Source organism: Aegilops tauschii, chromosome 4 (genome assembly GCF_002575655.3).
Source record: "Aegilops tauschii subsp. strangulata cultivar AL8/78 chromosome 4, Aet v6.0, whole genome shotgun sequence".
Lineage (NCBI taxonomy): Eukaryota > Viridiplantae > Streptophyta > Magnoliopsida > Poales > Poaceae > Aegilops > Aegilops tauschii.
This window is the reverse complement of record NC_053038.3, coordinates 229,783,823-229,855,911: the sequence shown is the minus strand read 5'-3', so window position 1 is coordinate 229,855,911 and position 72,089 is coordinate 229,783,823.

Sequence of the window (72,089 nt, the reverse complement as noted above, 5' to 3'; positions counted from 1 at the left end):
AGCCTTGCCGGGGCAACTTGCCCAACACCAGCGGAGCCGCCACCCTTGAGCCTGAGAGTTCTGATGTCCTCAACCACATTGGAACCTAGGCTCGGGAGGCGCCTCCATGGTGGCCTGCGGATCTTTGTGAAGACCAAGAAGATACAATGCTGGATGAGGACCAGAAGACGGAGATCCCCAGCAAGATCCTTGGCCGGGACACCTACGAGGCCCCGACAAGGCCCTTGCCGGGGACATCTGCGGGGATGCAGCCAGGCCCCCACCTACCAAGGCTCCACCGTCGTTCCAACACAGTGATCAACCCACCAACAAGGCAAGCGCCTGCATGGCGACGTGCAGCTTCTAGGACAACTCAGCAAGCACCTGCGTGGTGGCATGCAGATCTTCGTGAAGACTCTACCACCGCGCTAACTAAGCAGTCAGCCAGCATGGCGCTGCGCACCTAGTCAGCCTGGACGCGCGTCAAAGCGAGGCGAAGCCGCGACGGATAGGACTGGCTTCGTTACCACCCCCGATAAAGCAAGAGGACACCTAAGTAGCGCATTTAATGCATTTTTTCCTGTGATGTCAGGCGATAAACTCAACCACTGTACAACTTTCCACCTCCTGTGTGCCACTATGGCAGCCCCTTTTGACTATAGAAGGAGGCCCGCGGCGTACTGACAGAGGATTCGGAATTTTTGGACCCAGCACGCTTTGTAGCTATTTCAAGAACACCAGATAAACACAAGCCAGCAGGAGTAGGGTGTTACGCATCACTTGCGGCCCGAACCTAGATAAACCTCCCATGTTGATCTCTTAAACCCGCTCTTTCCATAGCCCCGCGCCGACCAACCGTAGAAGGGATTTCCCGGGATCCCATAGGTGTCGTTTCGATCGACATCTTTGGCGCGCCAGGTAGGGGGCACATGTGAAAATCTGGTTTTGGAGCCAACCTATTGACTCCCTCGTCGCGGTGGCCCGAGAAGAGAAGGCGGCATCAATCAGCTGCACTGCGATGCCGTCTACGGCAGCAATGATCATCGGCGTGGCCGCAAAAAGCAAAGTCGCGCAAAACCTTGAGTAATTCCCTTTTCTTTTATAAAGCTGTTTTCCTCGAAAGGTCTCGCTCTTTGTATGAAAAACCTGCACGTGATGGTACCCTCCCGCTATTGGCAATGCCCTTGTTCTGTTTCGAGTCCGCTCAACAGTTCGAGCGGCCGCGTTGAGATTGGCAGGGTGGCCTATCCGCTATTGGCAACGCCCTTGTCCTGTTTCGAGTCCGCTCAATAGTTCAAGTGGCCGTGCTGAGATTGGTAAGGTGGTTTGCCCGGTAGCAAGCACAACCGGCAGGCCGCTAAGGATCTGTCCTCAAAGCGCCGCGGCCTGGGTGTACGCGCCGGCAAGCCTGTCCAACTAAGTATAGGGCGTACATACCAAAAAAGATCGAACAGGAAAATAGCATGCATCGTTTAAAAAAGTACTGCAAAGTTATATTACATCAATTGTTGCTGCGGTTCTAACTTAAGATAAAATTGTCTTGGTCATGAACCCGTAGCGATGATGAGAAATGGGGCGCCTAGTCCCGACGCTGGCCCTCCACCCTCTGGACTCCGTCGACGCAGCTGATGATGGGCTCGATATGCTCCTCGAGCGCCGCATGGTCCACATCCTCCGGCAAGCTCTCCAGCACAGCGGCGAAGTCGACGTTGGGGTTCCAGTACGCCACCTTGGTGATGACCTTGGTCAGGGTGCCCCAGCAGAGCTTCCGGGCCTCGTTGGCTAAAGAGGCCGCTCAGTTGGAACGGAGCTGCTCCAGGGCTCCAAGAACGCCCTCGAAGAACAGAGTCAGCTTGGCATTGGGACTCACGTTCGGCTCCTGGGTGTACCTAACATTCGGCATCCCCATGGCGGCCAGCTTCGTGGTGATTCTACCGGCGATGTCGATGTGGCGGCTGATCCAACGGTTTATGCCCTCCGCAAACTCCTTATGTTCGGCGGCATCATTCCTCCGCAGCTGCCTCTCATCCTCCAGGACCTTGTTCGAGGTCTCCTCACGAGCCCTGGCCTCTGAAAGCTTCCCCTCCAAGCCATCCAGCTTCAACTTCAGATCATTGATGGAGTCGTTGGCCTCAGAGAGTAGCTTGGCCTTGTCAGAGATGGTGGCCTGGGCATCCGCCAAAGAACGGTTGGCCGTGTCCCTCTCGTTCGTCAGCTTCGAGGCCACCTTCTTCAGCTCCTCCCGCTCTAGCTCCAGCTTCTTCATCTTGTCGGCATGGACCAGGGCCTGAGCATTGAGGCCTCCTTGTGCCTCTGCTCCAGCTCCTGGGTCCGCTGCACGACAAGCTTCTCGACCTCCTCATCCTTGCCACCAAGCGTGGCGGCGAGCGCCTCCTCGCGAGCGGCAAGGTCCTCCTCCTGGGAGTTCAGCTGAGCCTGGTGCTGGTGTCGAGCAGCCTCATCCTTGGTGGCCTGTTCCTTCGCGGCCTCCTGGGGCTTCTCGACATCAACCTACTTTAGGGTGAGCTCCAGTTTGCGCTCAGCCAGCAGATCCTGGGCAACCTTCAGTTCTTCATGGGCCTTGCGGAACCAGGCCTGCGTCTCGGCGACGCGCTCCTCCAGATCCGCCTCCGCCTTGTCCGCCACCGCCATCCTGGATTTTGCCTTGTCCAGGCGGGCACGATGGAGCGCTTGGAGCTTCTGGAAGTTGACGCTCATGGCCCGAAGAAGCTGCTCCTCTTGGCAACCGTGACCGCCGACGCTCGGTTAGTCAATAACTTGAAGCCCGGCGGAGGCGAGCGCCTCGTCGTCAAACACCTCCTCCTCAGTTGGCGCCTTGGTGCTCGCCGTTCCTGGGAGGTGGACGAACAGGTCGTCGCCCACCTTCAAGTACTTGCCCGAGCCAGAGGCAGCAGAGGAGGAAGGTTGGTCGTCAACCACCCCCTCCTTGGCAGCGGCCTTGCCGGCCTCCCGGGAGGCCCCCTGGCGGCATACTCAGCGGTGGTCTTGGCGGCCTCCTCGGCGGCGACCTTGTCGGCCTCGGCCTCGGCGTCCCTGGCAACCTCCTCGATGACGGTGTCAATGTCCTCCCGGTCCGATGAGGAAGGGTCTAGATACCAAGAAGGGGAATGAGTCGGAGCCATGGTCAATGTTCAAGAAGAGGAAAAAAACAGGGACGGGAAGCAAACGACTTACCCACACCTGGCTGGGAAGAAGTGGCGCCCTCCCCGCCAGCGTTCGTTGCCGGGACAGAACCACATGCGCCCAAGCTCGCCTTCTCCTCCTCCATACGTGTGGGCTCGGTGGTGGATGCCCTTGCCGGGGACGCCCCTCTGGGTGGCGTAGTCGAGGGGGGCGGCGTGTTGAGAGTGGCCCTTGGCAGCTCCTCCTGTTGTCGTTCTCCTCCTACAAACCCGGCAAGGTCAGCATCAAGAATTCACACCGCAATGTTCACCAATGAAGGAGCGAGTGATCAGCTCACGCTGGGGGCTGCGTCGGGGGCTGCTCTCCACCAACACCGGCGTACACAAAGTACCCGCCGGGGGCTTGTCGCCCGTCGAGGCCTTGGCCCTCTTCGCCACCCTCTGGGCCAGTGTCTCCACATCCCTGTGAAGATAACATCAAATCAAATAAGTATAACGCAGGCGTAAGGTCAGGAGATGGCGGGGGGCGAAATACTTACTCGCTCTCCACCTCCCCCTCCACTGGCTTCCTCTTCCTCTTCGGGCTAAAAGACCCGAGGTCGAATTCGGCCTCCAGGATGTTGTCCGAGGGAGAGGGAGAAGGGGATGGGGTCCGTCGCCGCTTGGACAAGGAGGAGGCAGTTGCCGTCTTCTTCGCCACTGCGGCCTTCACCGCCTTCTTTGCTGCCGCAGCCTTCATCGCCCTCGTTTGGCGCGCGAGCTGCTCCTGAGCCGGTTGTCAATGCGCGGTCCTGCCGGGCCGGACCGACTCGCTGGAGCTGGCCCGCCGCAGGACGCGTTTCTTCCCTACGGACGGAGGGTCATCCGTTTCGGCTTCCTCTTCGGGCAAATCGTCGCCCGCGTCTTCAATAAGAAGGGCCCCGCGCGCCGGCGCCGCTGGCCTCCCCGGCAGACTCCGCCCACTGGGCGAGCTCCTTCTCCCCCGCGGCCGCGCCGGCCTCATCCTCCACGGCGCTGGCACTGCTGGCCTCCTTGGCAAGCGCTGCCTCCGCCGCCCTGGCGGTGATGTAGTCCAGGTCCTCCTTGGTGGTGTCGCGAATGAGCTCCGGCTCGTTGCGGACATAGCTCTCCGACAAGTTGTCGAAGAACTCCTGCACCTTCTTTGCTGGCGGCTCGACCCAGGCCGGGTCGAGGCCGTGCGCTTTGTAGTACGACATCATGGCAATGATAGCGGACCGACGAGAGTTGTTGCTCAGCAGGACCACCCCCGCCGGCAACCCAAACAGGGGCCCCTTGACGGCCTTGCCAGACTTCACGGCCCTGCCCGTCCTCTCAGCCCAGCCATCATCGCCCACATTGAGCTGGAAGAGCCTCTGGCAAAAATGGGCATGCCCCATCACCTTGAAGTTATGCTTCAGGCCAGGGCAGAGCCTCATGATGTCGACCGCATTCCTAAAGTCCCAGGCCGGCCTCCCCTTGTTGTGCAGCTGTGGCACCCCGGCTCAGAGCAACCGGTTTACCCTGCATTGCCAGCCCACGGATCGAGTCTTCTGGCAATACACAACAACATGGTACAGAATTAACCGCTTTATTGATACTAGCATGGTACAAAGGTCTAATACTACATCGAGATTTGAGGCCAAGCGGCACACACAGTGCTGCTGGACAGTATGTACATTATTTAATGAACATGGCTGGGGCCTCGATCATATGAAACTACGCGGCAGCGGAAGAACGACATGGCGGAACTCCATGGCACAGGGACACCGACGTGGACATGGCCTAGAGAAGAGATGCGCTCCGATGCGAATCAACTTGCCTGAAAGCTGGCATGACACGCCAGGTCAGTACATTGAATGTACTTGCAAGCTCACAACAAACATAAGCACGATGATAGACGATATCATGATAACTAATCAAGTTAAATTAATGCAGGAAATTACTACAAATGCAAAGCTATGCAAAGCAACCAAACATCGCATCGAGTCACACGGACTTGCTTACCAGAGGGCTACCTCGTAACCAAACGGTGACCACACCGAGGTCACACCTGAAACCAATCACTCATGAACACCTAAAGTGTTCAAGGTTCACCATGAAACAATGCATCACAACAATTACTAGTTTGCAAGATTAATTACAAAAGTTGATCTATAGTGTGACTTACTCCGGAGTCTTGCCCATAACCGAGGGCGCGGCTATTGATAGATTAAATACACTCTGCAGAGGTAGCGCACTTTACCCACACTACGGAATACCTAGCCTCATACTCCCATTCGGGTGGACCAAGGTATTCCGACGAAACCCTCCCTTTGCCATGCACTCTCCCCGGCCACTCTGACCATCTGCCTCTCAGGGCTAGGTCTAGGGTGGGCCCGTGTCTACCAAAGACACCAATGGCCACCGTCGTGGCAAAACGGTCCCAAACGGGGACAAGGTACCATAAAAACAAAACAAGCACACAAGGTTATGTCTGCCTACCAGGCCAGGGTATGCACGCCCATAACCTTCCCTCGCGGGAGGCACCGGTGAGAGCCACGACAAAGGACCAAATCAAGACCTTCCATTAGGTAAATGTGGTCGCACTGAATTAAAAACCCGATTCAGTGGCACCATGATGTGATGAACATCATATTCAGGTTGAATGTAATCAAGTATTAACTTTCAGAAAAACTTTTTATTACTAACATGGCATCATACCGGAAATCATGCAACTACTCGTCACACAGAGCAAGCAACTCTTAAGCATGGATCAAAACAAGCAACATAACTATCTTGCAATACTAAGATCAGAAACTTCTCTGGTTATAACTCATTTTTATCTACAAACAACATTTTTATTAGTTCATCATTTAGTTGAAAACTACTACTAGCAAAAATAGCTACCATAAATTTCCATAACAAAATATCTAGTGCGAAATCTTACTCTACTTAGCCAAACAATTCTATGAACTCAACCAGAAGCTAAAACAAGCATATCAAGCATCATAAAACAACTAGCAATTAACCATATTAATTTATCAAATTTTAAATGCAAATAAAAACTCATATTCAAGTAGAAAATCATAGATATTGAAATAACACCATCCAATGATACTGTGGCTTGCCTTAGCGCAGAGGAGGGTCACACTCCTGCTGGTTAGCTTCAAGGAAAGATCCTCCTTCTGAAAATATTTTAAAACCACAAAAATAAATGTCAAAACACATTCTGAAAATCACCAGAAATTCTAGATAGCAAGGAAAAATCCACCTTTTGGTGTGCTGCTAGAGCTTTTTGTAACAAAGACAATGCAAAAAGAATCAATTCATTTGGACTTATGGTTTAGAAATGGTGGTTGGTCAAAGTTTAGTCAAATTTCTGAATTAATTTTGAATAAATAGAAAATCCTAGGGGGTGACCTCGAAGGCGTAAAGTGGGAGTGCGCCTCCACTCGTACCGCTTCGGGCGCGAGTGGTGAGGCTGACACTGGGCCCCACCAGTCAGGAGAGAGGGAAGGGGATCGAGATCAGAGGGGAGGCGGTGCTTCGCCGGAGCTCATGCCGGCGATGAGGGGTTTGGGGCTAGGCTAGAGGGATAGATCGGAAGCGGGGCTCGCGGCGCACCTGCCCATACCCGTGGCTTGGAGAAAGGTGGACGGAGCTGGTCGCAGTCGAGCTCACAAGCTTTGGTGCCGGACGGGGTTCGCCAGAGAGGTGGAAGACGGTGGCTAGAGGCAACTCCGAGGGCTTGGCGGGGTCCAGGCAGCTCCGGCAGACCACCAAGGCCCTGCCCAAGCAGCTCCTTGGGCTCTAGAGGCCCTGGAGAGCGGCAGCTGGCCTGCGGGGATCGCCGGAGTCCTCGGGTCGGGGCGACGTCCAGAGGCCTGCCCAACCGGGCTTCTGCTCGTCTACGTGTTCGTGGAGGTGGTGTGGAGTGGTGCGTGGCTAGCAAGGGAGGCGGGGTGGCTTTATATAGCTGGAGCAGAGGGGGGAGACGTGTCGCCGCCGGAGCGGTCTGGACACGCGTCGAACATCGACGAGAGGCTCCAACGCGAGGGGACAGGGTGCAGCGTCAACGCCGGCGCTTGCCCACGCTCGTCGACGAGCATAGGAGGCGGTTTGAGATGCGGACAAGCACACGCGCGCACTGTGCCGTTTTGGCCGCGACTTGAACGGGCTTGCTGCAGCGGCTCCGGCATCGGCGAGCGCCAGGGAGGGGTCATGGGTGATGGGTTGAGGGTTGTGGCACGTTGCGGCAATCGGAGGCGAGCGCTTGCATGCACACGCGCGAAACAGAACGCAAAGCGCTAGCCAGAGCGCGTCGAGACGCTGCCAGGCGCGGTGTCCTCACGCGGTCACCAAGCTGGCATGGCCAAAACGACAGCCAGGAGCGGCCAAACCTTGTCTACGAGCTCGACCGTGCAGTGCTATGTCTAGGAGAGGTGATGGATCATACTCAGGCCGACCAGACGCGACTCTACCAAGCTGGCAAGTTTCTGGTCAGAAACTTGGTCGCCAAGTTTGGCCACCTTCTAGAAGGCCATTAGGGCTAATCTCCTGGGGATTAGGGTTTCTTAGGAAGGTCTTTAAGCTCAAGAAATCTCAAGGCCAAAAGCTCAAGGAAAAATGCACTTGCTGTACAAAGTGCATTTCTGGTCCAGAAGTGAAAAGATTTTCTACAGCAAAAATATTATAAAAAGTGATGCAATATTTTTACATGGGAAGATGTGCCATCATCCTAAGAATATTTAGGAATTATCTCAGATTTTTCTGAGCAAGAAAAATTGAGGTTGCTTTGGAGCACAAAGTTTTGAAATGAGCTTAAGAGAGAAAAATGAATATTTTCCTTTTAGGAAAATATTCATTTTATTATTTTGGGAATTTGTGGGAGGAATAAGGTAGATAGGTCACTTGGGTGAAAGCCAAGGACATGCCCAAGTGACAAGTCCATTTGAATTGATCCAAAAATCCAAATCAAATCAGGGCAAAAACAATGATGAAAACCAAGTCCGAAAAGAGAGAGAAGGCAAGTCCGGTAAAAAGAGAGAAGGCAAAATCCAGGCTGTCACAGCAGCGGGGTGATTCGGCGACGGATGAAATCCACCCCAATCATCTCGAGGGTGAGCCCGACCGTGGTGAGGTGATGGATCCTGGTGGTGGCGACCGAGAGCTTCTTATCGTTGGCGCCGAGGTCGCTCCAGTCCCTGTGGCGGGTCGGCGGGCTCTAACGAACTCGCCAGAACTCCTGCGGATCCTCCTCCTTGATCCAGAACCACGGGCCCCGCCACTCCTCCCACCTCTCCTTCTGGGCACCCTCTGGGTACGTGCCCTTCTCCTGGGTCCTCGGGATACAGGCGATGCTCCCAAAAATGACATCCCTTGGCTAGATGCGAGGATAGAAGTAGTGGCGGAAGAGCGCCGTGCTGGGAGCACTCACGGCAATGCCCTCGCAGAGATGGGCGAAGAGAGCCATGCACGCCACGGCTTTCGGCATGAAGTCGAGGAGGTGAAAGCCGTAGGCGTGCATGATGTCGTTGAAGAAATCAGAGAAAGGGGGGCAGAGCCCACGTAATCAATGAAGAAGGGACACCGATTTGGGCCGGCCTTGGCGAAATCGGCAGGGATGATGCGCGTTGCAAGGTGCCCCATCGTCTCCCTCCCCCACAGGGGCTTGAAGTAGTCCCTGAGGTGGACCGCGTCGACCGTTGAGGGGAAGTAGGCGTGCTGCGTCCGAAGCACCGCCAGCTCGCTCTCCGGCGCCTCCTTCTCCCGGGCATCCTTGCCGCTCCCTTGCCATTGCTGGTTTTGGGTGCCATAATCGCTGGAAGAGGGCGACGAATCAAAAGCAATGGGGACGCGGCGGCGGTGAGCAGAGGCGAGAGCTTTGAATCTTTCGCCTGAGGAAGAAGAGGGGAACGGCGGTTCCGAGATTGGAAAAGGCGTAGAGGGTAAATGAGCAGCGCGCCTGCGGTTTTTCCTTTTTACGGGGAAGGCACGGGCCGCCTCTTTACCACGATGTGACGCATGTGTGCAGCAGCAGCTCCACGCACGACCCCAACGTCACGCATTCAACGCGGGTCGTGGGGAAGCACAACGAGCGAGGGAGTTACTGCAGTAAAAACTCCGCCGCGCGCGCACCCACGCACCGTTCTGGGCCTGTCCCAATAACGCCCCGCGCATATATCTGGCCAGGCCCGGGGGCTCCTGTCGGTGTACAAAAGTAGGGGTCCCTTTTTGTACCACTTTACTTGTGCGCAGGCAGTCGCAGCCACACACCCGCAGCCACGCTTGGCGGGGCAGAGGAAGCAAAGACTACCAGAGCCGTGCTCAAGACTAGAAGCGTGAAGAGCTGAGGGGTGAGGTGAAACTCCCCCGGCAAGGTCCTTGCCAGGGCGGCCTTCACGGCCCCGGCAAGAGCCTTGCCGGGGCAACTTGCCCAACACCAGCAGAGCCGCCACCCTTGAGCCTGAGAGTTCTGATGTCCTCAACCACATTGGAACCAAGGCTCGGGAGGCGCCTCCATGGTGGCATGCAGATCTTTGTGAAGACCAAGAACATACAATGCTAGATGAGTACCCGAAGACGGAGACCCCCGGCAAGATCCTTGCTGGGGACACCTACGAGGCCCCGGCAAGGCCCTTGCTGGGGAGATCCGCGGGGCCGCAGCCAGGCCCCCACCTGCCAAGGATCCACCGCAGTTCCAACACAGCGATCAACCCGCCAACAAGGGAAGCGCCTGCATGGTGACGTGCAGCTTCTAGGCCAACTCAGCAAGCACCTACATGGTGCCATGCAGATCTTCGTGAAGACTCTGCCACCACGTCTACTCAGCAGCCAGCCAGCCAGCGTGGCGCTGCGCGCCTAGTCAGCCTGGACGCGCGTCAGAGCGAGGCGATGTGACGACGGACGGGACGGGCTTCGTTACCGCCCCCGATAAAGAAAGAGTACACCTAAGTAGCGCTTTTAATGCATTTTGTCCTGTGATGTCAGGCGATAAATTCGACCACTGTACAACTTTCCACCTCTTGTGTGCCACTGTGGCAGCCCCTTTCGACTATAAAAGGAGGCCCGCGGCGTACTGAGAGAGGATTCAGACTTTTTGGACCCAGCACGCTTTGTAGCTAGTCCAAGAACACCAGATAAACACAAGCCAGTAGGAGTAGGGTGTTATGCATCACTTGCGGCCCGAACCTGGATAAACTTCCTGTGTTGATCTCTTAAACCCGCTCTTTCCACAGCCCCGCGCCCGCCAACCATAGAAAGGATTCCCCGGGATCCCATAGGTGTCATTTCCACCGAAAATATTTGATTCTGTTATGTCACTGAGACCCGGCTTATCTTATCAGTTAAAGCCGGCCCTTGGGGACTACAGACTCTGTTCAATAAATGCAATGAAGACCCGGCTTGTCTATTCAAGACAAGCCGACCCTTGGGGTCTAATATGACATATGTATACACACAAGACTAAGGAGAGGTTGGATATTTACCTCATAGTTTTGTTTCATCAACTCAATCAACCCGGCCTCCATACCCCGGGTGGTGTTAAGGTGGCTCGGATAGCGCGCGTACAGGTCACCCGCACTGAAGGAGGAATAGCTCTCCTGGTCTAGTTTGGCTTTTCCTTTCTAAAGTAAAGTCATCTCTTCCTTGGCAGGGTGCTTGGCTAAGACTCTGGAGACCTCGGGCAGCTTAAAAGATGACCCGGCAACAGTGACATCGCCAATATCAGTAGTGGCAGGGCTCTTGTTAGTCAGATTGGCAGGAATGGGCGGCTTCAGACTTGTCGGGTCTTGATAGGCCGCCGGGTTAATCTCAGTATGCATTGCCTCAAAGATGGCGGTATCAGCTTGTGGAGGTGGGTCATTGACAAGATCTTCAGGAATGGAAGCCTCAGGCACATGCTTCTCCGGCTCAACATTTTTGTGGTCCTTTGAAGAGCCGCCCACCTTTTGCTTTTTACCCGCCTTTTGGCTATTTTTCTGTGACAAGAATACAAGAGTGTATGAGTATATCATTACAAGATCATTTATGAACAAGTGAAAGTACCTACCCGTGGGTAATCTTGAAGACAGGCATTTGAGTTCCGGTTGAGTCACCGGAAGAAGGTGGCGACCCCTGGTAGTTAGAGTCAGAGGAATTAAGAGGGCGTCTTATAAGACCGGCTTTGGACAAAAGCAAGGTTGGATGTGTGGTACCTCAGCTGGGCATTTACGGGCAAAGGGATCATTACTTAACCCGGCCAGTAATTTGCCTGAGCCGCTGCTCCGGGTCTGGCATCTAGTATCATGTTGAGCCTTCTTCAAAATAAAGTGTGGATCTAAGTGAGCGTCTGGGTGAGAAAACTTTACTTTCCGGACAACCACCGCACTTTCTTTGAAGGGGTGGAGTCTGAACCGGCTGAAATGGGAAATACCTCAATATCGTCTGCCCGGCTTGTAGCAGCCTCTTCCTGTGATGAAAGAATGTCATCTCGTTCAATATAGAGTTGACCAAGCGAGTCAAGTTCTACCTCTGATGGGTTCTCAACATCTGCTAACTCGCCGACAGCTGTCGGCTCAGTAATAGTAACCGCTTTGTTCTTCTTCACCTTATTATTGGTCCGAGTCTTGGCCATGACAGTCTTTGGTTTTTTGGTCCAGAAGGAGGAGTCAGCCTGAATGAGTATAGAAAAGATTAAGCAAGGCATAATGCAGAGTTAAACCGTATTAAACGAGATAAAGATAAATACTTATAGGTGGAGCTGGGTTTTTTTTAAAGAGTGGCGGTAGGCTAACTTTATTATAGTTCTCCTGAGACTCGCCAAGTAGGGTTCTGACAGTTTAAAGACTTGTTCAGGTGTAAAATTGTCTTCAATATACCATTGGGGGTCATTTGGTTCGCCAAAGTACTCACACGTTAAGCCGGGACGGATGCTTAAGGGGAGTATCTTCCAAGAGACCCAGCATCGGGTCAAATCAACTCCAATTAACCCATGAGCCAATAAATCCTGAGCTCTGGAGAGAAATGGAAAGGCCTCTGTATGTTCTTCTGGGATAATCTTACTTGGCGGGTCAAAATCCGCTGGAAGACGTTCAACTCTAAACCCGAGCAGAGGGTTCTCAGTGGCTGGAGCAATGTTTTTGCAGTAAAACCAGGTGGTCACTCATCCTTTAGGGTGGCATGGCAAGACAGTGGATGGAAAGGTGTTGTCTCTCCGTCTCTGAATAGAGACTCCACCTAATTCTTGACTGGGGCCATTTTGACATTTAGTATGGCAGTTTATGTAAAAGAACTCTTTAAAGAGGGGAACAGTAGGTGCTGCTTGCAGGTAAACCTCACAGAGATTTGGAAGTGGCAGATGTTGGAAACAGAGTTTGGACCTATGTCTTCAGGGTGCAAGTTAAAATAGTGGAGGAGGTACCGAAAGAATTTAAACCCGGGGGGGGGGGGTTAAATCCCCTGAGTATATGATCAGTGAAGATTACAATTTCATCATCAATAGGAGTAGGGATTGTTTCCCCATTGCTAACCCGCTAACCGATTTCCCGTTGACTCACCAATAGACCCTGGCTTACGAAATCATTGAGGATTTCTTTAGTAAGAAGAGAGCATTCCCAGTTGCAAATGGTCATGTTGAGGAGCCTAAAGGTATGAAAGTAAAATACAAATAAGAAAGTATGATAAGGAACAGTAAATCATGGCGGGTTAGAAAATTCAAATTTAAGTCGCCCGTAAGATGAAGGGCGGGTCAGCTACAACTGAGAGTATGGCGGATCAAGCTGTAAAGTATGAATTAGAAAGGTATCTTTGCAATTCTTGGTGGGTTACAATTTTGATTATTAAGCCATCCTTATAAGTGAGAAGATGGCTCTCAGGTTCATTGATAAGCTAGCGGTTTACAAAATTTATAGACAAGCCGGCCAGGTGTTGGCGGGTTAAAATGTTATTATTAAAGCTGCCCGAACGGAGAATGGCGGGTAAATGACCTGTAGATTCAAGGATTGCTGAAATTTTGCTAAGGGTTAGGCAAAACAAGTGTTGCAGATCGCATCTATAATTGTGGATCTATGGCAGTTTGGGAAAAGAAGAATAATTCCTAAACCTAAAAATGCAGTAGCGGGAAAAGTGGCATGATACGTCCATTTTGCATCATGTTTTCTTATTGTTATTTATAATGTTTTTATCCATAATCATGCTTTTTGGAGTAATTCTAATGCCTTTTCTCTCATAATTTGCAAGGAACAAACCAAGAGGGAGGATTCTGCAGCTAGAAATCTGAAACTGGAGAAGCTACGTCAGGCCACCTATTCTGCACAACTCCTAATAAGCTGAAACTTCATAGAGATTTTTTATGGATTATTTAAGAAATATTGGAGCCAATAAACACCAGAGGGGGGCCACCAGGTGGGCACAACACACCTGGGCACGCCCTGGTGGGTTGTGGCCTCCTCGGCCCAGCTCTGGTGTCCATATTTTGGTATATAAGTCATTTTGACATAGAAAAAAATAAGGAGAAGGCTTTCGGGATGGAGCGCTGCCGTCTCGAGGCGGAACTTGGGCAGGAGCACTTTTTCCCTCCGGCGGAGCGATTCCGCCGGGGGAACTTCCCTCCCGGAGGGGGAAATCATCGTCATCATCATCACCAACAACTCTCCCATCTTGGGGAGGGAAATCTCCATCAACATCTTCAACAACACCATCTCATCTAAAACCCTAGTTCATCTCTTGTGTTCAATCTTGTTACCGGAACTATAGATTTGTGCTTGTGGGTGACTAGTAGTGTTGATTACATGTTGTGGCACTACAAAAAAAATACACTTCCGTGATGATACGTGTTTGTCACAGTAGGTCACGTTTTCTGTCATGCATGTACATCCATGACAAATTTATGACAGAATCAAGATAGTCATACTTGTGCTGTCGTAGAAGTGTTCCATGACATTACCAAAATTATCATCACGGAAGTGTCCACTTCCTTGACGATAAATCGCGCGTCACAGAAGTGCTTTCGTCAAGGGTGACCGACACATGGCATCCACCGTAACGGAAAGTCGTTAAGCTATCGGGTCCGGTTTTGGATCCAATAACCCGTTAACAGCCCCGACCAATGGGGATTTTGCACGTGTAAAATCATCATTGGCTAGAGGAAACACGTGTCGGCTCATTGTTGGGACAGATGTCATCCACTCATTGGACCCAAAGCGCCTATGATACGTCGACACGTGGCACTGCCCAACAAAGGCCCATTCCTATGAAAAGGCCAGCCCGTTTGACTTGGTCAAAAGGTGGCGGGCCGGCACACGGCAAGCCTGTTAACGACCTGTTCGCATATAGCCCATTTACAGCCTGCTAACCCAGGGCCCATTTACGGCCTATCCGAATTAGGCCCAGTAGCGTCATCTGGGCCGTGCAATATAATTCCAGCCCGTTTTAACTTCCGGCCCATGTATGGCCCATGACGTCTTTCCGCCCATATGAGTCCCTTAGTAACTCTCGGCCCATTAACGGCCCGTGGTAAAACTGGCCCGTAATGAACAGTGTATCACTTTATACCCATTAACGACACGTGGTGAAACTGGACCGTAATGAACAGTGTATCACTTTATACCCATTAACGGCCCATTATTCCGTTGGGCCGTTTCCAGCCCATGTTATCTTTCAGCCTTCTCAGGGCCCATTTATTCTTGGGCTCATTTCCAGCATTCCTTTACTTACGGCCCGTTACTGTCATTTTCTGCTTCTGGGCCAAATTCAACCCGTGTTTACAGTCGGCCCGTTTGTGGCCAACTAATACGTTGGGCCATTTTCATAGCGTCATCAAATACGGCCGATTAACGACAGCCCGTTATGGTCCGCCCATGAACGGACGATTTCAACTCTAGCCCATTTACGGCCATAATGTGGTTTGTCATTGGCCCATGTTTGGCCAACCGATCATACGGCCCGTAGAAGGCCCATTGATGATACGGCCCGTAGAAGGCCCATTGTGTCGACGGACCATATAAGGCCCATTGTTTCTATGCCGCAGAAGGCCCATTGTTTCTACGGCCCTTAAAAGGTGCATTGTTTCTACGGCCCGTAGGAGGCCCATGTTAACTACAGTAAATATGTAGCCCATGGTTATTGTGGCCTAGTGTTGGGGAAACGACACCTATGGAATCACTGGGATTCCTTCTACGGTTGGCGGGCGCGGGGTTGTGCAAAGAGCGGGTCTGACAGGAAGCACACAGATCGTTTACCGAGGTTCGGGCCGCGAGGATGCGTAATACCCTAGTCCTGCGTTGGTGTATGTATTTGAGTGTTCTTGTTTTCTTGAGCTAGCTACGGGGTGTAACTTGCCCAAAAGAACCGAATCCTCCTCCTTGTCGCCTCGGGCCTCATTTTATAGGCAAAAAGGAGTTGCCATAGTGGCACACAGGAGGCGGAAAGGTGTACAGTGGATGAGTCTATCCTCTGGCACTGTCGGACAAATGCATTTAATGCGCTGCTGACGTGCCCCTCTCACTTTATCGGGGACGGCAATGAAACACATCCCAGCTATCGCCGCCTCGCCTTGCTTCGACACGCATCCAGGCTGACGAGGCGTTGTAGCGCCACGTTGGCTGGCTGCTAGGCTGGCGCGGTGGTGGAGCCTTCACGAAGATCTGCATGCCACCACGCAGGTGCTTGCTGTGTCGGTCGTGGAGGCCGCTCGTCGCCACGCAGGTGCCAGCCCAGCTGGTCGAGCTGGCAGCTGCATGGGGACGGTGGTGGAGTCTTGGCAGACGCGGGTCCTGCTGCTGCCCCGTAAGTGTCTCCGGCAAGGGCCTTGCCGCGGCCCCGGCAAGGGTCTTGCCGTGGCATCATTGTCTTCCCCGGCAAGCGTCTTTCCGGGGGTCTCATGGATTTCCTCGGGTAGGATCCCGCTGTCGGTGTCAAAACCGGCGGATCCCGGGTAGGGGATCCCGAACTGTGCATCTAAGGCGGATGGTAACAGGAGACAGGGGACACAATGTTTACCCAAGTTCGGGCCCTCTCGATGGAGGTAATACCCTACTTCCTGCTTGATTGATCTTGATGATATGAGTATTACAAGAGTTGATCTACCACGAGATCGTAGAGGCTAAACCCTAGAAGCTAGCCTATGGTATGATTGTTGTTGTCCTACGGACTAAACCCTCCCATTTATATAGACACCGGAGGGGGTAGGGTTACACAGAGTCAGTTACAAGGGAGGAGATCTACATATCTGTATTGCCAAGCTTGCGTTCCACGCCAAGGAGAGTCACATCCGGACACGGGACAAAGTCTTCAATCTTGTATCTTCATAGTCCAATAGTCCGGCAAAAGGATATAGTCCGGCTATCCGAGGACCCCCTAATCCAGGACTCCCTCAGTAGCCCCCGGACCAGGCTTCAATGGCGATGAGTCCGGCGCGCAGATTGTCTTCGGCATTGCAAGGCGGGTTCTTCTCCAAATTCTGAATACTTGTTTGAGTAGTGTCTGGCTTCCCATAAATGTTGCACTCCTTGGCTTCCGCTCCTAATAATGGATATTCTACACGCGTCGAGCGAATGCGAGAAGTCGGGGCATTTTTACAATTGCCACCCTAGCCATGTGGGTAAATCGTCTATTAAAGAGACGGGGATTCTCAGATCCAGATCACACCATCCTCCCACAGCGAGTATCCATCGGAGCGCGCCCGGAAAAATCCATTCCAACATGGCCGGTCGTCGCAGCTCCTCCTCTCGCTCCCGTAGCCCTAAGCCCGGCAATTGGAAGAAGTGTTCCGTCCCCCACAACCAATTAGTAGAGTTGCAGACCCAGGGATTTCTCCCTCCAGCGTATATGGTCCCCGTTCGAGCCGGGCTCGCCACCTATAACGGCGGGGAGCAAGCGGAGATCTTTCCCGGCCCATCCATGGGGGAGCAGGTATGCCTCGTCCCTTACTTATTAAGAGGGCTTGGATTTCCAATTCATCCGTTCCTCCGCGGGCTCCTGGAGTTCTATGGCCTCCAGCTGCATAATTTCACTCCCGCCTCCATATTACATATTGCTGGCTATGTCACCCTTTGCGAGCTGTTTCTGGGCTGCGAAGCTCATTTCGAGCTATGGAAGAGGCTATTCTGCCTCGTACCTCGTACACAGGAGGGGTCACTGTATCAAGTGGGGGGAGCCGAAATATGGCGCATCGCCGGGACCGGATACCTGTCCGGTACTCCGAAGAAGACATCCGAGGACTGGCCTTCGGAGTGGTTTTATATGGAGGACGTCCCCCTTCCGGACCCTATTCGAATGGGCCTCCCTGAGTTCGACAACGCTCCCCTGAAGAAACATCGCAGCTGGCGCCCTCGGAGCCCTTAGGAGGAAGATAACGGAGAAGTCCTTTACCTGATGGGCCGGATAAAAATGCTGGCTCAATCAGGACTGACAATAATCGAGGTTATGTCAATATGTATAATGCAGGGGGTACAGTCACTTCAATATCGAGGGTACCCCATGTGGTACTTTAACGGGGAAGATGATGCCACCCGCTGCGGGCGTAAGGGACCGGACTCAGTTGCTGCTCTAGCAAAATTTTTGTCCGATTTGTATAAGGGAGAGGAAGAGGACTTCATCCGCATTAAGCCACGGGATGGATTCTCCATGTACAACCCTCCAAGCTGGGTGAGCTGTCACTTTTTACTCCCAGCCTTCCCACATTCTTCGTCATAAGTACTTACCTTGCCGTTTCATGGCAGGAACTGCGCAAAGCTGTAAGGGAGATCAACAGCCCGCCTCCACAACCGGAGGACCCTGACCGGGCCCTCAATCCCGGACTCGAAGAGGATCCGGACATATTTTTGGAGCTGATCGACAGGACATTCTATCAATTGAGCTGCGATGATGCCATGGTGGCCATCATAGCTGACTATCCTGGGCTACTCCCTGCATCGCATATAAGTAAAACCGGAGTCCCAACATCAGAGAAGGATCCCCTTTTTGCACTTCACCTACCGTACACATATGGTATCTTACAGGGAAGGCCCTCGGGATGCCATGCCGAACCTGCAGTGACTCGCCAACAAGGGGCACCGAAGCCGGGTTGGCTAAAAAGGAAGGCGGTCAGGACTGAGACGTCGTCACAGAGGTATGATACACAACCTCGCTCCGTGGTTCTCGCCTTTTAAAATATAATAATGTCCATGTTTCCTAGTAGAAAAAACGCTCACCGGACTATGTCCGAAGAGGTTGCCGATCACGCCTCCACCAGTCGGGCTCCAGGGTCGGACATAGAGGCGGAAGCTAACACGGGGCGAACGCCGGATGCTCGACCTACAGAGGATGCGGATAGATTATCCGCTACAAATTCTGAAGTGGAGAGCGCCATGAATCATAGGCGTCGCCGGGCCGTACTCCGTGACGCTTGTTTCTCCCAAGAGGCGTTTGATGCCTTCAACTCAGGAGACGCGTACATCCGTGCCGCTCAAAATGGTCTTGCCAGAGCCACGGGCAAGTATGTAAAGGATATACGGGTAAGAAAATCTGATGATTATATATATCAGTAGCCCCTGAGACTTGAAACAGTTGACACAATTGATTTAAGGATCATTATTTGTGCAGGTTCTTACAGAGAAGAATACCCAATTGTCTCAAGAGCTGGAAGAGTGCAAAGCCTAGCTACGGGCCGCAGTTGCCGCGTTGAAGGACTCCGAGAAGGCCTCCTCTGGTAACACTTATTTCCATTGCAAAGAATGACAGGTACCAGATAGTATGCGGCATGCACGCACATCTAACAATAGATGTTGCAGATGACTCCGGAGTGAATCCGGAGGCCGTGCCGGGGGATGCGCAACGTGTTAATCGACAACTAAATGCTGGCGAGCGCATGCTTACGCGGGGTAGGCAGTTCAAAAATGATCTCCAAGACGCCAATATCCAGCTGGGCGTGGAACTGAAAGATGTTCAAGCCCAGCTTGCGCACTCCGTGAAGGAGAATAAGCGGCTTCGACGCGGCATTTTCAGTAAGTGCTTGAACGAACTTTTGAAAGAGTTCGGCGAAGAAGCCGGCTAACAGAGTTATGTCTGCAGGTATGCTGACGGGTCGTCCCGCGGAGGAGATGCCCGGGTCTGCGGGTGATCTTCTACCAGAGCTCTCACAACTGCACGAACAAGTTCGGCAGGTGATGCAGGGTATTGCCCAAGCCTTGTGGCCATCCGCTTCCCCACCAGGAGGCATGGGGGAGCTTATAGAGAAGCTCAAGGGAGCGCGGCGGCCCTTCCGATTATGGAAGATATTAGCCTGCCGACAAGGTGCAAGGGAAGCCTGGGCCATGGTGAAGACGCGATATACCAAAGCTGACCCAAACCACATGGCCGAGGTCGGACCTATGGGGCCCGATGGGAAATAGATCCCCGTCAGTTTGGTGTATGACCAAGTAGAATTAGCCGCAAAGTATTCCCAACAAGATTGTAGGCTAGACAGCCTGTTGGATGGTATACAAGAAGAATTTAGTCAGTCTAAGTGACTGTGTACTCCAAGTGACATATATTGTCCCTAGCCGGATTGTAAATCATTTGTCATGGCGGACCTTTTCGCTTCGACCTTTGGACCCGATAGTCCGGAGTGTATCCGAATACCCGCTCAGTTATGTAAAAACCGGGGTACGCGTGGAAACCAGGCGTAGGGGTCATAAGTGCTTCAACAGACAAGTACCCAACTAGCTATGTTATATTACATGGATAGTAAGAAACATTTTCCAGGGAGAATAGTTCCGTTAAGGGTTCCTTTCCCTGGGTACGCATGCCCTAATGTGCATGTCCGAACTGCGAAAAGAGAAGCAGGCTATAAACATCTGGGGGCATGTATTAAAATAAATAAAAGTCATCTTTTGTTCACCGACCGAGTATTCCCTTAAGAACGCTAGCTTTCGGCTTCACCCAGTCTGAGGTACACATCTGGCTGACCCGATAGTAACAATCGCAGAGGTGCTCCCATTATGCCCTAGCCGAATTAACGGGAACGTAGGGCATAAACACAAGAGCCAGGCAACCCAGCTTGGCCAAAACTTAAGTCATATCGATGCATATAATGGCGAAAAAAGGTACATGTGGAATAAGAGCACATGTGTGGGGCAAAAAGCCCGGAAAATAGTTATATTAAGCTTCTGTATAAGAAGCCCCCAGGTATAATGAGCACGGCTAGCGCGTCAAGATTGTGTAGTCAAGACACAATTTAGCCTTTTAAGGCCTTGAAGAAAGGGAAAAAAGAAGAGAGAAAGAGAGAAAAGACAGATAACGGATATGTAAAAAATTGACGGAGGTAAGGAGACGAACATAGAGTCCGGCACTAGGCATAGAACCTTCGGAGTCTGGCAGCGTTCCATGGGTTTGGCTCGAGTCGATTATCTGATGCATCCCGCAGACGGTACGCTCCACCGGTCAGAACCTGGTCAACAATGAAGGGACCTTCCCATTTGGGCTTGAGCTTGTTCTTTTTCTTCTCCGGTTGGCGTAGAACAAGTTCGCCAACGTAATAAGCTTTGGCCCGTACTTCTCTGCTTTGATACCTTCGAGCCTGTTGCTGATAGAATGCGGAACGGGCTTTTGCCACGTCACGCACCTCCTCCAGGGCTTGCAAACTGTCCTGCCGATCGAGCTCGTCCTCTTTTTCTTCATACATGCGCACTCGAGGTGAGTCATGAATTATGTCACAGGGCAGTACCGCCTCTGCGCCGTACACCATAAAGTACGGTGTGTATCCGGTAGTGCGATTCAGCGTGGTCCGCAGCCCCCATAGTACGGAGTCGAGCTCCTCTACCCAGTGCGTGTTTGATTCCTTTAAGGACCGCACTAATCTGGGTTTAATGCCGCTCATGATAAGACCATTTGCTCGCTCGACTTGACCGTTAGTTTGCGGGTGATAGACAGAAGCATAATCGAGCTTGATGCCCATGTTACTGCACCAAAGTTTTACCTCGTCGGTTGTAAAGTTCGAGCCGTTGTCGGTGATGATGTTGTGGGGGATGCCATAACGGTGTACAACCCCAGATATGAAGTCTATCACCGGTCCTGATTCAGCCGTTTTGACTGGTTTGGCTTCTATCCATTTGGTGAATTTGTCCACCATGACCAATAGGTATTTTTTCTTATGGGTTCCCCTTTGAGGGGTCCGACCATATCAAGCCCCCAGACCGCAAAGGGCCAAGTAATGGGGATTGTTTGGAGAGCGGTAGGCGGCATATGGCTTTGGTTTGCAAAACGCTGGCAACCGACGCAACGTTGAACAAGGTCCTGTGCGCCTACTCGGGCCGTCGGCAAATAGAAGCATGTACGGAAGGCCTTGCTTACAAGGGCCCTGGCTGCGGTGTGGTGGCCGCCGAGTCCAGCATGGATTTCTGCCAAAAGCTTCCGCCCTTCCTCTTCGGAGATGCACCTTTCAAGGACTCCGGTAGTGCTTTTCTTATAAAGCTCTCCCTCGTGGACCTTGTAGGCTTTAGACCGCCGCACTATGCAGCGTGCCTCATTTTGGTCCTCGCGTAGTTCCTGCCTGGTTAGGTAGGCCAGGAATGGTTCTGTCCACGGGGCGATGACGGCCATTATCACGTGGGCTGAAGGTGTTATTTGGGTGCCAGAGCCTCCGATTGTGTCAGAGTGTTCGGTATCTGGTGTTGTTGCCGGGTCCGGACTATTGTTGCCGATGTCCCCTTCCCATACCATGGATGGCTTAAACAACCTTTCGAAGAAGATGTTAGGTGGGACAGGGTCGCACTTAGCGGCGATACGGGCGAGGATATCTGCCGCCTGATTGTTTTCCCGAGCCACATGGTGGAATTCAAGCCCCTCGAACCGAGCTGACATTTTGAGGACGGCGTTGCGATAAGCCGCCATTTTCGGATCCTTGCCGTCGAAGTCTCCATTTATTTGAGATATTGCGAGGTTCGAGTCCCCACGCACCTCCAGGCGTTGAATGCCCATGGAAACTGCCATCCGGAGACCATGTAACACGGCCTCGTACTCGGCTGCGTTGTTGGAGTCTGTGTATAGTATTTGGAGTACGTATTGGACTGTATTTTCGGTGGGGGACGTTAAGACGATGCCAGCCCCCAGACCAGCCAGCATTTTAGAGCCGTCGAAGTGCATGATCCAATTGGAGTACGTGCCATATTCTTTAGGGAGTTCGGCTTCTGTCCACTCGGCGACAAAATCGGCCAGTACTTGCGACTTAATGGCTCGCCATGGTCTGTATGTTATGTCGAACGGGAGGAGCTCGATAGCCCATTTGGCAATCCAGCCCGTGGCATCGCGGTTGTTTATTATGTCGTTGAGTGGTACTTCTGAGGCCACCGTAATTGAACACTCTTGAAAGTAGTTTCGTAATTTCCGGGATGCCATAAATACCGCGCATGCTATCTTTTGATAATGTGGGTACCGTAATTTGCATGGATTGAGGACAGTGGATACATTGTATACCATCTTTTGAAGTGGGAATTTATGTTCGTCCGTCTCTCGTTCGACGACGAGCACTGCGCTTACAACTTGGTGAGTTGCCGCTATATATAACAGCATTGGTTCGCCGACATTTGGCGCGGCCAAGATTCGGTTGATGGCCAGGATGGCTTTTATTTCTTCCAATCCAGCCGTGGCCGCGTCCGTCCACTCGAAGTGTTCGGTGCGCCGAAGAAGGCGATAAAGGGGTAGTGCCTTTTCTCCTAATCGGGAGATAAAGCGGCTTAAGGCCGCCACGCATCCAATTAACTTCTGGATTTGCTTGAGGTCAGTTGGGATAGCCAACTGTGACAGAGCTCGGATTTTATCCGGATTTGCTTCAATTCCTCTACTGGAGACGATGAAGCCCAGGAGCTTTCCGGCGGGCACGCCGAAAACGCATTTTTCCGGATTGAGCTTGATGTCGTATGTTCGGAGATTGTCGAACGTGAGCCTCAAGTCGTCTATTAAGGATTCGACGTGTGTGGTTTTAACGACCACATCGTTTACGTATGCCTCCACTGTTTTCCCGATCTATTTTTCCAGACAGGTCTGAATCATGCGTTGATACGTTGCATCGGCGTCTTTGAGCCCGAAGGGCATTGCGTTAAAACAGAAGGGGCCGTATGGAGTGATAAATGCCATTGCAGCTTGATCGGACTCCGCCATCTTAATTTGGTGGTAACCGAAGTATGCGTTGAGGAAGCACAATGAGTCGTGTCCTGCGGTAGCGTCGATAATTTGATCGATGCGAGGGAGGGGGAAGGGATCCTTTGGGCAAGCCTTATTAAGGTACCATCACCAGGTTTGCTAGCCAGTCCGGATGTTTTATTTCTCTAATGAATCTGGACTCCAGTAACTTGGCTAGCTCCTCTCCCATGGCATGTCGCTTAGGTTCAGAGAAACACCGAAGAGTGTGCTTGACCGGCTTGAATCCCTTTAGAATGTTAAGGCTATGCTCGGCCAGCCTGCGTGGGATTCCTAGCATGTTTGAAGGATGCCAGGCGAATATGTCCCACTTCTCGCGCAGGAACTCCCGTAGTGCGGCGTCTACAATAGGGTTTAACTGTGCCTTGATGGATACTGTTTTTGTAGGGTCCGTTGGGTGGACTTGGAATTTGACAATTTCATCCGCTGGTTTAAAAGAGGTGGACTTGGATCTTTTGTCGAGTATCACGTCGTCCCTGTCCACTGTGGAGCGCAGTGCAGTTAATTCCTCGGCCGCGAGGGCTAGTGCGGCTGTTTTGTTTTCGGCGCGGAGTGCTATGTCCCGATCACTAGCTAGAGTGATGATTCCATTGGCCCCGGGCATTTTGAGTTTCATGTACCCGTAATGGGGTATGGCTTGGAAGAACGTGAATGCCTCCCGTCCTAGAAGGGCGTGGTATCCGCTACTGAACGTGACCACTTGGAATGTAATTTCTTCGGACCTATAATTCTCCGGCGTGCCGAATACCACATCTAGTGTGATTTTCCCAGCGCATCGTGCCTCCCGACTAGGGATGATTCCTCTGAAGGTCGTGCTGCTATGCTCAATGCGCTTTCTGTCTATTTCCATTTTTTGAAGAGTCTCCTCATAAATAAGGTTTAATCCGCTGCCGCCGTCCATGGGCACTTTAGTAAGCCGAAAGCCGTCCACAATTGGACTAAGGACCAAGGCGGCTCCTGCTCGGGCTGTTCGGAATTTAGGTTCGTCACTAGCATTGAAGGTGATAGCCGTGTCGCTCCATGGATTTATTGCTGCCACGTGGCAGACTTCAGCAAGGCTGCGGAGTGCTCGCTTACGCCTATTATTTGAGGCGAAGGTCTCAAAGACTGTCAATACTGTATTGTTGTTATCCACGGGGTGGTGCTCTGCAGTATTTTTAATGAGGAGATCCTCACCGCTCTTGGCCACCTGCCGGAGTACCCAACATGCTCTAAGGCTGTGTGTTGGTATGGTATCCGATGTACTGTGAATTTTGCATGGCCCATTAAGCCATCCCTCCAATACGGTTCCATGCCCTGTAGTGGTCTTTTGCTTCTTTGTAATTGAGTCGGGCGACTTGTGAGAGTGCACCCTTTTAGTTCGGACTGGGGGTTTTGTCAGAGCCGGATTATCCCAAAATTTTGTTTGGGTTTTCCAGGCGCTTTCCATCGCACAGTACTTCCGTAGTATGGCCGCCAAGTCAACGAAGTGTGCTATGTCACGGCGACTTATGGCGTTGAGGATTCCCTTGTCCGTGCAATTATTGCAAAATACTGAAATTGCGTCTTCCTCACGACAGTCCCTGACCTTGTTCATTACAAGGAGGAATCTGGCCCAATAGTGATGTATTGTCTCCTGGGGCTCTTGCCTAATGTGGGAAAGATCGTTTATATCTGGGTGGGTGGGTGGATTTAAGTCCGAACCTTGACCTGATCTGAGACCCGGGGGCGGAGGAGTTTCCGATCTTGGAAGTTCGGGCTCCGGGATGTTGCCCAGTGGTTCTTCCCCGCTGCCTGATTCTAGGTTCAGGGTTTGGGCGATGTCCTCCCGTAGACGGGTATCCGGCTCGGAGAGCTCGGGAATCCGGACATAGTTTGTCCTCAAGATAGAGGAAGAATCACCGCATTGCTCCTCCACCACCGCTATCTGATGGGTGACTGGCGGAGAGTTAAACTCCCTTTGGTCGGGTTTAAGCCCAATCCGATCATAGTCCGTAGTGACTCCCAAAGCGGCGATGCGATCCAAGAGCTCTATCAAGATAGAGGTAAGTTCCGAGCCGATGTGGAGGCTGTTTTCGATGACCCGAGAAGTCATCGTCGGCGCAGCGGCCGAACGGGTGGTCATGACGAAGCCGCCTAGTCGGAGAGTTTGGCCTATAGCCAGGGCTCCCCCAGAGGTGACGTTGTCCCTGACAACGAGACGAGCCATCCTTGCTTATGATGACGGCACAGTGGAACTCTCAATGAAATCACCAATGTCGGTGTCAAAACCGGCGGATCTCGTGTAGGGGGTCCCAAACTGTGCGTCTAAGGCGGATGGTAACAGGAGACATGGGACACAATGTTTACCCAGGTTCGGGGCCTCTCGATGGAGGTAATACCCTACTTCCTGTTTGATCTTGATGACATGAGTATTACAAGAGTTGATCTACCACGAGATCGTAGAGGCTAAACCCTAGAAGCTAGCCTATGGTATGATTGTTGTTGTCCTGTAGACTAAACCCTCCGGTTTATATACACACCGGAGGGGGCTAGGGTTACACAGAGTCGGTTACAAGGGAGGAGATCTACATATCCGTATTGCCAAGCTTTCCTTCCACGCCAAGGAGAGTCCCATCCGGACACGGGACGAAGTCTTCAATCTTGTATCTTCATAGTCCAACAGTCCGGCAAAAGGATATAGTCCGGCTGTCCAAGGACCCCCTAATCCAGGACTGCCTCACCCGCCGAGGATCGTCGTCTTCTGATCCTCATTTGATCTTGAGTGTTTATGATCTTGACGAAGATCTGCATGCCACCACAGAGGCGCCTCCCGAGCCTTGGTTCCGATGTAGTTGGCTGGTGGTGTTGGAAACCACGGGCTCAAGGGTGGCCTGCTCTGCTAGTGCCGGGCAAGTTGCCCCGGCAAGGCTCTTGCCGGGGCTGAAGAGGCTGCCCCGGCAAGAGTCTTTGCCAGGGAGTCCACCTCGCCCTTTTGCTCTTTGTGTCTTTGGTCCTCGCGTTGCCTCTGGTCGCCTTGTGCCTTCGGCTTCCCTCTTCTGCCCTGCTTAGTGTGGCTGTGGGCGCGGCTCCGACTGCCCGTGCACAAGTAAAGGGGTAAAAAGGAGAGCCCCTACTTTTGTACACCGACAGGTGGCCCCGGGCCTAGGCCACACATAAGCGCGGCACGTTGTTGGGCCAGGCCCAGAACGGTGCGCGGGCAGGCGGGGCAGACTTTTACCGCGGTAACTTTTCGCTCGCTTGCGCTTCCCCAAGACCCGTGTTGAACGCGCGTCGTGGAGGGTCGCGCATGACGTGGGGGTCATGCGTGGGGCGGTTCCCACACGCATGTGTCACATCATGGTAAAGAGGCGGCTCGCGCCTTCCCCATAAAAAGAGAGAGACGCAGAGGCGTGGCTCATTTACTCGGTGGACTCGGGTCGTGGTCTTCAAGGCGTCCGCGCCCCACGATCACGGGGTGGGGAGCGGTCGCCTCACCCCTCCCCTCGATTCTAATTGCTCCCCACGTGTCCCCCATGCAGGTGGCAGGCGGTGGAGGCGGGAAACCGGGCCGTCGGTGATTGGGGCAGCGGGTCGGTCTCGATTCCCTGCGCCCCTGATGGCCGGATTGGTTGAGTGGGGCGGCCGAGCCCCAACCCCGCCCCTTTATAAGAAGGGGGAGGGGGATGCCATCCCACATTCTTCCAGCATCCATCTCCTTCCACTTCCGCTCCTTTCTTCCATCTGCCATGGCGACAGGGGGCGCGGGCCCTTCAACGGTGGCGGCGAGGGTCGCTACTCGACAACGCGTCCCTCCTCCCCAAGAGCTCGCAGCGGTGGAGCCGGCCACAAGAGGAAGGGGGAGCGGGCGAGGCCGAGGTTGTCATGGCGCTCGGGGGAGAGGGGGACAGGGCGGCGCACCGGCCTTGCCTCCGCCGATGATGCCTCCCCAATAGAGGGTCACGTTGGGGACTAGCCTCGTGAGTTCTTCATCAGGCTGCGCCGGCCACCGCGTCGTCGTCTTCATCTCCCTACCCCATTTGCTCGGGAGATGGAGCTCGATCTGCCCCAGACCCTCAGGTTTCACATGAGGGGTTGTGGGAACGGCGGCACGCGGGTTGACGTCGACTTCCCCGCTCCTCACGTCATGTACCTCCATCGCGGATGGAAGATGTTCACTCGTGTCCACAGCCTGACGGCGGGGCTCGTTCTTTATTTCAAGTTAATGGAGAACGGCCTGCTCTCCGTCAAGGTCTTTGGAGATCTTGGAACTCGCCAAAACTGTTGCGTGGAGAGCTCCTCTGACGATGAAGATTCCTCCTCAAGCGGGAGTGACGAGGAGGACAGCGACAGTAACGACGCGGGCATCGAGCGATGGGACGCCGACCTCGACTGACCGCGTTGCCCCTCCCTCGGCCACGCGCTCTACCGAGGGCCTTCCTTGTCAAGCTCTCCATTGGCATGTTCCCCGTTGCCTCCTTGGGTGGCTGGCGTAGGAGGGTTGGAGAAGGCAAAGAAGGCGGGTGGCAGCCGTCAAGTCGTAGTACGCGGGCACCGACGCCTTCGTCGCGTATTGTCGGCCCGCTGCCTCATATTCCAGCTCCCCTCCCGGCACCGGGACGTTCTCTTGGTGCCTTATGCTCCTCGTACCTTGCCTAGGCGCTCTTTTTGCCCTCCCGCTATCCTGTTCCAGCTTCTGAGGAGAGGGACCAGAAAGGGATTACGGGCACCTTGTTTCTTTTTTAGTTTGTAAGCCTGCGGCTACATGTTAATCTTAAGACTTGTAATCCCCTTGCTCATGTTTTTCATTCCGTATGAACTGTACCTGTATGGGATGTTTTTAATGAAAAAGGGTGTTTGCTGGGTTCTTTGTGCGAGGATGAGGCCCATGCAAAGGAGTGAATCCTTGTAATTTTTTAGATATACACTATCGCCCGGCAACAAGCCTTGCCGTCCCCTTCCTTTGGTCGACATTCTCGTGCTCTTAGCGGAGGCAGGGGTGAAGTAGAGTTAGGCCCCTCGTTTATTTCCTCGCCACTGCGACTATGACCAGGTTCCGACCCAGGGACTTGGGTACAGGAAAAAGGGGAGCACAGTGGTCTAGGAGCAGAACGGGGGTTTCATATGTCCCGACTTCATACGGAAATGCACAATAGAGGATAAAAGACTTATCTGAATCTGCAGCCCCCGGCAACCTTGGCTTGCCATGGTTGGATTCTTGTATCTGCAGCCCCCGGCAACCCTGGCTTGCCGAGGCAGGAGCACCGGCTCGTTCTCTTTCTTCCAAACAGCTCAGCAGAAATGTCCATGGACCCTGCGAACCAAAGATGACGGAAAGGAACAAAGAAATGCAAACTCGACCTCTAGCCGAGGGAGAGACTTAACCTAGCATGCATGCTATAACTTAGGGCGCCAGCGCTTCCTTTATTTATGCTCAGGGTCTGCGCCTGGCTTTGTACAGAGGGTTACATGCCTTGCCGGCAAGGCTTGTACAAAAGGTGGTTTGCCGAGGGGCCCGGCAACCGCGCCTTATGGGTAAAACTTGCGAAGATGTTCAATGTTCTAGGAGTTGCTCACTGGAATAGCATCTTCCGTCTCCAGGCGGACTGCGCCGGGCCTGGTGACTCGTATTACCCGATAAGGGCCTTCCCACTTTGGCGTCAACTTGTTGGAATTCTTGGCCGATTGAACGCGCCGAAGAACAAGGTCGCCTTCCTCAAAGCTTTGAGCATGAACCTTGCAGCTATTGGTAGCGGTGCAAGGCTTGCTGGTAGCGCGCTGCTCTCATAGCCGCCCGAAGACGATCTTCCTCAAGGAGCGCTGCATCATCTTGCCGCAATTGCTCTTGCTCAAGCTCGTCATAAGCGAGCACTCAAGGTGACCCGTATGTGAGTTCCGTGGGGAGAACTGCTTCTGCCCAGTATACTAGGGCAAAGGGTGTCTGGCCGGTGGCTTGATTTGGCGTCGTTCTGATCAACCAAAGAACCGCCGGCAGCTCATCAATCCAGCGCCTTCCACTCTGGTGCAGCCTGTCAAAAGGCTTGGTCCTCAGGCCTCACAGTACTTCAGCATTTTCCCTCTCCGCCAGGCCATTGCCCCGTGGTATGCCACAGAAGCGAAACAGACCTTGCTGCCGAGGTCTTGGATGTATTCCATGAAGGTGTGGCTTTTGAACTGCATCCTGTTGTCGGTGATGGCTCTGTTTGGCACACCAAAACGGCAGACTAGCCCCTTGAAGAACTTGACGGCCGAATATGCTGTCACCTTCCTCACTGCTTCAACCTCCGGCCACTTTGTGAATTTGTCGATTGCAACATACAAGTACTCAAAGCCCCCGACAGCGCGGGGGAAAGGGCCAAGTATGTCGAGCCCCCAGACCAAGAATGGCCAGGAGAGAGGAATTTTTTGAAGGGCTTGAGCCGGTTGATGAAGCTTCTTCGAATGGAACTGACACGCTTCACACTTGGTTACTAGTGCCGTCGCATCCTGGAGGGCAGTGGGCCAGAAGAAACCTTGCCGGAACGCCTTACCGGCAAGGGCCCTCGACCCTATGTGGGAGCCACATATGCCTCCGTGTATATCTACCAACAGCTCCGGTCCTTCCTCTTGGGGAATGCACTTCAACTTCACACCGTTCGGTCTTTTTCTGTATAGGACATCATCAACGAACTGATACATAGCAGACCGACTGGCTACTTTATCCGCTTCTTCCTGCTCCTTAGGAAGATCAATGCCTGGGGCTCGACGGCATGGACTAAAGGCATTTCTTCTGCCATGGGAGCGGCCGTCTCTACGGCCAGGGCTTGACGCCCTGCAGGAGTCAGTTGCCCCTCGGCATGCTCAGTACCCACGGCAACACCCTTACAGGCGGCCCAGGGGGCTTAGCGGGAAATTACTTGCCGGGGCCTGATTTCCTCTGCTTGTTCTGCTCTGTTGATGGTTCGACGGATGGTTGAGTTAACCGAAGCACAAAAGTACCTAGTTCCACAGGTAGTTTGAAGGCAGCGCGCTTCGACAGGTAATCGGCGGTGTTGTTCTCCGCTCAAGGAACGTATACCGTCAAAGCGCTCTTCCAGCTTCCTCACCTCATCTACGTAGGCCTCCATCAACGGGCTCTGATAATCTTTGTTGACTTGCCTGACGACAAGCTGTGAATCACCCCTGACGATGAGCTTCTTAACCCCGAGGTCTGCTGCGATCATGAGACCGGAAAGCAACCCCTCGTATTCAGCAGTGTTGTTTGTGGACATCTCCCTGGGAAAGTGCATTTGGATTACATACTTGAGGTGCTCTCCGGTGGGTGCGACGATCAGCACACCAGCACCGGCGCCTTGCAGCGAGAAAGCCCGGTCAAAGTACATGATCCAGTTGCGACTTGCTTCCTTGTCAGGGAGAGTGGTCTCCTAGATTTCTTCGTCGGGCGTTGAGGTCCATTTCGCAATGAACTCCGCCAAGACCATGCTCTGGATCGTTGAAGTGCTTTCAAACTTCAAACCAAAGCTCGACAGCTCCAAGGCCCACTCCACAATCCTCCCGGTTGCGTCTGGGTTATGCAATATCCGTTGCAACGGGAGCCGGGTGACGACGGTGATTTTGTGTGCTTGGAAGTAATGACCCGGCTTCCTCGAGGCCATAAGGAGGCCGAAGGTTAATTTCTGCACACTAGAGTACCTTAACCTAGCCCCCTGCAAGAGGGAGCTGACAAAATAAACCGGGTGCTGCATCATCTTCTTCATTTGCATCACTTCTTTCGGTCGCGCAAGCCCTGCCCTGTCAATGTCAAACTCTGCCGGAGGCCCCGCCTTGCCGGCACCAGGCCCTGCCGGGGGAACCTCCGGCTCGCCATCCGCCGGTCCTGCCGTTGCCACTGCCACTTTGTTGACCTCCCTTTGTGCCACTAGTGCAGCGCTGACCACTTGATTCGTCGCCGCCAGATACAGCAACAATGGCTCTTGTGGTTTAGGCGCACCCAGTATTGGCGTAGAGGAGAGGTATTTCTTCAAATCCTGTAGCGCTACTTCAGCCTCTGGGGTCCACTCCATTGGGCCCGCCTTTTTCAAGATTTTGAAAAAGGGAAGGGCGCGCTCGACAGACTTGGAGATGAATCTGCTCATGGTGGCAACGCAGCCAGTGAGCTGACGCACATCCTTGATCCGCTTGGGCGCCTCAATTTGCTCAATGGTCTTGATCTTGTCTGGGTTTGCCTCGATCCCACACTGTGACACGAAAAACCTGAGAAGTTTGCCAGACGGAACGCCGAAGACACACTTCTCAGGGTTCAACTTGACGTTGATCTTGCGCAGGTTGGCAAACGTCTCTTCTTAGTCTTGTACAAGAGTTGCCTTATCCTTGGTTTTGACCACTATGTCATCCATATAAGCTTCCATATTTCTATGTAGCTGGGGGTCAAAACCAATCTGGACCGCCCTTGCAAACGTTGAGCCAGCACTCTTCAACCCGAAAGGCATCCGTAAAAAGCAATACGTACCACATGTGGTGATGAATGTTGTCTTCTCTTAATCTTCTCTTATCACGAAGATCTGGTGGTAGCCCGAGTAGGCGTCGAGGAATGATAACAGATCACACTTGGCCGTGGAGTCAACAATCTAGTCAATGCGCGGCAACGGGAAGGGGTCCTTGGGACAAGCCTTGTTGATATCTGTGTAGTCAATACACAGCCTCCACTTCCCGTTTGCCTTGCGCACCACCACCGGATTGGCCAACCACGTCGGATGGTGCACTCCTCTCACCAAGCCTACCGCTTCCAACTTCCTGATCTCCTCTGTGATGAACTCCCGCCGTTCCAAAGCTTGCTTCCTGACCTTCTGCTTGACAGGTCGCGCATGGGGACAGACATCAAGATGGTGCTCAATCACTTCCATGGGAACGCCAGGGATGTCGGATGCTTGCCATGCAAACACATCAACATTCGCCCGCAGGAAAGTGACGAGCGCGCTTTCCTATTTGCTGTCGAGGGTGGAGCTTATGGTGAAAGCCCCTCCCGTGCCATCCTCCTTGACGGACACCTTCTTGGTCTCTGGCGGTGCAGCTCTGGATTTCTTGCTCTTGCCGGTGGAGCTCTCTGGCATGTCCTCCACGGTAGCACAACACCCCGAAGAGGTGCGCTTGCCGGAGTGGGTGCGAGAGGTCTTGCCAGCCGTCTTCTTTCCTCCCGGGGCTTCAGCGGCAAGAGCAAGTGCCTTGGCGGCAACTGCTGCAACTGCTTCCCAGTAGAGTAGGTCGGTGCAGATCAGCGTATCCTTCTTGTCGCAGGGGACGGTGATGATGGTCATCGGCCCAGGCATCTTCAGCGTGTTGTAGGCGTAGTGCGACGCCGCCATGAACTTGGCAAGTGCCGGGCGGCCGAGGATCCCGTTGTAGGGCAAGGGGATCTTGGCTACATCGAAGACAATCCTCTCCGTCCTATAGTTCAACTCGCCTCCAAACGTCACATGCAACATGACCTTCCCCTTCGGCTGGCTCCTTCCCAGGTTGACCCCTTGAATCATGCCCGTCTCCTCGAGGTCTGCATCAGGAATTTGTAGCCTTTTGATCACAACGGGTGAGATCAAATTCAGAACGGCCCCGCTGTCAACCAGCATCTTGTTCACCTTGAGGTTGCGTATCGTTGGCGAGACCAACAACGGCAAACACCCAACCGCAGTTGTGCGATCAGGATGGTCCTCGGTGTCAAAGATGATGGGCATGCTAGACCACTTCAGCGGCTTCTGAGCGTCGAATGATGGCTCCGCTGCTGTGATCTCACGCGCCCACTGCTTGAGCTGGCGGTGGGAAGTATGCAGCAAGGTGCCACCATCGACGCACATGGCCTCCGTAGCCTTCTCAAACTCATGCTCGCCGGACTCGTCGTCCTCATCATGATCGTCATCTTCCTGCTTCTTGTCACGGCCCCAAGCGGGCCTCTCTTGTTGGTTATCCTAGCCGCGGCGGCCTCCTTGGCCGCCACGCTTCTTGCCGGATCCTTCAGCGCCATCCTGACCCTTCTCCTTGTCCCGCCTCTCATACTCGGCTTTTTGCTTTTCAGCAAGCAGCTTGACTTGTCGGTAGTTCTAGAGGTCGTGGCCCTTGGTGCGGTGGATCTTGCAATACTGCTTGTCGGAGCCTCCTGGCTTGTCGGCAGCTGCCAAGGCCCGGCAAGCGGTGCACCCGGCAATCTCCTTGCTGGGGTCGTCTGCCTTGGCCTTCTTCGCGGCGCTGGTGTCGTTGGATCCCTCGATGGCAAGCACGGCCTTGCCCTTGCGTTTCCTGTTGCGACGCCGACCCTTCTTCGTCGGGGCGGCGATGTCTTCGTCAGTAGAGTCGGTTTCCGCGTCGGCATCCTCGCCGGGGTACTTCCTTCCCGCTTCGGCTCGAGCGCATCTATCGGCCAGAACGTAAAGTTCGGCCACATCTTTGACCTTGCTCATTGCCAGTTCTTCACGCATCTTGTGGTTACGCATGTTCTGATGGAATGCGCTGATGACGGCGGCGGGATGAACATCTGTGATGTTGTATTGCACCCGGCTGAACCTCTGTATGTACTTGCGCAGAGTTTCACATTCCTTCTAGGGAATGATATGCAAATCACTCGCTTGGCCATGAGCTTGGTGGCCTCCAGTGAAGGCACCAACGAACTCATGACACAGATCCGACCAAGAAAAAATGGAATCCGCCGGCAAGTGCATCAACCAAGAAATGACATTGGGTTTCAGCGCCAACGGGAAGTAATTGGCATGCACATTGTAGTTGCGAGCTCCAGCGGCTTGCATCACGATGGTGTAGATGCTGAGGAACTCCGATGGGTGGTTCTTTCCGTTGTACTTCTCGCCGACGTCGGGCTTGAACGTGCGATGGGACAGCCACTAGAAGTGCCACAGCTCACGGGTAAAGCATAGGCAACCCACCTCGTAAGGTAGGCCGCCGGAGCCTCCCGGTGCTGGGTGGTCCATAGTGGGCCCGGACTGCCTATTTGACTGGTGGCATGTATCGCGCCGGCGCTCGATGGTGGTTCGAGCGTCTTCATGGGCTCGCTCCCGAAGAACCTGGCGCTGGTCACGGTGGGTCCGTGGGTCGGACGACGCTATGGAAATGTTATCGCAAGCGTCATCACGACGTATCGACACCCACGGTGGCTGGCGTGGGGGAGGAGAGTGCATGGTGGCTGCAGCACCTCTGGTCTTCCCACCGCTGGTGTGTAGTGGCTTGACGGAGCGTCGGCCCGAGGGCCCCGCCGGTCATTGTTCATCTTTATTGGCGACAGCGACGAGGCTTCGGATGGTGGCTCTCCACTCGTCGAGCTTTTCCGCGGCCGGAGGGAAGTCGAGGAGCAGCTGCACGCAAGCCAAAGTTTCTGCTGCTGCGGGTGGCGTCGAAAGCTACATGGACCGTGACGTGCTCCGACTTCTAACCGCATTAGAAGGAGCTCTATCACGGCCTGGCGGCTGCGCGCCATTTTCGCCAGCACTTCGATGGGCACGCTGGCCTCCTCCGTCCCGCGAATGATGCACATGACTCTTCCCACGGCGGCGTCCGGGGTCACCAGCGTGGTGACGCTGCTTGTCGCGCTCACCCTAGGAAGAGCGCGTCGTGGGCGTCGGCGTAGGCGTCTTGGAGGTTGCTGCACCGCCCGTAGGTGGCACGGTGCCACCCCTGGAGGGCCCCGCACCGCCTATCCAGCTCCGTCCATGGATTTGGCGGCATGCAGCCCATCGTCTCGCGCACCAACGACACCGCTCGCCATGTTCTGACTGCCAGAGCGATGTTGGTGCTCGCGGGCCGTGGCACGGGTTCTGGCCGCGACCGGCCCACTGCATGCCCGCACTGGTACGGGCCGTTCGACTCCCGACGAGCTGATCGCCGTGATCGTCTTCTTCTTGAGCCATGGTGACGAAGAACTACTAAACCAACTGCTACACCAGATTCTCACAACTGCACCCCCTACCTGGCGCGCCAAAGATGTCAGGGAAACGACACCTATGGAATCACTGGGATTCCTTCTACGGTTGGCGGGCGCGGGGTTGTACAAAGAGCGGGTCTGACAGGAAGCACACAGATCGTTTACCCAGGTTCGGGCCGCGAGGATGCGTAATAGCCTAGTCCTGCTTTGGTGTATGTATTTGAGTGTTCTTGAGCTAGCTACATGGTGTAACTTTCCCAAAACATCTGAATCCTCCTCCTAGTCGCCTCGCGCCTCCTTTTATAGGCAAAAAGGGGTTGCCACAGTGGCACACAGGAGGTGCAAAGGTGTACAGTGGATGAGTCTATCCTCTGGCACCGTCGGACAAACGCATTTAATGCGCTACCGACGTGCCCCTCTCACTTTATCGGCGACGGCAATGAAGCATGTCCCAGCTGTCGCCGCCTCGCCTGGCTTCGACACGCGTCCGGGCTGACGAGGCGTTGTAGCGCCACGTTGGCTAGTTGCTGGTTTACTGGTTTCAGACCATGGGCTGCTATGACGCCACCAAGGGCAAGCCTGAGGGCAATCTTAATCCAGCACAACTGGAAGCTTTTGAGGAGATCGATACTCTCTTCAAAGGCGCTGTTCTGAGTGTTCTAGATGATTCCATTGTGGATTCGTGTATGTCGTTTGACAACAGAAAGGACATGCGGGCTGCACTCGAGGCCAAGTTTGGTGCCTCGGACGCCGATAGCGAGTTGTACGTCATGGAGCAATTCTAGGACTACAAGATGACTAATGAGCACTCTGTTGTACAGCAGGCTCATGAGATACAGTCGCTCGCAAAAGAACTTGAGTACTTCAAGTGTCTGTTGCCGGACAAATTTGTTGCTGGAGGCATCATTGCCAAGCTTCCACCTTCGTGGAACAATTTTGCTACTTCCCTGAAACACAAGAGACATGAGTTTTCTGTTGCAGATCTCATTGGTACTCTTGATGTTGAAGAGAAGGCGAGAGCAAAGGACACACGTGCTCGAGTTGCTGAGCGAGCTTCTAGTGTCCACATGGTACAGAAGAAGAACTTCCAGCCCAACAAGTTCAAAAACAACAAGAACAAAACTCGGGGCAATGGCAAGTTTGATACAAAGAACAAGCCATCACATTCTACCAACGTCAAGAAGAATTCTCATAAGAAGGGGAAGGGACTTTGCCATGTCTATGGTGATCCTAATCAATGGGCTCGGAAATTTCCTAACCGCTTTGAGGAGCGCGAACATGAGAAGAGCGGCAAGTCTGCTAATGTTGTCATCGGTGATACTGATATGAAGGAATCAGGGTACAGTATTTTTCCTACCATCCTTTCAGTATTTCAATCACCTGATTGGTTAATTGACACTGGTGCCAATGTACATGTTTGTGCTGATGCCTCCTTGTTTTCTTCTTACCAGGCCACAGGGACTTCTCCCGTGCAGATGGGGAACGGGTCACATGCCATCGTTCGAGGTGTTGGTACGGTCGATCTGAAGTTTACTTCGGGGAAGATCGTGCGTCTGAAGAACGTTCGTCATGTGCCGTCCATCAATAAAAATCTCGTTAGCGGTTCTCGTTTATGTCGAGATGGTTTTAAGTTGGTTTTCAAATCCAATAAAGTTGTAATTTCTAAGTATGGACAATTTGTTGGAAAAGGCTACGAGAGCGGAGGCTTCTTCCGCCTGTCTTTGTCAGATATTTGCACTAAAGTTATTAATAATGTTTGCCACAATAATGAGTCTAATATTTGGCATTCACAACTTTGTCATATTAACTTTGGTTGCATGACGCGGCTAGCCAATATGAATTTAATTCTGGAAATCTCTACTGTCAAAGGCTTCAAGTGCCAAGTATGTGTGCAAGCTAAGCAACCTCGCAAGTCCCATAAGACTGCAGAGGCAGGAGACTTGGCGCCACTAGAGCTTATACGTTCTGATCTTTGTGAGATGAATGGCATGTTGACAAAAGGTGGAAAGAGATACTTCATGACGTTGATTGATGACTCCACTAGATATTGTTACGTGTATCTTCTAAAATCAAAAGATGAGGCTTTAACTTTCTTCAAAAACTATAAAGCTGAGGCAGAGAACCAACTTGATTGAAAAATTAAACGGCTTATGTCCGATCATGGTGGAGAGTATTTTTCAAGTGAATTTGATCTGTTTTGTACAGAACATGGTATAATCCATGAGAGGACGCCTCCCTACTCACCTCAGTCAAACGGGGTAGCCGCAAGAAAGAACCAAACTCTAACTGATATGGTTAACACCATGTTAGACACATCGGGTCTTTCCAAGGAATGGTGGGGGGAGGCGCTAATGACTGCGTGTCATGTCCTAAACCGAGTTCCCACAAAGCATAAGACCATGACTCCATTTGAGGAATGGGAAAGGAAAAGATTGAAACTCTCTTACCTACGTACTTGTGGTTGTTTGGCGAAAGTCAATATACCAATTCCCAAGAAGCGCAAGCTTGGACCAAAAACCGTGGATTGTGTTCTTCTGGGCTATGCTTTTCAAAGCATTGGCTATAGAATTTTCATAATAAAATATGAGGTATATATCTGACATGCATGTTGGTACGATTATGGAGTCGAATGATGCGACATTCTTTGAGGACATATTTCCTATGAAGGATATGTCGAGTTCATCAAACCAGGAGGTACCTACTCCATCTAGTGAGGAATTCGCTGTAATTCCTGAACCCACCATTGCGATGGAACACGTTGAGAATCCTATTGAGGATGATAATGGAACTCCTGTGAGGAGTAAGAGACAGAGGACTACAATGTCCTTTGGTGATGATTTCATTCTATACCTTGTGGATGACACACCCAGGACTATTTCAAAAGCCTATGCATCTCCTGATGCTGACTACTAGAAGGAAGTTGTTCGTAGCGAGATGGATTCCATCTTAACTAACGGAACCTGGGAGATCACTGACCGTCCTTATGGGTGCAAACCTGTAGGATGTAAGTGGGTGTTCAAGAAGAAGCTTAGACCTGATGGTACGATTGAAAAGTACAAGGCACGGCTTGTGGCTAAGGGTTATACCCAGAAAGAAGGTGAAGACTTCTTTGATACTTACTCACCCGTGGCTAGACTGACCACAATTCGGGTGCTACTATCACTGGCTGCCTCACATGGTCTTCTCGTTCATCAAATGGATGTTAAGACGGCTTTCCTCAATGGAGAGTTGAAGGAGGAAATTTACATGGATCAGCCAGATGGTTTTGTAGTACCTGGTCAGGAAGGAAAGGTGTGCAAGTTATTAAAGTCTTTATATGGACTTAAACAAGCTCCTAAGGAGTGGCATGAGAAGTTAGAAAGAACATTAACTGCTGCCGACTTTGTAGTAAACGATGGTGACAAGTGTGTGTACTATCGCCATGGTGGGGGCGAAGGAGTTATTCTTTGTCTTTATGTCGACGACATATTGATCTTTGGAACCAAACTTGATTTAATCAAGGAGGTTAAGGATTTCTTATCTCGCTGTTTCGAGATGAAGGATCTAGGAGTAGCTGATGTTATCTTAAACATCAAGCTGTTGAGAGATGAGAATGGTGGGATCACACTACTTCAGTCTCACTATGTGGAAAAAGTCTTGAGTCGTTTTGGGTATAGCGACTGCACGCCTTCTCCAACTCCATATGATGCTAGTGTGTTGCTTCGAAAGAATTGACTGATTGCTAGAGATCAACTGAGGTATTCTCAGATTATTGGCTCGCTATGTATTTGGCGAGTGCCACGAGGCCTGACATCTCATTTGCTGTGAGCAAGCTGAGTCGGTTTGTGTCAAAACCGGGAGATGACCATTGGCATGCGCTTGAGAGAGTTATGCGCTATTTGAAACGCACCGCGAGCTATGGGATTCACTACACCGGGTATCCAAGGGTACTGGAGGGTTATAGTGACTCAAACTGGATATCTGATGCTGATGAGATTAAGGCCACAAGTGGTTATGTTTTTACACTTGGTGGTGGCGCTGTTTTTTGGAAGTCTTGCAAGCAGACCATCTTAATGAGGTCAACTATGGAATCAGAACTCACAGCATTAGACACTGCCACTGTTGAAGCAGAGTGGCTTCGTGAGCTCTTGATGGACTTACCTATGGTTGAAAAACCAATACCCCCTATCCTGATGAACTGTGGTAATCAAACTGTGATCGTCAAGATAAACAGTTCTAAGGACAATATGAAGTCCTCAAGGCATGTGAAGAGGAGACTAAAATCTGTCAAAAAATTGAGAAACTCTGGAGTTATTACGTTGGATTATATCCGAACGTCGAAAAATTTGGCAGATCCCTTCAGAAAGGGTCTATCACGTAATGTGATAGATAATGCATCGATGGAGATGGGCCTGAGACCCACCGCATGAGTTGTCGATAGTGGTAACCCACTCTATGTGATCGGAGATCCCGTGAAGTACAAGTGGGAGACAAGCTGTTGGTCACCTGGGAGGAGAGTATCCCTATATTAACTATCCCACTCCGTGAAGATGCAATACTCTCCTGATCTGCATGGCAGGTTGATACTTATCTTAATGTGTTTCAAGTGGCTTATTCGGGTAAGCAGAGATGTTGTCCTGCAGAACATCTTCTGAGGAACACACCTATATGAATTTTACTGTTAACGTCGCAGTCTGTGAGAATTGGGTGTTCTCTATTAAATTCATGAAAAGGCCCTGGAGTACGACGTATACGCTCCACCCGCCGGGAAGCCTTGCGGCAGCCCAGTATCGGTCAAGAATTTGTGTGAAACTAGTCTCGCAGAAAACTTGTAGTTCAAGGCATAGTCCACTATTCAAGTTGTGATCTAGTGTAGCATAAATCTCTAAGTGGAAGTTCAACTTCACAGTCTCCACTAAGCACCGGTATATAAACAATGTTTTGGAACCAAATGGTGAGATGTGCCAATGAGACTTTGTGGGGGATTGTTGGAATTTGCTAGTGGGCTTTTGGCCCAAAGCCTAACTAAAATTCTGAAATTCTCTTGGCCCATTCATGCACACATGTGAGTGGAGTGAGTGAGGCTAAAGTTTAGTTCCACCTCATAAGTTGAGAGAGAGTTGCACCTCTTTATAAGGTGAGCTCTTCTACCACTTGTATGAGCATGAGAAGAAGAGACCTACACGCGCGCTCCTCCTCCTCGCTCGCCTCGCCACGCCACGCCTCGTCGCGACACGACGCAAGTTGCGGGATTGACCCGAGCCGAGGACAGAGCTATGCATGTTGTCTATATTTTTGCTGCTCGGGAAAAATATTAATGAGTCGTTAATTAATAATTAATGGACGCGTTAATTACTGAACCGTTTCCGATTCTTTTTGATCGTGACGACTCAGACGTGGGGCATACTCACGACCTACCCGGCCCGCACTATATATTCAGGCAGACGTCTACCCTAGCCGCTGCCGCTTTGTATGGTTTCTCACCACCGTTCCAGATCATTGCGCCGCCAAGCAAGTCTTCTCCATCCCTCCTTTTGGCATGCACCGGGAGAAGGGACAGAAGGCCTCCAGAACCCCGTCTCTCGTGATCCTGTACGGGAGAGGGGCGATCAGGTTTTTGGAGAGTGCACTCGCGCGACTGCTAGCAGTGACGACTTCGCGAACGATGGCTTCTTCCCCGACCCCAGCAACCTCATCCTCGACGACATGGGCTACAACATCAACGTCGGCGGTGCTGCTCCCGCTGCACCGTATGTGATTCTATCCTTCCTGTTCCAGATCATGGTAGAATTCATGTTTCTAGTATGTGCCCTAGATGTGATTTGTTCATCTGCTATGCTAGTTCGCATGATTAGTTCAATCTCTGCTACTATAGTTATGATTTATCTTATATTTATTCGGATTAAATCTCGTAGTAATTTGCTCATATTTCCAATATAATGAGCCGTCAAATCACAAAGGCCCTCGCCTCTCGTGAAAAGGACCAAGCTGGACTGCCCCACCCTCTAGCCTTCAAAAAATGTATACATTTGTACAGTACTATCGATGGATTTCGCCATGGAGCAAAACTAACAAGATGAAATTAAAGAAAAAAGGTGGTACATATAGAGAGCGCTCATCACCAAATTATGCATATACTATATGACACTACCCACTATGAAGGCACTAGTAACATAGACTAGTAACTAGTCTATGTTACTCTCCACTATGACTAGCCAAAGTCGAGGCGCCTGGTTGTGTCTATACTTGGACAACTCACCCGACTGCATGCGCACTAGGCAGACGAAGCTCGTGTCGTGTTGGTGCCATGTGCGGCCCGCACATTAACCAAAACCTCGCGCCTCCATCTTAGCCTCCACGTTTTAAACTTCTCAATCTCAAGGCCAAGGAGCAACGTGAAAACTATGATAGAGCCAATCGGATAGATGAGAACACGACAATTCGTAGCTACAAATGCGTGTGTGAGAGAGGACGAGTGCATGCGTGCACCTCTTCTCAGAGTACAAGTGTATGTGGGTAGCATCGACCTAGGGAGCAGTGATGGTGCGTGCGAGAAGTCCCGAGAGATAGGTGTAATGCGTCTGAAAAAAAGACTAGTCTATAGCTCGCCACGAGGCTATTCCTGTCGAACGCCAAGCGTAAGATATGTATCCGACGGTGCCAGTTTTTGCACGTACATAGCAGTAGAAAAAGAACTAGTACCATGGCATATGCTACACCACGGCCGAGAAAACGTGCCGACGTTACGCCATCCGGGAATACTGCCGCACTTCGAAACTAGAACCGTCAATAAATTTTGAGCGCGTCTCGTCACATTCCAAATTACTACTACTACCATGCTATATTTAATTGCAAACCTGTTCACACTGATCACAACCTGAATGGTTTCCCACTTAGGAGTGTATTAGTAGTACTCGGTTATAAATACTACTATGCTAAGATGACTGCACATTCCTCCTCAACTCCTCATCCACAAAAAAAAATCAAGTCAATCAAGCCATGGCCGGCGTGAGTTCTGGGTCAAGAGGTTTCCACTAGGGAGAGGTGAGCATGGAAGAGGAAGCACGAGAGATGTCCCGCCTCGCCGCGAAAGCAGCCGACATGTCCAGCCGCGCAGCAGTAGCAGCACAGAGGTCCCGCCGCGCCGCCGAAGCAGCACGGAGGTCCCGCCGCGCCGTCGATGTAGCAGACTGGTCCGGCCACGCCGCGGAAGCAGTAGAGATGTTCCGCCGCGCCGCCGAAGCGGCACGGATATCCCGCCGCACCGCGGTGGCTTGGGAAAATTTCTCGCGGGCAGGCGAGGACTCTTACAGGCGCATGCATGTGACAGTCCATAGCCAGATGGATTAGATCTCCGGCTGGGCAAGGTTGCAGGACAAGGCCACCGGCGTCAACCGGCAACTAGGGGAGGGCAATGCGAAGCTCCGGGGCGAGCCCTCCCTGCTGAGGGCGAAGATCGCCGGAAGGGCGAAGCAGGAGGAGGAGACCGCAGCCTTGTTGCAGAGGACGGGCGTCATCATCAAGAAACTTATGGACGAGAATGCCATGCTCCGCATCGAGCGCAATAGGATGGTGGAGGAATCCGTGGATGCTGCCAAGCAGCGTATTAAGGACATGAAACTGATGAAAGAGATCATCGCCCACCGCGAGAACTAGTCTCCGCGACCTGCAGCGCATAAAGAAAGTAGAGATTAGCGAGCCAGATGGTTGTATGTGTCTTCCTTCTTCTTTTGCCCTTGTGTATTTCGGGCGTAGCCGCATGTGGCTTTTTTAATTATCTTCCTAATTATGTAAGACAATTATTATCCACTCTCGTCGTCCTTATATATATTCATCAGTCTTGCTATAAGTCGCAGTAGATGCTATATAGGTCCGTCGGATCTTACATCAAGATCCGTGCAAAATTTTCTTTTTAGATTTTCTTTTTCCTTTCTTAAGTCTCAGTCGAGTGAGACATTGCCACGCCATTAAACAGAGGATCGGGCGCCATTAATGGAGACCTTGGGAGAGAGGTGGACGGCAGATGGAGGTCAAAGGGCTCTCCTCCCGATAAGCACGCGCAGGGGTCTGGTCTCACGCCTCCCGTACTCAAATAGCTACCCTACACGGTGCCTCCTAGCTAATAAAAAAAGGGGATGTGTGGCGACACGTAAATGGTAAATAGAACGCCCATGGTTTCAATAATACTTGTGTTTCCAATTGTAACGTGACAGCACTTGTTCCAAAATGACTTTGTTGATTGTTAATGTGTGCGCCTTCGCAAATCGGACATCAAAATTACCACAGCATGTTGGTGCCATGTCATGACACCAAGCCAAGTTTCATGATTTTCATGCGTGCTTCGGATTTACAGGAATTAAAAAAACAAGTTTCTCAATGTTTCCAGCTGAGCCATGACGCCCAGATGTTTGAATTTCATTCCCATTTCTGGCATGGGACCTACAAATTTACCCGAGGACACACATGTGATTTTTCAACTAGCTTTGGTGCACTGGAGCATGTGCTTGTATTTAAAATTTGAATTATGCACACAAAGGTGACACGTTCCCTCTGAGAACCACGAGCCTTCTTGAGAGAAGCTCCGGTTTGCAAGAAACTTATACCAAAACTTGTTCCTATTCTGCAATTTTTTTACCACAACATGGTAGTACCATGACATGACACCATGCTAAGTTTCATGATTTTTAGGCGTGTTTTGGATTTACAAGAATTTTAAAACCAAGCTTCTCAATGTTCTCGGCTGAGCCACGATGCCTAGGTGTTTGAATTTCATTCCCATTTCTTGCATGGGACCTAGAAATTCACCCGAGGACACACATGTGATTTTTCAATCAACTTTGGTGCACGGAAGCATGTGCTTGTAGTTCAAATTTGAATTATGCACATTAAATGACCAGAAACTCAATTAATGTATAAAAAAGGCCAAACAAACCCGGAATAATTCCAAAATTTAACAGGGCACTCATATAGTTCTATGTTTCCTCTGTAAAGAAAATCTGGGGGGGAGGCAGCGTATATTGTTTCGCACACAAAGGTATAAAGAAATAAAGAAATTAGCATACCTATATTCTTGGGTTCTTATTATTTATGCCAGTAGTTGTGTATCACTACTCAGTTTTGCCATTAGAAGTTACAGCTACTCAAAAAATGCCATCGATCCGTGAGATGCCTGCTCAAAAATGCAATTAGATATCTAAAAAATGCCATCGTTAAGTTAGATGTTTGCTTAGAAATGCCATTAGACATTGTTATTTTCACGTCAAACCCATCGACCATGTTACATAACAAAAATAAGCCGATTCTCACAATGATAAGTTAATGGTGTCCAGCACAACACACCCCTCAAATAAAACTAACCACCCTGGAATTCTTTGACAAAACTAAGCACCCTGGAATTCTTTGACAAAACTAAGCACCCTCAAATTCTTTGACAACTAAAATGCTGGCTATATGATGTTGGCCATGTATATTGTACGTATATAATGTGAAGAAACGAGTGGTAGTACTATACCAACTAAAAGATGAAATGTACGAAATATAATGAGAAGAAACATAACATAGTTCTGCTGGGGGCTCAGCACAACACACCCCTCAAATTAAACTAAGCACACCTGAAATTAAACTATGCAACTAATCCAGTAGGCACTGCATTAGAACCACCATGAGCAACGACACTGCCACCTTACTCGGAGTCCTCGTCCACGTCCTCGACTTCGTCCTTGTCCCTCTTCCTCTTGGCCGAGACTTCTTTGCTTGAACCGCACACTTGGCTCTTTCTCTTCATCCAACCCTTCAGATATTGAAACAAAGGTAGCCATCCATTGCAGCGTAGTGGATGTGGTCTATATCTAGTACATTCCACTGCCATGCATGACGATGAAACGTGTACGGAGGTTTCTCTAGTTTAGCGTACGAAGGATGAACCATGGCTCCTTCCAGGGTCAGCATTGAAGGCTGACCACGGGAGGGCAGCAGTCGATTCTTCTGGAGGTCGAAGTGGTTGCCTACAACGAGGCCTATCCGACCCAGGACTCTTTTGTCGTTCGTAAAGTCTACAGTAACGAATTTGACTAGGCCACCCTTTATGAAGTTCTTAAATTCCTCGCACTCAACGTCGGCATGGCATATGTGGTAAAACAAGCATAAGTCATGCTCGCAAACCTGGATCACGGCGGGCTTCTTCTTCTCTTCCTCCTTTAGATCCTTCTCTTGTCCCAGGACTGTGGTGTACTCAACATCTAGCCCAGTGACCCACTCATCATTTGAGTTTTCGAACATGCGACTGAAGCGAGCAAGGCATCCTTTCACCGTCGCGGAAGAACGGGTGTAGATGACGTCGAACTCATTGCCGGTGATGGTTCTAACCTTGTACTCACCGCCGATAATGGAGATTTGGGGCGCCATGAATTTGGGTGGAGGGTTAGGATTAGTGGAACTGCCGTAATGTGAAAGGACAGGACGACTAGGAGCGAACTGCCGTAATGTTAAAGGCCGTCCGGGGACGAGTAGGAGCGAACTCCAGCGGTTTTTTTATTGTAAAAATGCTGAGTGGGGCATGCGAACGGCAGGGTAGTGGCTTGCCTGATGGATAAATGGATTCATGCACAGTGCTATGGGGGCCCAAATAGATGTCATGTCTACTCGACGCCCAATTAAATGGCTTTCGATGTCATGTCAAGCGTCGGGAAAATTATAGGTGATACGAAGCTTTCCATTCACCCATGATACGGGCTTCCGAGAGCCCTTGGATCTGAGATCGAACGGTTGCATGGCGTGGTTCTAGACCTATGGGTGAATATCCTATCCTGGAGGGTTATTCTGCAAATTTCCAGCAACTTAGCATGCGACCGTTCGATCTCAGATCCAAGGGCAGCCAGCAGCCCGTATCATGGTCGCGCCGCCTACCACGACCGTCGCCTAGCTCGCGCGGTTGCGCCCTTGGAGATTTAACACGGTGCATTAGGCTATCTGATGTTGGCATGTCATGCATAGTCATCACTTAGCAATCGTACTACAACAAGATTAGCTATAAGGTTGGCTATAAGAGTATTTTTTTACTTCTCTCTATCTCTTTGTTCGTAGTATTTATTGCATTTGCCTAGGAGTGACCTCTTTCAATGAAATGGTGCTTAGATGAGGTGCTAAGGGCATTAAATGACTTAGCAATCAAGTCCCCAATGCATAGGTGCTTAGTTTTTTGTTGCTAAGTTTGCTTCATTTAATTAACTATAAACTCAAATTTTTCTTTTCACCTAGGTACACGCGCTTAGCAACGTTTCTTCCTTGGGTCACCAAACTAGTCTCTCTTCTTAACTAACTTGCCACATCAGACTTTATGCCTACGTGGCAAGCTTAGCATTTGTAGGAGCAAGTAAGTACTCCACCCGTTCCAAAATAGATGACTCAACTTTGTACTAACTTAACTTTAAGTTAGTACAAAGTTCGGTCATCCATTTTGGAACGGAGGGAGAACAATAGTGGGCTATAAGCCCGCTTTACATGGCATTTTTGCATATGTGGAGGAAAGAGGCAAGGAAAAAGTGAAGGAGTGGGCTCTCATGCAAGAGCCAGCCTCTACATGGTGGAGCATTTGGAGAGGTACCTGTATGGAGGTGGTCAGGAATCGGGAGACTCACACGCCGGTCGTAGCGCCGCAGTTAAAATGATAATGGCAAGTCAAATCACGGAGCCCCACCTGTCTAGCAGTAACTCGCTGTCAAATCACATAGCCTATGTCTGTAGAAGCCTACTCCCTCATCTTCTCGTGTCTCTGTCGTACAGACTAGCTGGAACTGCCCCGACTACCACGCAGGAAAAGCCCCGCCCTCGATTTTTAAATAGTACAGTATAGTAATTTTGTATCCATGGATTGCGCCATGGAGCAAAGCCTCAAGAAAACGGTGGTACACATGTACGGAGTATACAGCACGCCCGTCGCGTTCACGTTGCACCCCAGTCGGTCGGTCTGGCACGCTGCTCTCCGAATGGAACGCACGCCATATTGCGTTTGCACACACATGTGGGACCGCAATTGAGAACCGACCATAGACACACTGCCCAGCCCCGCAAGTCGGGTGAGTTAATAGAAGAGAGGGACGAGCGATAGTACTACTAGAGAAGTGTTGTAGGAGTACATACGTTGGTACCTGGACGATCCCTGCAAGACATGGAAGATCAGTTCGTCCATGCATGTGACCAGACTCCAGCAGACACGCCTGGATTAGCTATCGTCTACATATCGTGCAGGCTGTGTTGTATAGGGCTGTAGTTCTGGTGAGAAATCTAAAAAAAGGTTTCTCGTCATCTCGCAAAATTAGGTGTCACGTGCTTCGGATCACTGCGAGGGTTAAACATCGACAACCGAGTTGGGCTAGTCATTGGGGGCACATGCACGAAGACTAGTCGGCTGCCATCTAGGTCAAGCCGGCTATGTTAATTAGGACATCTATCGACGGGCCCCTTTTCTACGAGTTTATCTTTAATTTGAGCTTTGATCCTCGTCTAGTTTGTCCGTCGGGATTCATCTTGTCTCCTTTGGGCAGTGAGGTTATGATTTCTTGTCATGTGGCATTTTTTCTTGTTATATGTTATAATCTAGTGCTTCAGATCAAAATGACGACAACTGTGCCTCCGGGACACGTGCATGAAGACTTCTCAACAGTCATTGCCGAGGTCAAGCCGGCTTCGGCCGGTAGACAAAAGAAAACTAGTACTCCACTATATAGGCAGGAGCCTCCGCGCTTGCTTGCTAGTGTTGCTCTCTGCACACTGTCTCGTCCTCTCCGGATCTAAACATGACAGCGGTGGCCACATTCTCTCTCTCTGCTCACCGCTGGTCACAGATCCAGCCGGATCCTCTCCGCCGGGTAAGGTGAGAAGGTGCAACGTTCACGCGGTCGTCCTCGGCGACGGCTCTTACCCACGCCCGGCGCGTCCCGATCAACGTGCCTTGCCATTCTCTCCCATGCATCGCTGGCGAGGAAGGGCCTCCCACCCCTTCTTCCTCGCTGCTGTAGCGTGGGCAGATCCGGCCTCCCGCCGCCCACCTAGAGACATCCCGGTGTCCCTCAGGTATAACTTCCTTCGAAAGTGGCCTTGCTCTACTTCCCGAGCTCCTGACGTCGCTGCATTTGTATCTTTTACTATTTCTCAGGCCCCCTCGTAGATAGGATCGATCAGCTGTTCGAAAACCACCTAATTTTTTACTGTTAAGAGGTAAAACTAGTTCATGCACTCGAATCTAGTACTACTTCGTTCAAAGAAGGAAGAAAGGGGGTGGGGGTGGGGGAAGATTTGTTACCTGAATCTAGGACTTGGTCGAAAGAAGAAATAATGGGGGTGAAAAGTAGCAGAGACTGGCTATCCAACTGGTCTCTAGGTCTAATAGGGACATAAAGGGAACGCAGTACAAACTCAATATAAACCCGATCTATTGGTTGAAAAAGGAAAGAAAGTGGGGACTGGGGGACAAGTCAACAGAGTAAGTCCAGCACTAGATTTGCTAGCCTCACACAATATAAGGTGGCTATATACCGAACAAAAATGGGACCAACCAAGATATCCACTTCTGATGTTTGTTGCCCCGAGCCGCTCTTATGTAATGCCACTGGTAAAATGTAGCACACGCACTGTTAAAAGTAAGGACACATTAAACCAATGTTGTTTTCAATGTAATGCCTCTAGTAATATGAATCAATGGCACCTTTTTTCATGTCCTGCTAAATTTCCCATTAAGATAAGTTGCTTCTTTTTGTTAGAGATGCAACTGTCCTGGTACGCCTACTCTCCCGTGCCCAAATACTGACTCTGTAGCAGCTGTTAATGTAATGTTGCTGGTAAAATGAAGCAATGACACCATTAAAGTAATGTCGTATTTAACAGTTGTCATAGCTAATCCTAATGCCCACACTAATATCTAGCAATCCTGCTAGAAATTGCTACTGTCCTTGTACGATAGCCATTCAGATAAGGAACATGCTTTTTTTCATTTGATGCATGTTTCATCACTTGTTAGTCACCCTCCTTTCCACATTTTTTGTGCAAACAGAGATATACATTTCACGCTTGATCTTAGTTCAACTGCACAAATGATATCCAAATTATAGTTGAACATTCCAGGAGCTTCACGACCAACCTTGATTTGGCTCAATTTTATTGCAACTAATGAAAAAGAAGCTCTGTGGGTTTCGTCTTCTGATGGAAATGGAACTGGGGCTGGAGCCCTTTTCTTAAAAAAAGAAAAGAAGAAGCTGCTAGCTCATGGGACATTGCTTCATTTTAGGTGAACTGCACCAAAAGGTCCCATGAATTGAATCATCCATGTTGGTGACTGGTGTCATCCCTTCTACGATGGCGTTGACTGCAGATATGGTTCCCATCGCGAGGTATGTTCCTTTTTTGGTCTGACCGTTTGCCAAAGATCCTGCATGTTGATCCTGCTCTTGTGCTACTGTTTTGGCATTGCCATGATAAAGTAGTAATGTTATTATTTTGCACCTTAATCTAGTGGCACTATTAATTTGAGGCAATGTTTTGGCACCGCTAGTGCCACTATTTTTTTGTAAATCGAAAGAGGGGGTTCCCTCCGATTTCATTAAAGAAACCCAACCATAGAGAACCATTATCCGGCATCTCAGTGTAAATGGGCAGTTATGCAACTACTACTAGAACAGACTGAGTACTAGCAGGAGACAAGTTCGCCAACTAAGCTAGGCAGGTAGGGGGACGCAACACCAGCTCGACCAAGTTTGGATTACAACCCAAATGCTACCATAGAAACATCAGGGGGAAGATAGGGACTGAAAGAGCCAGCTTCAGCATCCCAGTCTAAGCACCCCCGGCCTTCATCCTTGCGACGCACGGTACACCTCGTTTGCCACCTGCTCGACCCTAGTGTCACTGATAAAATGAAGTAATAATACAGTTAAAATAGAGTGAGTGTCCTCTCTATCATTTCATTTCCAATGTAGATAAAGAAAGTGCTTCTCTTTGTTAATGTATGTTTCATCAACTAGTCCTATTGTTAATGTTTAAGCGTGTCTGCAAACTGGGGTGCTTAATTTTAGTTGATCTGCACAAAAATAGAGATTTGAATGTCTCAAGGCCCCTCCTTGTACTACCGCTGTACACTGATGTTCATCACTGGCAGAAAGTGTATCGGGGAGACTTGGGATGATTTCCAGTATGAGGCCGCAGGGCCCATCTCGCCCTCGCAGCATGGCATACTATGATACTATCGCAATATTTTCTTCTTTTTATTTTGCGTGTTTCATCAACTAGTGCCATTATAATGTAATCACGCTTTTTCATTACCTGTGCAAACAGGGTTATTCAGCTGCATTTTGGTGGAACTGCACAAATGTACGGATGGAACCGGCATATATGCAGAGTGCGAGGTGTGCCAAATAAAAATTACCGACACCAACCATGCTCCATGCACGCATTGGCATCCACCACCAGTGGGATGTGTGGCGCTCTCTGTGGACGGATCTTTCTCGAGAGCAAATGCTCTAACCAAATACTAGTAGCTTATATTGGCAGTTTTCTAGGGAGTACTCTTTTCTGAAAGAAGCACCAATCTATTTTTCTTTATTTGTACACAGTGTCAAAACTTTGACCCAAAGGTTCAGAGCTATTTAAGGGTGATTGGCGTAGTACTCGGAGACTGATTATAAGCATGATTTTCATTAGCTGTCACACTGATTGTAAGCATCAGCAGGTGGAAGATTAGGTTAGTGCGAAGCTTACCTTAAACCCTACCGCCGCCGTTGAAACGAGGCGAGTGTCGAGGGAACCGTGGAGAACGGCGGGGAAGCGACGTCGCGCCATCGAGCCTCCTCTTGCGGTGGGAGAACGAATACTCCTGTGACTCTGGCTGGCTCTGCACCCTCATGAACGGCACACTGTACTCAATCGATTCGTTATCCTCTGGGTGCTCGACCTTCGACCTGTACGCCCACCACCTCCGCCTGACTTTCACCTCGGGCGAATCTGTCTACTCCATCACCCAGAGGAGATACTCGATGAACTCGAAGGACAACGGCGTGACTGCCGCCGAGGAGCACATGTACATCGCTGCCCTCATCGCCGCCATCTCGCTCTTTCGCATACATTGCCACATGGCCCTCACCGTCCTCGAAATCTCCCACTCATTGTCAAACCAAGTAAGGATCTCCTTCAACCTGGTTAACTTTGCCTGGTCGCCGCGGCGATCTGCCTGATTCGCTGCTGCATCCTCTCCATAAATGTCCTTTTGAGTGGTCTGGTGCTAGCTTTGGAAGATGGGAGGAGAGACGGTGGTCTTGCAATAGAGAAGAGGGAGAGGCGAGATGGTGGTTTTGGAATGGAGATGATGGAGGGGAGAGGAGGTGGCTTTGCAAAGGAGAAGAGGGAGAGGTGACACGGTAGTTTTGGAATGGAGATGATGGAGAGGAGAGGAGGTGGTTTTGCAATGGAAAAGAGGGAGAGGCGAGACAGTGGTTTTTGAATGGAGATGATGGAGAGGAAAGGAGGTGGTTTTGCAATGGAGAAGAGGGAGAGGAGCGTGCGGCAGCGATTTAGGATTAGACGAGAGGGTCGGCGCGCTGTGACTGGATCAAAATCAAAATCAGTTTAGCCTTCAATTAAGAAAGCGACCCCACATTAACTAGTCTCCCTTTTATTCTGGGTCATAATTCACCATGATTTTTGCAAATAAAATATATGGTATACGTTGCAAAAATAATATAATTTGGAAGTACATTCAGATACGAACCAAACGATACAATTTTTGGTGACATGCATTCACATTTTGCTTGTCAAATACAGTACATGGTCAAACTTTGACCCAAAATACGCAAAACAAAAAAATACTTCCAAGACCAGTGCCACTCTTCCGCTCTTCTCCTCTTAAACCACCGCCGCTCCTCTCCAGTTCCAATCTAAATCTAGCGCCGCTCCTCTCCTCTTCCATTTCAAAACCACCGCCCCTCCTCTCCTGTTCCAATCCAAAACCAGTGTCGCTCCTCTCCCTTTCTAATCCAAAACCAGCGCTGCTCCTCTCCTCTTCCATTCAAGAACCACCGCCGGCGAGTGAAGGTGCTATGGAGAAGTAGATCAATGGAGGAGTACAACCGATATGTGAGGATCGCAGACGGCGACCCTATGAAGCTAGCTAGGATGTTGGAGATACAGTCTTGGTTTGACAACAAGGACCAACTAGCGGCGACGGCGACATCCATGGCCAAATATCTGCAACAGAGCGAAAAGGCGGCGATACTCCCGGAGGGAGTCGCGCGAGAGTACATAGAACTACTCCTCTGGGCCATGGAGCAAACAGATTCACAGAATCCGATCGTGAGGGAGCGGTGGTGGGAGTATCGATTCCAGATGGAGCATCCACCAGAGATAGAAGGATCGAGCATCTACAGGGTGTCGTTTGTGAGGGCATCGTGCCAGAGCGAGCCGGTCGAGTCTTCGTCGACCAAACCCAATTGCAAGTGGAGAAAAACAGTTGGCCCGACGACGCTTCCCTGCCATCCTCTCCCTCGCCGTTCAAATCGTCTCACGGGGCGGCTGTCTGCCGCCGAGGAATAGGAGGGACTGCCCCCCTAGCCCAATAGTCGGGCAGGTTGTGAATTGTCAGGAGGAGCTTAGGGTTGTCAGTATTTGCAGGTTGTGAATTGTGTTTTGTGTTGTGTATTTTGAGAGTACTTTCATATATGAATATCTTTTGAATTTCAGATTTGCAGTATTGAGCATATGAAGTATTTTATGAATTCTAGAGATCTATTTTGAGCACTTAAAAAAATGTTGTTTCGTAGGAGTATAAAAGTGCAGACAATGTGATTCTCAGAGAAGAAACTGCAAGTTTCATTTTCAGATAAGAAACTCCAAGTTCAGTTTCAGATAAGAAACTGCAACTTTCAGAGGCAGAGGATTTATATTAACACGGCCTTCTCAAACAGTGTTAACATCGTGTTGGAAGTTTTATTCATGGTCGAAACTGGAACTACCAGCCAGTTAACATCATGCTGATTAACATTCATGCATAGCACATCTTCATATGATGCACAGTCAAAAAGATATGCTATTTTCAAAATACCCACACAATGTCGAGTGTGCGAAAAACAGAGAAAACGAGGGACGAAGTTTTGGCAAGTGTTGGACGTGGTCTGCGTAGATGACAATTGGGACCCACATGTCAATAAAGGCAGAGGCAAAATTTTTGGAGATATTTTCTCTTCACAGGTGGAATCAAACCCGGGCGGAACAATTGTCGGGTAGTGTCACTCGGCTACTAGACTAGGTCAGTTGTTTCGTTACTAATAAGGCACTTCCTCAGGTGGTAGGATCTCCTCCTGCGCCTTTGTGCGCTCGCCCGACGCCGTTGTCTGCCGTTGTGAACATGCTGAACAAACGAGAGGAATCTGGAGAGCACAGTACGTGGAGAAGCGGATAGTCGGGACCCACAAGGTCTATGGCTGTACGCAAGCAAGTGCCTCATTCAGAAAATACTTCCTCCTAATGCTATACTGACATTGGGGCCCACGGGTTTGTCAACATAGTTACATTTTTTTAGGTGCTTCAATGTACTTACTATAGGAGATAAATTCACAACGAAGTCGGGGAGCTGGCAGGTATCATTTATTATCACTGGGGCAGCAAGTATTAGCTGGGTTTTGGGCTGCCCCGTCCAGGCTTTCTTTTCTAACATGCGCAGCCCACGACCTCGGATGGGAAGTCCATAGGCCTGTTTGTATTTTCTTGACGGCCGTCATCTATCGACCGGCCTATGGACCTCCCATCAGAGGTTTTTTTTCCTGAAACATCGGCAGCCCAATTTATGTATTTTTTTGAAGAAAACACAGAGGTCTGTTCTATTTTTCTATATAACAATAGGAACGCCTGGTCCAACTTATGTTTCCCTTCTAACTATATTATATATATTTAAATTACTTTAAATGTTATTCTATATTATTGTTATTGTCATCATATATTTAAGAGATACTTACATATGTAAGAAAACAATATGCCACATCTTATTAAATTATAAAAATAATTTCTTAACATATAAAATCCAGGATTTTTTTGGCAACGAAAATCCTGGTGATTGTGTACAAAAGCTTGGTAAGATTTAAGGACCAATGTAATAATAAATCACTTATTATTTTAAAATATATATATATATATAACAAAATGCTCAGCCCCTGTTTATTTTTTGATAACATTGATGCGCCCACCCCAACATTATAATTAGAATCAGCCCAACAAAATCGTGTATTTCGAGAAAGTGCAAATGGCCTGTAATTTTTTTAGGAAAAACATAAATGGGACGCATGGACGCTACATTATTTGTTCACCCAGCCCAGCTAATGGACTGTAATTCAAAAAAAGATGAAATTGACGGTAAATCCTACCCCGCAAAAAAAGACTGTAAATTCTGGAAAAAAAATGGGTTGAATACGTGCCACATTTTTGGAGACTGAAATGTGGGCCAATAGGTCGAAGCCAACGCAAGTCATTGTCAACTTAGTCAACAAATGATTCTGACGTCGTTAGCCGTTGGATTTACATCCAACGACCGGCATCCATCTTCAATCTCTCATCTTCTTCCTCCAGCGCCGCCGGGACCACCTGCTCCCGCCTCCTGCTGCTAGCAGCTCTACTTAGCACGCTTCCCTGTGAAGCGCTGCTACACCGTTGGCCGGGCCATCCCTCCACCCCTCCACACCTCCTGTTCTTCTCCACCGACTACTGAACCACACCGCACCAGAACCAGTTAACCCTCATACACCTCTCCGTCTGCGACTCTACTCCCGCGTCTTCCCATGTCCGGCTCGTTGCTATCCGGGGCCTCGCCGTCGTCCACCACCTTGGATGCCCTCGGCGCGGAGTGGTCAACGTGGTCAACGGACGACACCATCGGAAGTAGACTGTGCGTGGAGAGGCTGACAGCTGGGTCTACGGTCGCACGCAAGGTAATGCCTCCTTATTACACGCAAAATAATGATTCCTCCACCTGACAGCTGGGACCCACCGGAAGGGCCTCTGTATTTCACGAAAAAACGTTCCCACCACTGACAGGTCGGACCCACCAGCTATATCTTCGCACGCAAGGAAGTGCCTCCTTATTACGCACAAAAAAATGAATACCCCCTGCTAGCTGGGACCCACAATAGTGGGAGGCTGACTTGTGGGCCAACTAAGTTGACGGGGACGGAGGGCTTTGTCAACTTAGTCAATATGAACGATTCTAGCTCCAGTGACCGTACGATGTCCATCTAACGGCCGTAGTGCTTCTTCAACATATGGCCTTCTTGCTCCAGCCACCCAAACCAGCGCCGGTCGTGCCTCGTGCTGCTGCCTCCCGTGGCCAGCTGAGATGCCGCAGAGGCCTCACCGCCCCCTACTACTCGCACCGCTGGCCAGGCCATCCCTCTACTCACCCACACCCCCTGTTATTCTGCGGCGACGGCAGCCTCACACCGCAGCGAACCCTCATACTCCTCTACGCGTGGGCATCCACTGCCGCGTCTTCCCCGGCTCCGTGTCGTCCCCTTGCTAGGCCTTGCCGTCGTCCACCGCCCTGGTGCTCTCGGCGTGGCGTGGTCAATGTGGTCCAGGAACGGCTTCCATCGGACGTGGACTGTACGTGGAGAGGCTGACAGCTGGGTCCACGGCCGCAGCAAGGAAGTGCCTCCTTATTACGCGGAAAATAATGATTCCTCCACCTGACAGCAGGGACCCGCAGGACGGGCAACTGTATTTCACGAAAAAATGTTTCCCCCCAGACTACTGGGACCTACCAGCTACATCTTCGCATGCAAGGAAGTGCATCCGAGAAAAAAAACGATTCGCCCCCTGACTGCTGGGACCCACCAGCTACATCTTCGCACGCAAGGAAGTGCCTGACAGTCGGGACCCACCAGGTCGAAGCGTACGTAGCGTTGTCATTCTAGTCGCGAACATGTACGTACATACTGCTAGATGTAGAGGTGCGCACGTGTCGTAGTAGAGGCGCGCACGTAGCATGTACACGTACGTACAGTGGCCAGGGTGCAAGAAAGTAAATACGGCCATGTACGTACATACGGGCGGGGTCTCGAACGCCTACTCACGCGTACGTACGGCCAGGGCTCGTGTACATGGCTGGTCAGAACGGAGAAACTGCGTCATCGTCGTGTTCATGGGAAGGCAACGGAATGCGTCGTGTTCATCGGGAGGCAACGGAACGCGTGAGAGCCAACCGGCTTGGACGGAATAGCCGATGGAAACGAGGCCTGGCGTACCGCAGAATGGAGGAAATGGCCTTGTGTTCGACCGGCCACGTTCAAAACGGGATCCTGTTCATCGTGAGGGGTCTGGCGTACCGCAAAACAGAGGAAACGAACCTCCTACAGTGGAAACGGGGTACTATTGATCGGGAGGGATGTGGCGTACCACAAAATGGAGGAAACGGACTTGTGTTGGAGCGCTACGGTCGAAACAGGAATCCTGTTCATAGGGAGGGGTGTGGCGTACCGCAAAACGGGACTCCACGGGATACTGTTCATCTCCACCGTTGACCCCCTCCAGCCTCCACGGGCTACTGTTCATCCACCGTCGACCTCCTCCAGCCTCCACCTGCGAGTGTTCATCCACGGGCTCCTGTTCATCCAGCCTCCACCGCGCGCTACTCCACCTGCTACTGTTCAACCAGCCCTCTCCATGGGCTCCTGTTCAACCACCCCTCCACGGGCTACTGTTCATCCAGCCCTTCACCATCTACTGTTCATCCAGCCCTCCACGGGGTGGTCCTGTTCATCCAGCCCTCCACGGGATCCTATTCATCCAGCCCCAACCGGCTCGATCGATCGGGGTCCTGTTCATCGAGAGGCAACACCACGGGGTCCTGTTCATCCACCCCCACCAGGAACTGTTCATCCAAATCCCCCCAGCAACGCTCACTGTTCATCCAGAGGCAGCATCGATCGACTTCAGTTAGTAGCAGTAGCGAAGGAATTGCTCGATCGGGTTCAGTTAACAGCCATCGATCGATCGCTCGGGTTCAGTAACGCGTAGCCTGTAGTGTAATCGCTCGGGTTCAGTAACGCGTAGCCTATAGTGCAATCGCTCGGGTTCACTTAGAGCCCAACGCCTCGCTCGGGTTCAGTTAGAGCCCAACGCCTCGCACCCACGCTCGTGCGTGTACGAGAGAAACGCGCATCGCTCGGCCCCGACCACCCAACGTAACCGGGAACACCCCGATTCCTCGCCCTCGCTTCTACCATGGTTTTTTCCATCATAGACGACCCAAAGAATGTCATGCAGCTGCGTCTCCGGCCCGCCCAGGACGAAAAGCCCATTTTCTGTCATGATTTATTGTCATAGAAGTAGGAGCCCACTACATCTATGATGATACCGGGCTTTGTCACAATTATCGTCATAGAAGTGTTATCAGTATGACAGAAAAAAAATTCGTTCGGCCCAAAGTGTCACGGATCTGTCTTTTTTTGTAGTGTAGTTGATTACTATATGGTTTATATGGTTTATGTGTCTTTTATTTGGCTATTTAATACTCCTCTGATCATGAACATGTTTATCATTTGTGAGTAGTTACTTTTGTTCTTGAGGTCACGGGAGAAATCATGTTGCAAGTAATCATGTGAACTTGATATGTGTTCGATATTTTGATAGTATGTATATTGTGATTCCCTTAGTGGTGTCATGTGAACGTCGACTACATGACACTTCACCATATTTGGGCCTAAGGGAATGCATTGTTGGGAACGTAGTATTTCAAAAAAATTGCCTACGATCACACAAGATCTATCTAGGAGAAGCATAGCAACAAGCGGGGAGAGTGTGTCCACGTACCCTCGTAGACCGAAAGCGGAAGCGTTTAGTAACGCGGTTGATGTAGTCGAACGTCTTCGCGATCCAACCGATCCAAGTACCGAACGTACGGCACCTCCACGATCTGCACACGTTCATCTCGGTGACATCCCTCGAACTCTTGATCCATTTGATGCCGAGGGAGAGTTTTGTCAGCACGACGGCGTGGTGACGGTGATGATGAAGTTACCGGCGCAAGTCTTCGCCTAAGCACTACGACGATATGACCGAGGTGTGTAACTGTGGAGGGGGGCACCGCACACGGCTAAAAGATCAACTTGTGTGTTCTAGGGTGCCCCCTGCCCCCGTATATAAAGGAGGGAGGGGGAGGCCGGCCGACCCTAGGGGGCGCGCCCAAGGAGAGGGAGTCCTACTAGGACTACCCGTCCTAGTAGTATTCCTCCACAAGGAAGAGAGGGGGAAGGAAGGAGAGGGATAGGGAGTAGGAAAGGGGGGTGCCGCCCCCCTTCCCTTGTCCAATTCGGAGTGCAAGGGCGGGCGGCCTGCCCTGGCTACCCTCCTGTCTCTCCAATAAGGCCCATGGTGGCCCATTAGTTCCCTCGGGGGGTTCCGGTAACCCCTCCGGCAATCCATTTTTACCCAAAACTATCGGGAACACTTCCGGTGTCCGAATAACATGGTCCAATATATCAATCTTTATGTCTCGACCATTTCGAGACTCCTCGTCACATCCAGGATCCCATCCGGGACTCCGAACAAACTTCGGTTCATCAAATCACATAACTCATAATACAAATCGTCATCGAACGTTAAGCATACGGACCCTACTGGTTTGAGAACTATGTAGACATGACCGAGACACCTCTTCGGTCAATAACCAATAGAGGAACCTGGATGCTCATATTGGCTCCTACATATTCTACGAAGATCTTTATCGGTCAAACCGCATAACAACATACGTTGTTCCCTTTGTCATCGATATGTTACTTGCCCAATGTTCGATCGTCGGTATCATCATACCTAGTTCAATCTCGTTACCGGCAAGTCTCTTTACTCGTTATGTAATGCATCATCCCGCAACTAACTCATTAGTCACATTGCTTGCAAGGCTTATAGTGATGATCATTACCGAGAGGCCCCAGAGATACCTCTCCGACACTCGGAGTGACAAACCCTAATCTCGATCTATGTCAACTCAACAAACACCACCGGAGACACCTGTAGAGCATCTTTATAATCACCCAGTTACGTTGTGACGTTTGATAGCACACTAAGTGTTCCTCCGGTATTCGGGAGTTGCATAATCTCATAGTCATAGGAACATGTATAAGTCCTGAAGAAAGCAATAAGAATAAACTAAACGATCATAGTGCTAAGCTAACGGATGGGTCTTGTCCATCACATCATTCTCTAATGATGTGATCCCGTTCATCAAATGACAACACATATCAATGGTCAGGAAACTTAACCATCTTTGATTATGAGCTAGTCTAGTAGAGGCATACTAGGGACACTCTGTTTGTCTATGTATTCACACATGTACTAAGTTTCCGGTTAATACAATTCTAGCGTGAATAATAAACATTTATCATGATATAAGGAAATATAAATAACAACTTTATTATTGCCTCTAGGGCATATTTCCTTCATGCATTGTGGAGTAGCAATTATATGGTGGGTTGCGAGAGTGACAGAAGCTTAAACCCCAGTTTATGCGCTATTCCGTAAGGGACCGATTGGATCCAAAAGTTTAATGTTATGGTTAGAATTTATTCTTAATACTTTTCTCATAGTTGCGGATGCTTGCATGAGGGTTAATCATAAGTAGGAGGTTTGTTCAAGTAAGAACAGCACCTAAGCAATGGTCCACCCACATATCAAATTATCAAAGTAGCGAACACAAATCGAACCAACATGATGAAAGTGACTAGATGAAATTCCCGTGTACCCTCAAGAACGCTTTGCTTATCATAAGAGACCGTTTTGGCCTGTCCTTTGACTCAAAAGGATTGGGCTACCTTGCTGCATACTTGTTACTATTATCGTTACTTTCTCGTTACAAATTATCTTTCTATCAAACTACTCGCTACTTACAATTTCAGCACTTGCAGACAATACCTTACTGAAAACTACTTGTCATTTCCTTCTGCTCCTCGTTGGGTTCGACACTCTTACTTATAGAAAAGAGCAACAATTGATACCCTATACTCGTAGGTCATCAAGGCTATTTTCTGGTGCCGTTGCCGGGGAGTGAAGCGCCTTTGGTAAGTGGAATTCGGTAAGGAAACATTTATATAGTGTGCTGAAATTTATTGTCACTTGTTACTATGGAAAACAATCCTTTGAGGGGTTTTTTGGGGTATCTTCACCTCGTCCAGAACCACAATTAGCTACCCCTAAACCTACTGCACCAACTAAAAATATTGAATATGAAATTCCTTCGGGTATGATAGAACAACTGCTAGCTAAGCCTTATGCAGGAGATGGAACTGAACATCCTGATATGCACTTGATATATGTGGAACAAATTTGTGGATTGTTTAAGCTTGCAGGTTTACCCAGGGATCGAGTTCTGAAAAAGGTTTTCCCTTTATCTTTGAAGCGAAAATCATTGGCATGGTATAGGCTATGCGATGATATTGGATCATGGAATTGGAATCATTTGAAATTGGAGTTCCACCAGAAATTTTATCCTATGCATCTAGTTTATCGTGATCGGAATTATATATATAATTTTTGGCCTCGTGAAGGAGAAGGTATCGCTCTAGCTTGGGGGAGTCTTAAGTCGATGTTATATTCATGCCCCAATCATGAGCTCTCAAGAGAAATTATAATCCAAAAAATTATGCTAGACTTTCTCGTAATGATCAAAACATGGTTGATACTTCTTGTGCTGGTTCTTTTATGAAGAAGACTATTGAATTCCGGTGGGATCTTTTGGAAAGAATTAAACGCAACTCTCAAGATTCGGAACTCGATGAAGGTAGAGAGACAGGTGTTAAGCTTAAGTATGATTGTGTTAAATCTTTTATGGATACCGATGCTTTTCAAAAGTTTAGCACTAAATATGGACTTGACTCTGAGATAGTAGCCTCCTTTTGTGAATCATTTGCTACTCATGTTGAACTCCCTAAGGATAAGTGGTTTAAATATCACCCACCTGTTAAACAAGAAATTAAAGAACCAGTACCAGTTAAAGAAGAAAGTATACTTTATAATGTTGATCCAGTTGTTCCTTCTGCTTATATAGAGAAACCACCTTTCCCTGTTAGGATAGAGGAACATGCTAAAGTTTCAACTGTGGTTAACAAAATCTATATTAGAACACCTAAACCTAAAGAACAAATTAAATTAGAACCTACCATTGCTATGGTTAAAGATCTCTTGCAAGAAGATATGGATGGGCATGTTATTTACTTCTGTGAAGAAGCTGCTAGAATTGCTAAACCTGATGGAAAAGATAAACATAGACTTGTTGTTGGCATGCCTGTTATTTCAGTTAAAATAGGAGATCACTATTATCATGGTTTATGTGACATGGGTGCTAGTGCGAGTGCTATTCCTTACACTTTATATCAAGAGATTATGAAAGACATAGCACCTGCTGAGATAGAAGAAATAGATGTTACTATTAAACTTGCTAATAGAGACACCATATCACCATTTGGGATTGTTAGAGATGTTGAAGTCTTGTGTGGGAAAATAAAATACCCCTACTGATTTTCTTGTTCTTGGTTCCCCACAACATGACTTTCGTCCCATTATCTTTGGTAGACCTTTATTGAACACACTTAATGCTAAGATAGATTGTATGAAACAAACTGTGGGTGTTAGCTTTGGTGATGAGTCTCATGAGTTTAATTTTTCCAAGTTTAGTAGAAATCATCATGAAAAAGAATTGCCTAGTAAGGATGAATTAATTGGTCTTGCCTCTATTGCTGTACCACCTACTGATCCTTTAGAACAATATTTGCTAGACCGTGAAAATGATTTACATATGCATGAAAGAAATGAATTAGATAAAGTTTTCTTTGATCAACGTCCTCTGCTTAAACACAATTTTTCTATTGAAACTCTAGGAGGTCCACCTCCACCTAAAGGTGATCCTATGTTTGAATTAAAACAATTGCGAGACACTTTGAAGTATGCTTATCTTGATGAAAAGAAGACATATCCTATTATAATCAGTGATAACCTTTCAAAACATGAAGAAGAAAGATTATTGAAAGTTCTAAGGAGGCACCGGGCAACTATTGGATATACTCTTGACGGTTTAAAGGGCATAAGTCCCACTCTATGTCAGCACAAAATTAATATGGAACCTGACGCTAAACCCGTTGTTGATCACCAACGTCGGTTAAATCCGAAGATGAAAGAAGTGGTAAGAACAGAAATACTAAAACTTCTGGAAGCAGGTATAATCTATCCCATAGCTGATAGTAGATGGGTAAGTCATGTTCATTGTGTTCCTAAGAAAGGAGGTATTACTGTTGTTGCTAATGATAAAAATGAACTTATTCCACAAAGAATTGTTACAGGCTATAGAATGGTAATTGATTTTAGAAAATTAAACAAAGAAACTAGAAAAGATCATTACCCTCTGCCTTTTATTGATCAAATGCTTGAAAGATTATCTAAGCACACACACTTTTGCTTCCTTGATGGATATTCTGGTTTCACACAAATACCTGTTTCTCAACCTGATCAAGAAAAGACTACTTTTACTTGTTCTTTTGGAACCTATGCTTATAGATGTATGCCTTTTGGTTTATGCAATGGACCTGCTACCTTTGAAAGATGCATGATGGCTATATTCTCTGACTTTTGTGAAAATATTGTTGAGGTTTTCATGGATGACTTCTCTATTTATGGGAAGTCTTTTGATGATTTTTTAAGCAATCTTGAGCGAGTTTTGCAGAGATGTGAACAAACAAATCTTGTCTTGAATAGGGAGAAGTGCCACTTTATGGTTAATGAAGGCATTGTCTTGGATCATAAATTTTTTGAAAGAGGTATTGAAGTGGACCAAGCTAAGGTTGATGCAATCGAGAAAATGCCATGCCCTAAGGACATCAAAAGTATTCGTAGTTTCCTAGGTCATGCTAGTTTCTATAGGAGATTTATCAAAGACTTTTCTAAAATTTCTAGGCCTCTTACTAATCTATTGCAAAAGGATATCCCTTTTGTTTTTGATGATGAGTGCCTTGAAGCCTTTGAAACACTCAAGAAAGCTTTAATATCTACACCTATTGCTCAACCACCTGATTGGAACTTGCCTTCTGAAATTATGTGTGATGCTAGTGATTATGTTGTTGGTGTTGTTCTAGGACAAAGAGTTGATAAGAAATTGAATGTTATTCATTATGCTAGTAAAACTCTAGACAGTGCTCAAAGAAATTATGCTACTACTGAAAAAGAATTCTTAGCAGTTGTGTTTGCTTGTGATAAATTTCGACCTTATATTGTTGATTCCAAAGTAACTGCTCACACAGACCATGCTGCTACTAAATATCTTATGGAAAAGAAAGATGCTAAACATAGACTTATTCGTTGGGTTCTCTTGTTACAAGAATTCGATTTACATATCATTGATAGAAAAGGAGCTTAGAACCCAGTAGGTGATAACTTGTCTAGGCTTGAAAATGTGCTTGATGACCCACTACCTGTTGTTGATAGTTTTCCTGATTAGCAGTTAGCTGCAATAAATGTTGCTAATGGTACTCCTTGGTATGCTGACTATGCTAATTACATTGTTGTTAAATATTTACCACCTAGCTTTACATACCAACAAAAGAAAAAATTCTTCTATGATTTATGACATTACTTTTGGGATGACCCGCATCTTTATAAATGAGTAGATGGTATTATTAGACGTTGTGTACCTGAGCATGAACAGGGATAAATCCTACGGAAATGTCACTCCGAATCTTATGGAGGGCATCATGCTGGAGATAGAACTGCTCACAAGGTATTGAAATCTGGATTTTATTGGCCTACTCTCTTCAAGGATGCCCGTAAGTTTGTCTCATCTTGTGATGAATGTCAAAGAATAGGTAATAGCAGTAAGCGTCAAGAAATGCCCATGAATTATTCACTTGCTGTTGAACCATTTGATGTTTGGGGATTTGATTACATGGGACCTTTTCCTTCCTCTAATGGGTATACACATATTTTGATTGCTGTTGATTATGTTACTAAATGGGTAGAAGCTATTCCAACCGGTAGTGCTGATCACAACACATCGATTAAAATGCTTAAGGAAGTTATTTTCCCATGGTTTGGACTCCCTAGATATTTAATGACTGATGGTGGTTCACACTTTATTCATGGTGCTTTCCGTAAAATGTTTGCCAAGTTTGATGTTAACCATAGAATTGCATCACCCTATCATCCTTAGTCTAGTGGTCAAGTCGAACTTAGCAATAGAGAAATAAAATTAATTTTGCAAAAGACTGTCAATAGGTCCAGGAAGAGTTGGTCTAAGAAATTAGATGATGCACTTTGGGCTTATAGAACAGCATATAAAAATCCTATGGTATGTCTCCTTATAAAATGGTTAATGGAAAAGCTTGTCATTTGCCTCTTGAGTTAGAACATAAAGCTTTTTGGGCAGTTAAAGAACTCAATTATGACTTCCAACTTGCTGGTGAAAAGAGGTTATTTTATATTAGCTCACTAGATGAACGGAGAACCCAAGCATATGAAAATGCAAAGTTATTTAAATAAAAAGTTAAAAGATGACATGACAAAAGAATTCAAAAGCGTGAGTTTAAAATCGGAGAATATGTTCTTTTGTACAACTCTCGTTTTAGATTTTTTGCAGGGAAAATCCTCTCGAAATGGGAAGGCCCATATGTCATCAAGGAGGTCGACCGGTCTGGTGCCATAGAAATAAATAATTCCAAAGGTACTAACACGAAGATTGTCAATGGACAACAAATAAAGAATTATATCTCAGATACGCCTATTAATGTTGAAAGTAATATTATCCAAACCTTGACACCGGAAGAGCACATAAAAGAGTCCTTCCGGAACACTCCAGAATCGTGAAAATAAGGAGGTACGTGATACGATAAGTAAACGGACTCCGAAAAATTTGTATTTTTTTTATAAATTTTGGAATATTTTAGAATTTTGGAAATAACGAAACTCCCACGAAGCGTCCCCTGGTGGGCATGAGACACTAGGGCGCGCTAGGCGTGCCTGGCGCGTCCAGGTGGGTTGTGCCCACCTGGGACACTTCTCGTACTCCGTTTTTCTTCCATGTACTTGTCCTCCAAGATAAAAAATCTATATATACTTCCTGAACCTGTTAACCACCGTATCGTAGAGAAAATACTCTGTTCTCTTTTCTTGTTGTTTCCTGTGTAGATCTGAAAATATGTCCTCCCAAGACTCTGAGGGTGAGAGTTATGTTGCTGATCTCATCGCAAACCCCAAGTCCTATGGGTATGAGGGGCAATATAGTTGGACATCCAAGGAAGAAGAAGATGAATCGATTCCTTCCCTGTACAAGGATGAGAGCATGGAGGCCCCGCCCCGCCAACAACGAGGCAGAAGACATCGCCGGCTCAGCTAAAGCCCCACCCTGCTAGCAACGAGGGGGAGGATTTCCCCCGCTCTGCCGAGGCGCCGCCCCGCCGGCAACAAGACAGAGGACATCGCTAGCTCTGTCGAGGCCCCGCCCAGCTGCCAACGAGGCCGCGCCACACAGAAAACGAGGAAGAGTAAAACACGGCAGGTCGCCGCCGCTCGGGTCCAAGTAAGGCCACCGCTGCTACCCTCCGGTTGAAGCCAAGCTAGGCGGGTTGATCATTGATGGCTGATTAGCTTCTTGGCGGCGACGTGGAGTCGGAGAGCTATGTTGGAGAAGGACACCGCTTCATTTACTTAACTGCTGGTGTAGTTGGGTCACTAACACGTGGGCCCAACATGCATCTGGGCCACTTGTCAGTTATGCAACTGCACCTACTGTTAAGTCACTGCAGCTTAGTCCGCTAGAGAAGAAGCTTCTATTCGGCTCAGCCGGACACGGGTGGGTAGCTATGGTTAATTAATTATACCTCCAGCTCACCCCTTTTTAGTTGAAGAATGTATGAAATGTAATGAAATCCGGCATGTTTATATGAAATCTGACCATGTATGAATGAATTTAGTTCGATTAGTTCAAATTCTTGTATCACTGGCATTGGGTGAACATGCAAAACAATACATACTAGCATTATTACCAGGGTGAACATTCAAAAAAATCGATGATTATGCATCTCAGTGATTCACATGTCAGAGCCAATATTTACTTCACAACCAAAGAATAAAGAAAAATCAATCGATGCTGCTGACAGCAAAGGGCGTCCCATTCGAAAATATCAAACACATGTCATCTTGCTAACATCAATGAGCAAAATTTGACAAGGTTGTCGCATTCCAAAATGTCAAATGGGTGTTGTTTTGCGTACATCAATGAGCAAACTTTGACAAGGTTTTCCCATTCCAAAATATCAAATGCCTACGATTGTGGAACGGGCAGGGTTTGCCATAAGTTCGGAAATTGACATGGCACCTCGTGCTAAATAAACTAGTTGTTCTTTTTGTGCAGTTCCACCAAAATCAACCAAATTCGCGCGTAGCTTCTTTGATTTCGTCTTTATATGTTGCAACGCCTTGAACATATCGTCATCTCCTTTATTGTGGTGGAAATGAATGAGTCGATGTATTCATGAACATTTTGTGCAGTTCCCATTGCAATCAAGTTGAGCACCCCTGTTTGCACAAATACAAAAAAGGTGATTAGTGTAAAGCAAACTGTACTATGAATTGACAGTTTAAACAGGCACCTACATGGTCCATGTAGAGCACACTTTTTAAAAAATGGAACTCACCGGAAAGAATCCTAGAACAACATTGTACTTGCGCATCACAACAAAAAAGATGGAGATCTGTGAGTCGTTCTGGGTTGAAGTTAGTTTGGTCTGGTGGGGAGTAATGTAACCATCCTTCAACTGGTCCTTCTGATGAGAAGATAGACTGGGCTTCTTCATCCTGGCATAATCGGAACTAGTCACTTCACGTACTCCATATTCTTCTTTAGAGGAGGATGATCCTGTTGTGCAAAGACAAGAGGACAACTAAATGCTAGCATCCCAATTTTATGGAAAAAAAAGGAAAGGAAATATTTAAAATAGCACAGATGAAGCACTTCTCAAGGACAATACCACTTTCTCATGACAGTATCTAAACAGTAGCACAACACCAATAGAGATGACAAAGCTCAATCATATGGATGAAATTTGTTGGCGAGTACCAACCTTTGTCAGGATGCTTATTTTGTAGAGCATACAGATCAAGCACTTCTCCAGAACTATCTGTTGTTAGCTACTGTGGTTGCCATGCTTACCATATACTCCTCGATTAGTTTAATGCTTCCAACATCTTCTTGTGTAGTTCCACTAAAATATATGTTATCTTCAAAGAAGATCCCTGTTTGCACAAGTAGATATAATTACATATTACATTAAGAGTGGCATCAAATCAGTGGCAAAACAATTGCTCGTTCCAGCCATAGCAATAAATTAGGATGCAAAACTATATCATTACTTGTGTCATCACAGTTCCAGTGCTTGATTACAGCACCGGGAGTTGATTTTTTTTCTTCCGCTTGTTCTTACCCTTCATCACTTGGTTCAATAACAGACAAGCTTCACCTTCAATGTAAGATTTGGCATGTCAATTAGGGAGCACAAGTATAGCACTAAACAATGACATTAATTTTCTGATGAAAGTGGCAAAATACAGGCCAAAAGTTGTGAAATGTCCTTATCTTACCTCAATGGGATATTACCGTGCACATACAGATTGGAAGTCTTGTCTCCATTTGTGCAGTTCACTAAAATCAAGCAACACTACCGTATAAGTAGCACAACATATGAAAGCACACTGCACAATCACGTGAAAGAAGGCTAGTACTAACCTCTCATGACGCGGAATTCAAACAACTCACAAGAAGAAGATCTGAACCAAATTTGCCAACATGGATAGGAAGTAGAATCTCCTCTTGTGTAGTTCCACTAAGATCAAGCAATCAAGCAAAGTTGTCGGTGTGACATTTTGGTTGAACTGCACAAAACACTCTTAAAATAAAAGTGTTTTGTGCAGTGCAACAAAAGGTCACAATAGCAACGAGGTGAAGTAGATAACCCTGTTTACACAGAGGTGCAAAGGAAACAACTAGTGGTCATCAAAGGGCGATCTATTCAAGACTGCCTAGGTTGGTATTTTCAGTATATCCATCAGTGCCAAACCTCCAAGAAGAAAATTGTCCTCCTTAAATTGGATTTTGCCAAAGCGTTCGACACAATTGAGCATGAACCAATGATTAACATCATGCGTCATATGGGCTTTAATGACAAGTGGCTCTCCTGGATACGCTCAATCTTCTCCTCGGGCCGCTCGTCTATCCTATTGAATGGAGTCCCGGGCTGACAGTTTCATTGCCGACGTGGAGTCCGACAAGGAGACCCGTTATCCCCGCTAATCTTTGTGCTCGCCGTGGACCTTTTACAATCTGCAATCAATGAGGCTTACCGGAATGGCTTAATTCATTTTCCCTTCCCCGACCGAGGTGACATGGACTACCCCATCATTCAATATGCGGGCGACACACCACTACTCATGCCTGCTTGCCCAATCCAAGTTGCAGTCATTAAAAAGATTCTGGTTGATTATGCTGACTCCATTGGTCTTAAAATAAACTTCCACAAATCAACGCTCATTCCAATTAATGTGGAGGAGGATCTCACAGACAGATTAGCAGCCATCTTTGAATGCTCGGTTGGTTCGCTGCCATTCACCTACCTCGGATTGCCCATGGGCACGTCGCGGCTCTTTATCCATGAGCTCATGCCCCTGGTTAGCTCGGTGGAACGCAAGATGACATCCACGTTGTCGCTCATGTCCTATGCTAGAAAACTTACCCTGTTGAATTCCACGATCACATCTCTGTTGATTTATGCCACGTGCACCCTGCAGCTCCCTCCAAAGTTGATTGAAATGTTGGACAAGATCAGACGTCACTGCCTATGGATCAAGAACACCGACCATGGGGAGAAATGGAATTCCCTGGCGGCATGGGATATGGTTTGCAAGCCTAAGAACAAAGGTGGCCTCGGAGTTCTAAATCTTCGGCTACAAAATGAAGCGCGGCTCATGAAGTTTCTGCACAAGTTTTATAATAAAATGGATGTTCCGTGGGTGCAGCTTACCTGGGATGCATACTACAATGACAAAATCCCGCATGCCACGGACCCGGTGGGCTCCTTTTGGTGGCGTGACATCCTCAAGCTCACTCCCATGTTTAGGGGGGTCTCGATGGTCAACGTGGTTTGTGGATCCACCACTCTTTTCTGGAAAGACCTTTGGGCCCAAGAAACTCTCATGCTTTCGCATCCTCGGGCTTTCTCCTACACAACTCAAGAGGATGCCTCGGTGAAGGATTTCTTGCGTATCACGTCCCTCCATGAGGCCTTCCACATCCCTTTGTCCCCGAAGGCGCATGCTGAGATTCAAAACATCCAAACCAAAACAACCCAGATTCAACCCTCTTTGGCTGCCTCTGATGTGTGGCACTATGTCTGGGGCAAGGCAATATTCAAGTCTACTGATTACTACAATCACTACTTCCGAGACATCCAGGCACATCCGATCTTCCAGTGGATTTGTAAATCCAAGTGTATAATGAAAATAAAGGTTTTTGGTTGGCTACTCTTCAATGATAGGCTCAACACACGCAACATGTTGAAGAGGAGGCACTATGACATTGGTGATGACCATACATGTCTTTTATGTGGTCTTGATGTTGAAGAAATGGTTGACCACATGATCTTCACCTGCTCCTTCAGCCGTCAGTGTTGGGCATGCCTTAATCTCAACTGGGAGCCGTTTGCCAGCAGGTTCCAAGCCATTCAAGACAAAAAAGAGAGTCGTGCCACGAAGATGCTTCTGGAAAAGTTCCTTCTTGCCGCATGGAGCTTATGGAAAGAAAGGAACAACAAGCACTTTAGAGTTGTGGAACCCACGTTGCAATCCTGGCTAGCTAGGTTTATTACAGATTTTTCTTTGCTCCACATGATCTTCACCTCCTCCTTCAGCCATCAGTGTTGGGCACGCTTTAATCTCAACTGGGAGCCGTTTGCCAGCAGGTTCCAAGCCATTCAAGACAAAAAAGAGAGCCGTGCCACAAAGATGCTTCTGGAAAAGTTCCTCCTTGCCGCATGGAGCTTATGGAAAGAAAGGAACAACAAGCACTTTAGAGCTGTGGACCCCACGTTGCAATCCTGGCTAGCTAGATTTATTACTGATTTTTCTTTGCTCCAGCACAGAGTTAAGGAGGCATGTAGGCCTCTGGTGCTAGACTTCGTAGCCTCTCTTACTTAGCTCCTTTTGTTTTATCTCCTCCCCCCCTACACCAAAAGGTTAGGGCTTCTCCCCCCCCCCAATCTGTTGTAAATATACTATATACAGTGGTGACATCTCTTAATACAATACAGTAGGAGCCTTTCCTACTGTTTCCTGCTCAAAAAAAATAACGGTGGATGACACAGAAGCCAACAAAAAGAAGCATCTAACTTATCTAAATGGGAAAGAAAGCAAGACAGTAGCATTTCTCAAACGGTGGCATTGATTCATATTAATAGAATTCGTTAAACATGTAATTTGGTTTTAACTGTGCCATTGCATCAATTTTCCAGTGGCATTATTAGAGGGTGTTTGTTTACAGGGACATTTTGGCGTAGGGACTAAAAAAAGTCCCTTTCAGTCCCATCCAAACCAAACATGAGGGACTTTTAGGGAATAAAGTGGGCATTTGGGACTAAGGAAAAAAGACCCTGAGGGAGAGTCTTTTTGGGACTTTTTTCAACAGTTGCCCCTGCCTGCATCGCACCTTATCTCTATTAGTTCATTACTAGGGGTAACATGGTCTTTTAGCATGTCATTTAATAACCTCTAGTCCATGTTTAGTCCCTGAAACCAAGCAGGTAGGGACTATGGACTTTTTAGTTACGACTAAAAAAAGTCCTAGGACTTTTTAACCAAACATGGCCTTAGATTAACAACAGCTAAAGAGTTGCACGGGATAGTGGACGCACCAGCACCATGTGCATCCGCCGATGTATAAAGGGGTGATGCACAGTCTATTGCAACAAAGAATAAACAACCAAGGAGCATATTTGTGTTGGTCCCAGTTTTGTTATCTTTAGACACCTTTCCCTATGTGAGGGCAGCAAATCTAGTCCTGCTCAAACTCTACAGCCTTGTCCCCCAAAACAACAAGATTAGTTCGTTACAGATGTGCGTACTACGTTTTTCATTGTTTTCCCTTTTCGACCAACGTAGGTGCTGGATAGCCAGTCTGTACTAGTACTTTCCCACCTTCCTTTCCTCTTTGAACCACGTCCTAGATTCATGCTATACAACTTTCCCCACAACTTTCCCCCCTTCCTTTCCTCTTTGAACCACGTCCTAGATTCATGCTATACAACTTTCCCCACTACTTTCCTGTTTGATCCAACACCTAGATTTGAGTGCAGAAGCAGAAAAAGCCCACATGCAGTTAGATCAATGCATGTGGAATAAGTAAATTATACCTTTAAGGTTCTTGCGGTGTGGTTCGGTGCGCGACCGGAGGACGTTCTGCCCACACTATGTACGGAAACGAGGAAGAAGGGGTCAGAGGCCCTCCCGTGCCGCCGCTAGGTGAAAGACAATAGTTGTGCCGGTAGTGAATTCCCTCCCTCGCCGACGGCGACCGCGTTAAGCCTCCTTCCCTTCCCAGCGGACGGATCCTGCCGGCTCTTTGACCAGCAGAGAGGGGAGAGAGAGAGAGGCCAACGAAGTCTTGTTTAGATCTGGAGAGGGTGAGAGAGTGTGAAGAGAGCAACTATAAGCGCTGAGGCTCGAGCGTGTATATATATATATATAGTGGAGAGAGAGTGTGGAGAGTGCAAACCCTAGAAAACAAGCGCCGAGGCTACAACGTATGCGTGTTGAGGTGATTAGACGGTCACTGCGAGATTGTATAGCTCCGTATCCATCCATTTTGACCAGTCAAAGAATCCTCCTGGCACTGCCCCGGATCACTTTCTCTCTGTCATGCGGGGCCTACCTGTCATTGGGTGGAAGAAAGAAGTCGAACAAAAACAAAATTATGCTCA